The 72,089-nt window shown below is 40.1% G+C and overlaps 1 protein-coding gene across 2 annotated transcripts; it reads left to right on the forward strand.

Annotated features, from left to right (window-relative positions):
* Positions 1-782: 782 nt before the first annotated feature.
* Positions 783-35,351, forward strand: PGM1 (phosphoglucomutase 1). 2 transcript variants are annotated; one of them, XM_075181814.1, is made up of 11 exons: positions 783-1,392; positions 18,546-18,708; positions 20,899-21,045; positions 21,514-21,639; positions 23,127-23,317; positions 25,033-25,187; positions 28,038-28,153; positions 30,981-31,116; positions 31,258-31,441; positions 32,194-32,328; positions 34,879-35,351. In XM_075181814.1, exons 1-11 carry the CDS (start codon positions 1,147-1,149, stop codon positions 34,966-34,968), a joined length of 1,689 nt encoding a protein of 562 aa, XP_075037915.1. In that variant the 5' UTR covers positions 783-1,146; the 3' UTR covers positions 34,969-35,351. The 2 variants fall into 2 exon arrangements, with proteins under 2 accessions (XP_075037915.1, XP_075037914.1); XM_075181813.1 differs by lacking the exon at positions 783-1,392 and adding an exon at positions 15,378-16,120.
* The last annotated feature ends 36,738 nt before the right edge of the window (positions 35,352-72,089 follow it).

Here is a 72,089-nt window from a genome sequence, read left to right on the forward strand (position 1 = left end):
CATGCTCAGTAGCACTGAGGCTCCTCCTGGCACCCCTGAGAAGAGGGTGCTGGGATAACTGTTTAAAGTGTTAAAATAATTTAGTTTGTTTTTGTTTGTGGAACTACTAGCCATTGTAGAATTACTATTGACCCCTCAAGTTCATTTAAGTTCATTCAGTAACCACAACGGCTCATTATGGGAACAGCCAATCAGAGGCAAGCCACTCTGAAACAATGTTACAACATACAACACTGGTGTTTTTTAACTATTAGGTATTCCTCACAATCTGTAGCAACTATTAGGTATTACTCACAATCTGGCAGCCATGGGAATGCTGGTGCTTGTAGTTCTACTAGGACAGCGTTCCCTGGCAGAATCCAGAACAGACTGGGGCTGGTTATCACAGGGTGACAGGGGGGCATCAAATTAGTCTAACCGGCCCACAGCTTGGCATAGCCTGGGTGCTGGTGGGCACTTCTGCAGGGGGCTGATTGTGCATTAGGGATAACTAGTCCAGGTTACAGCTGGTGCTGGGTCATTTTTGGGGGGGCTTATTTAGTTTCATCTTTTTTTGTTGCTAGTAGCGGTCCCGATGAGCAGATATCTGTCACTGTCTGTGAGTGTGTTATATGTGACAGCCCCACACTCCTCTGCCCCCAGTACAGCAGTACCTGGGAGGGGAGACACTGACTATTGGTCGGTAAGAGAGGCCGGGCAGCCCCGGAGACCTCCCAGCCCAGTGTGAGGACGTGATCCCAGTCCATGCAGTGACGGGGAAGTGGTTCCTATTGGTCCGGTTGTGTCCCGGTCCCTCCCAGTCACCCCCCTCCAGTGAGAGGCCTGCAGAGTGCGAGCTCCGGGCTCCTGCAGCTTCACTCACCCAGCCTCTGTCCGGGCTCCTGCAACCTCCCTCACCCAACCTCAGCAGCCTCCCTCAGGGCTCCTGCAGCCTCACTCACTCAGCCTCTGCCCGGGCTCCTGCATCCTCACTCACTCAGCCTCCCTCAGGGCTCCTGCAGCCTTACTCACTAAGCCTGAGCAGCCTCTGTCCGGTCTCCTGCACCCTCACTCACTCGCCCTCAGAGCTCCTGCAGCCTCACTCACTCACCCTCAGAGCTCCTGCAGCCTCACTCAGTCTCCCTCACCCAGCGTCCCTGCGGTACCATGCCCAAGATACAGACCGTGAAGACCAAGCCCTACCAGGACCAGAAGCCGGGCACCAGCGGGCTGAGGAAGCGGGTCACCGTCTTCCAGAATAACCAGAACTATGCCGAGAACTTCATCCAGAGCATCATCTCCTGCACCGAGCCCGGGGAGCGGCAGGAGGGGGTCCTGGTGGTGGGGGGCGACGGGCGCTTCTACATGAAGGAGGCCATCCAGCTCATCATACAGATCGCTGCGGCTAATGGGGTGAGAGTCCTGCGGGTGATGGGGGTGTCCCCATCTATGTACTATATTACTGTATAGGAGATGTGATGTATTATCTGTATATACTGTGATCTTGTGGTAATCTTGTATCTGTTCTCACACAGCCCCCAGTGGGGTCTGTAACCCCCTGGGGTCTGTAACCCCCCCCCCCCCCCCCCAGCCAATGTTCTGGGGTCTCTACTACATAGAGCAGTACACACAATATACTGTTGGGGTCTGTTGAGATTGATGTGGGTGAGGGGGACTTATCATTTATATTAAGCATAGATGAAGCAGTGTATGCTGGGACTATTAGTCCTACAGCTCTTAGAGAACCCCCAAATCCTAAACAAGGTGGATGTGCCCATTGACACTGAGGAAGCTACAGATTTACGTTGCAAAATCTTAATCTCTTTATTCTATTTTAGATAGGAAAATGTATTCTTTAAATATTGCACTTTAACAGAACACTGTACTACAACCAAAGGATGCATCAGGGTCGTTGCTAGTCTTGTAAATATATGGAAAATATAATTCATTATACAGCCATCACATAGCCCATGGAGGTATAACAAGTGTTAATGAACAGCTGATGTCCTAAGAGTCTATGGAGACAACATGATCTTGCCATAACCTTGTGGAGACAACTTGTGTAACCTTTGACATTTTAAATGACCTTGCAAGAATCCAAAGTACAGTCTCCACTTTCAGCCACCAGTGGGTAATGTCATTCTTTTTGTGCATGGTAATGTCCCCTTTTTAATCAGAAGTCGGACATCTGCATATGTTTAAGGCTCTGAGGTTTATCAGATAATCCCAGTCCCCATAAATGGAGACCTCAATACACAGTGTAATGAACATTTCTGGTTTTGAATCCTAATCAGTTGCCTGGAAGCTCATTATATTTGCTGTCTCTGACTGTATGTTTACATTTGGTGTGACAGGATGATAGTATTGATCTGTAGAAAATGGATGTTATTGTTTGTAATAGAGCCGTATTACTAGACATCTGCCCCTCTGTAAAATTCAGTCCTTCCATTTTTATGTGTTTGTAAAGTCTGTGTTGTGTCTGGCATTCCCTGCAGACTATTAGTCACTAGGACTATTCGAAAGATGGGTCCGTCCTGTCTATATAGTGATGTCACTTCAATTATGGGGCCCAAATACACAGGGAAATATTGTGCAAATGTCCATCCATTCACTGTCTGTTTCCCAGAGTCCTTCTGTAAAGCAGGAACCCAGTGAATTCCTCTCCGTCTCTTTTTCTAATTTCGCTCCACAAAATGAAGTTTCTTATATACCCGCTTTTCACTGATGTCCTATTCTGCACTTGGCAACGTATACCCTCCCTCTGCCCAATTCCTATTGGCTGGTGCAAGAGATTTGCACTTTTACAATCCACCTGCAATGGTTGTACTCCCAGTGTGTTGTAACAGGAGTACCAATTGTTTTGTTTTGTCTTTTTACTGGATTTACTAGCATTAGTATATTTATTTATATTCTGTTTAACTTTTAAGGTACACTAACTCAATTTTTTTAAATGTTTTTCCCATATAATTTAATTAAAAAGAAATAAGTCCATGTAAAGATTTCGTAAACAGCCGTTAAACAGCTTTTCAAGGACCAGTTTTGTTTCTGTTTCCAGATAATGGGGCCTGATTCATTAAGGATCTTAACTTACAAAAACTTCTTATCTAAGTCTCCTGGACAAAACCATGTTACAATGCAAGGGGTGCAAATTAGTATTCTGTTTTGCACATAAGATAAATACTGACTGTTTTTTCATGTAGCACACAAATATCAACTTTAAATTTCAGTGTACAAATAAGCTATCAAGTATTTGTGTGCTACATGAAAAAACAGTCAGTATTTGACTTATGTGCAAAACAGAATTCTAATTTGCACCCCTTGCAATGTAACATGGTTTTGTCCAGGAGACTTAAATAAGAAGTTTCTTAAGTTAAGATCCTTAATGAATCGGGCCCAAGATCTTTTCCTCCCGCAGTGCTGAAAATCCCCCACCCCATTCCTTTACCTGTACCCCTTCCATCCCATAGCTTAGATGGACTTATATTTCTTATCTGACATCTGTTTAGATAGGAAGGGACCACCGACTACCACATTGCCCGCTTTGGGTAAATGAAATTGGCCGGTTATTCTGTTGCTCTGAGTTGGGCCCAGTAGAAGGATCCCAGTTTGTCTGGATACAGACTAATATACACATTTATATACAGGTAGTGTAGACTAGAGCAGAGGGGCTCAATCGTATTTGGCCCAGGCTCCAAGTGTCGGTGTACTGTTATTTTGGGACCCTAAAAGAGGTGTTTGCTAATGGACTGTATTGTATATCTGTAGTGTACCCCAAAAATAGATTCTGGGACCCTACTTGAGGTCGGATGCGTTTTCTAGCTACGAAAGCAGCCGAGACTGCCTCACATTGTCTTGTCACGGAGAAGACCCTCAGGTTGTAGGGTAGGTTTAGCAAACTTTTTAAAAAGGAAAAGTGGGGGTGTTGCCCATAGCAACCAGCCGGATTCTGACTCTCACATTCTAGAATGTACGGGATAAATGATAGCTAGAATCTGGTTGCTATGGGCAACGCCTCCACAAAGTTTGATAAATCTACACGATAGAATCTATTATAGGAGCGCTATAGTTTGTAGAGTAATATATTCAATATAGCAGTGATATTATTTTCTGGATATGTCTAATGCATTAGAACATAATTCTTAGATACATATTAACAATGGGGAAAGACTTTACCAAAATGTTGAAAATTGCTTCCCCATAATGTTGTCAGGGTGAGGACGTTTCCAAATCTTGCTGAACTTCCTCCACGCATTGCAAACTTATTAACATTTAAAGGGTAAGCTGTAATAGAGATGGTTTTTCAGAGAGCGTCTAAAGATTTGAAGGCTGTGGGAGAGTCTGATTGGGCGTGGTAGGGAATTCCATAAGTGGGGAGCAGCACGGGAGAAGTCTTGTAGGTGGGAGTGAGAGGTGGTTACCAGAGACATGACAAGGCGCAGGTCAGAGGTAGATCTAAGAGGGCAGGAGGGAGAGTATTTTGATATGAGATTTGAGATGAATGAAGGGTGGTGTTGTTGAGGGCTTTGTAGGTAAGGGTGAGTAATTTGAATTGGATTCTGGAGGACACAGGGAGCCAGTGTAGGGATTTGCAAAGTGGTGCAGCAGATGTGGAGCGATGAGAGAGGAAGATCAGTCTTGGAACAATTGAAAATAGATCATTTTCATCAGGATAGTGAAATGATGATTGTGGATGGGCGCCGTCAGGGTAATGGCACTAGTCTTATCTCGGAGTTACGCCTAATAAAAGTGTTTCTAGTGAGCAGCCACACCTGGCTTTGCAGAGCAGAAACAAGATTTCATTTTGTGGAGCGAGATTGTCGCAATGAGGGCGGGGAGAAGAGAGGGCATTATTTTAGGGACATACCTTGCCTCCTGGAGGGGTACAAGTCCAATATCCACTCTGTAAAAGGACTCCGTTGTGTGGCAGCTCAGAGCTTTTGGTCTTTGGGTGTCATCCTGTATGTTTCACGGAACTCCTTTTCCATCTCAAGTTTGTTCATTTCTAGACGACTCCAAGCAATGTACTAAAGCATCCCACAAGCGCACGACGGCCGAGTGTGATGAAGACTGTCCCGATGTCCCAGCACTCTCATGGTTACTGTAAGCCAGTAATGCGGCTAAACTGAGCGCAGTGTTTTGTGAATTTTTTTTCAAATTTATTTAGTGAAAGGAGCGATACTAAAGTGGTCGGAGGTTAAACTCTGATGTGACATCTACACTGGCGCACACACAGCGTCTCTTCAGGACTTAGCTTCTCTGTCACACAGAGGAGCGCTGCTAGCTGGGTGAGAGCAGGCGGTGGGCGTGCACCTTGCGTGCGCTATTTGGACCATCCAGGTGCCCTGACGTATTGTGGCGAACGTTGTGCGTGATTGGTAAATGTCCTTACCGTGTGATCTGGATGCTTATAGGTCGACTCGCCACTAAGCACACTGCTGTCTCCCAAGTCGGTCTACTTCATATCTTAGGGCGCTTCTAGATTGGTGTATATTACATACGTTATCCCAGGCAAATCTATGCACACTGGAATCCCATTTATTGGTGCAAAGTAAAAGAAGGATTTAATGTGGAACCTGGGGACAGTCAAGGTAGACACCGATAGACCCTCCATATCACCAGCGCTATAACAAGATATAATCACAACTGCCTTTAGGAGCATTTAACATGGATCTATCGGTTTTCCTTACTGGGGGGAAGGTGTGATATAGACCCAGTGGGGCATATCTATCAAATACTATATTATAAACACAATCATTTTCATTCCTTATTGCAATGATAAGGAATAAAAGACCGTCACTATTTATTAAAAATCTTATTTAGGAGCAGCAGTCAGGATAAACTGCCGTTCCTGAGAACTGACAATTTTATTTTTTTCTTGGTGTCTTCACTCCCGGACAAACCATGAACGGTAGGAAACTCCAGCCTGAACTGACGTACATTAAGGACAGCAAGTTCTGAAAATCTTGGTAAAGTGTGCAAAACAGTGAGGGGGCAGGTTGGGGGTCAGGAGATGGGACAGAAACTTTGACTCTGCCGACTAAAGGTTTGTTCCACCTTGGAAGATGCTGTCGCCCGGGCTGTATCAATACCATTAATCTAATGGCTCTGTAAGCATAGGTTTCTGAACAGAGATATATATATATAGTGATTTGCATCTATCCACCCACAATACTAAGGCTGGGTACACACTACAGGGGTTTCAGCTGATTATTGGGCAATCGAACAATAAACGACCGTCCGGCCCGATATCGCATTTGTGTGTACGCTCGAACGATTATCGTTCTAAAGCTCATCGTATTGTTTCATTTGAATTTTAAACCGGACTAAAAATCTCGTTCATCGATGTCCATCCAATCCTGCAGTGTGTACGCGCTTAGGACCGGCAGTGTCCATAGATCTCTATGCAGTGTGTACGCACTCAGGACCGGCAGTGTCCATAGATCTCTATGCAGTGTGTACGCGCTCAGGACTGGCAGTGTCCATAGATCTCTATGCAGTGTGTACGCACTCAGGACCGGCAGTGTCCATAGATCTCTATGCAGTGTGTATGGACTCAGGACCGGCAGTGTCCATAGATCTCTATGCAGTGTGTATGGACTCAGGACCGGCAGTGTCCATAGATCTCTATGCAGTGTGTATGGACTCAGGACCGGCAGTGTCCATAGATCTCTATGGAGTCTGCAGAGTCGCCATCTTTTCAGCCGATGGATATGACAGATGAAGAGCACAGATCTGAAGGTAAAACGCGTTTAGTGTGTACACATGAATCGGCTGCTGATTGGGACTTTTTTTTCCTAATCATTGGTAAAGTCGTTAACGATATCACATTGGGAGAAATTTTGTACAGTGTATACCCAGCCTTAATGAGATTAATACCTTCATCTGTTGGTATGTGAATGCTATTTTCATAGCCAATAACACTTGAATACCTTCCGTTTAAAACATGGCAGAGTTTTTTTTCGCCATTCTTTTATTAATATGTGTGAACAGCTTTGTTATTGCTTTTGCAGAGGTAAAATGAATAGTTATGTTGCTTTCATACAACGGATCAGTGTATCTTCCAGCATGTAAATCCCTGATAAATGACATATTTATTCTACATGCTCATTAGGCCGTGTTCTTAATCACTGTTAAATCCACGAGTGGCGAACGCGTCCTTTATTCTGAATAAATCCGTGTTTGGATACACGTCCTCTGTGGCTCTGAGTCAGTAGCTAGCACTTGGCTCTCCCACAGATCCTTCTCTGTTTGAGTTCTCGTATTGAATGATGGCCGCACCTTCGTATACAGTTGAACCACCCAGTGAGTAACCTGGTGTAACCTCAGTCTCTGTTTTAGTCCTGTGTGTGTTGTGTATTTTATATAGTTTTATAACAGTCATGTGTTCTTATTAAAAGCCTGTTCAAACGTCTTTCAATGACTATAACGAGTATTCCCAAGTGATACTTTGTTGACGTTGACAGATAGTTAAACCATGTGACCACACAAGCATTTGCCATGATAAACTGACCACTAGAGGCGCTGTTGCCTTATTGACTTATTATATTTTATTTATATTGCGCCAGCAGATTGCCAGAGGGTCTTTTCTTTAAAATATATGGTACAGTGAAAACGTTCTTGGGTGACATTATTCCCTCACTTCACAGGCAGATCTCTGGGGTCCCATGCCAAGGATTATTGCACCCTGACAGTTCTCCAACAATTCCTGTTCTCCTCGTTGGTAATATTTATAGGAAAGTTTTTAGCAGCACTAGTGGGGAGATAGTTTCCCCAAACTGCTTTTATTGTCTTTTTAATAAAGCGCTTTATCAACGTTCCAACAATAACCGTTCTATCTGACATTGTTCTGTCTTATTGGCTGTAAATCATCAAATGTATGTGCAGATCACTGTATTTCTCCAATTTTAGCTAATGCTCTGCTCACTGGTGGAGCCAGTGTCAGCCTACAAGTGCTATAAACTGTACAATAGCCAATCACTGATGAGTCTCGGTGTATCGTTCGCTGGACAATGAGACCTAAGCTGGTACACACCTATGTATTTTTACAACTGATGCTAGTTTTGTAACTATTTCATACTTGCCTACTCTCCCGGAATTCCGGGGAGTCCTCCTGGAAGAGTAGGCAAAGCTCCCGCATTCGCCGAAATTCACGGCATTGAATGCAGGGGGTGGGGCTTAGTTGCGTCATTAAGCTCCACCTCTGCTATTCAATACCGTGAATTTCGGCATTTTATAGTGAAGGTGGAGCTATGGTGAAGCACCAATGTCACCACGTCCCCACTCCTACCCCTTGTCACATGACTTCTCCCCTTCATCTCCCGGGGGAGGAATCTTAAAAGTTGGCATGTATGAACTATTTTATCAACGACTGAAAATCCCAATGATCATGCAGATTCCTGTGTACACACCTACACGATTTACCTTCAGATCTGTGATCTTCATCTCTCATAACCATCGGCTGAAAAGATCCTGACTCTACAGATAGCTTACTACACTGCTGGTCCTGAGTACGTGCACACTGCCATATTTGCCCGACATCGCTTCATCGATGATCGTGATTTTTAGGAAGTTTATAAAAATCAAATCAAATGATACGATGTGCTTTGGTGTGATAAAACATGATGTGGGAGCGTGCACACTCTTGCTATATCTGATTAAACAGAATAGTGTGTTCTGCAGGATAATTGTGTAAGTATTTACCCAGCTTAATGCAGAGATACAGTAACACAATGTTGCCGTTTCAACAATAAAACTGTAAAAGTGTTATTATCACATGCAAATGGTTATCGGCCAAATGCTTCTAAAAATTGTTTAAATGATACAGTTTTAATGATACGGTTGCTCTATTCTATACATTTCTTCGTTTTGTGATGACAGATTATTGGATGTGGCTGGTACTGGGTCCATCTCATCAACTTTCTAAAAATAACAAAATTGTCCCGTACAGAGAAAAGCTTGTAGATGTCTGTAAATCAGGGCTGGACAAAGTAATGTGGAATTTAAAAGCCAGTCTGGCAAATCTAGGATCCAGCAGGATCTCTTAGGGATCCAATGACGATCTGCACTCGTTGATCTTTATATAATGACTCCTATAAATGTGACTACTCGCTCTCCATGGTTGATTGCTGCATTCATACTGTCTGTGGCATGGAAACGTTGTACCTGAGCTGTCCCATCACTCTGTCCTTGTCTCTTGACACTGTGAAATAACAACGTATCGTGTTCTGATCGAAGGTTGAAGGAAGCTTAACAAACCAATCAGGATGTGGTTCTAGTTCTGCTGACCTTGCACAATCTTTTGTTTACTGTTCAGTGAGCCATCGAACCATTGTACCCATATTATTTATTCACATTTCTGTTTTTGAAAGCGTTTCAAAGCCTAAAATCCAAGTTGCTTTATATAACAGAGCAATGTATTAACCTTATACAAACACTAATGTAACCGCATCAGGAACACAGAGCTGAAAATATTTGAGTAAATCTATCTTAGTGGGGGAAGCCTTTCCCCCTTTGCACACCAGATCCTGTCTATAGGATAACTGGCTTCATATTTCAGAGACCATTTCAGAGCCTTAACTGAATGGAGTTGATTTTGCTCTCTGGGAGAAGCTTTGTCTTATCCCAAAATAAATGAGCTCCCTCTAGCCTTTCCCAGCCTATGGTTGGGTAAAAAGGACCCTTCCTCTTATAAGGAAGTCCTGAATCAACTGCACACTGAGCACTCTTTCGTCTTTTAACATTTTTCTGGGTACTAGGGCACAAAAGCACCTCACTGTCAATTTTAAAAAAGTAAAAATAAAGTGTTAATGTTACATTATGATTTGTCTTTTCTCATATGGGCTATAAATGGTTAGATATTGTTTTTTATATCAAAAGTGCATCGCTACACAGAGAGGAGTGTGTGATGCCTGTACAGTTATCTATTTTTGTACTAAGATGTTTGAAGACAGATTTAGGAATTGCCTTCATCTTAACCCATTAAAAGTAATTTATTTGGGTGTGTCTGTAAAATTGGAGAAACCTTGTCCGCAGGGGCATCTCCGGATGGTTTGATTAGCAAACCTGTCATGTGATGATTGATCATATTTGATACATTCCTATAGCAAATCTCTACTGTAACCATAGTCTAAAACTTTGCTGCTGTTGACAAAATTGAAACTAAATAATCATTAAACCTCAAAATTGATACTTTCAGATATGAACCATGACTGTAATTGTGTTCTCTAATAACCTGACGTTTCCATGCAACGCTGTTCATTCCTACCCAGCACAAGGGTCCAATTTTTGCAGTCTGTAGGAGATGCAGCCTCCCCCACTAAGAAGGGGGTTTGGGTAGATCAGTGTGTGTCCTAGGGTTGGGGGTATGGTTAAATTTGGTCTGGTTTTGTGTCCTGGATTGTTGAGAGATATATGTATTTATTAAAGTAAAGTGCAACCTCCCTACCCTATTACAGGCAGAGGAAGCTGTTCCGAAATCTTTATGACAACGAGCTTAAGGTGTCTAATGTCAAAGTCTGCAGTCATCTAAGCTGCTGTGATGTCATTGACCCCGCCCCTGTGTATAAATTAACCAGACCACACACCACATTTTTTAAAAAATCGTCAGTCTCTTTGTGCTCAATTAGAGAAATGGTGAACATATTTATTTAACCTATTCATGTATATTATTTAAATTGATAATGCATTGTATTGATTTCCAATAGTAGCTATACTATATCCCTGGGCCTAGTACTTTAGCACATTGTGTGATCAATCAGCAATGCTTTGCCATAAAGGGGCAGAGTTTATCAGCCGCACAATGGTGCATTATTTACAAAAAGAGCCTCGGCTAAATAAATGCAATTTGTCCAGACCTGACGATGAACAAGCGAAAGTTACAATTCATGGTCATTTTTAAAACCAACACACACCAGCCTTCGTCTCCTTCAGGAAACACTAGGTGCCTCGTGCCTCAATAAAAACTCTAGTACCTTTGTATACTGACATTGTTAAATAGATGGTTACACTAGTGCACTTTTAATTGTAGTTGTGATTCTGCTTTACTACCACAAGGGGGAGACCATTCACTGGAAAACCTTCAAATATAACACTGACCTGTCTAAAAACTTTTCACACTGTTCAAATCTTAACTATAATTTGTTAAACTTTATATAACATATTTTACAGCACTTTTGAGAGAATATTTAATCGTTCCATGAAAAAGTGGAGCTTACAACCTATATTCCCCCCCACACAGACACTAAGGGGTATAATTTGTTAACCTGCGGGTTTGAAAAAGTGGAGCTGTTGCCTATAGCAACCAATCACATGCTAGCTGTCATTTATTTAGTACATTCTACAAAATGACAGCTAGAATCTGGTTGCTATAAGCAAAATCTTCACTTTTCAAACCTGCAGTTTAGTAAATGTACCTCCTATGGGTCAATTTTTGTCAGCAACCAATTAACCAACCAGAATGTTTTTTGGACTGTGGGAGGAAACCCATTCACACGTGGAGAACATACAAACTCCACTTCAATACAGCGTAATTGTTACCAAACCGCTGCTTCCCCTCCCCATGGCACCTGGGATTGCTTCATGTTGTTCGTCTCACGGACCTGTGCAATGCGGCGGAGGCGGTGTGTGAAAGTCTTCTGATTGTTCCTGCACACACACACCCTAAGCAGCCATTTTAGTGGTGAACTTAAATGTTCTCCCTAGTTTTAGAGATGTTAATAATAGGGATGTGCACCGGCCACTTTTGGTGTCTCGTGTTTTGTGTTTTGGATTCGGATTTGCTTGAGGTTTTGGGTTCGGATTTGTTTCGCAAAACACCTGACGAAAGGTTTTGGTTCGGATTTAAGGTTTTGGATTTGGATTTATTTTGAAAAAAACATAAAGTGTTAAAATCAAGTTTTTGGGTTTATTTTCACTCCTACGCTATTATTAACCTCAATAACATTCAATAACAATCATTTCCATTAATTCCCAGTCTATTATGCTGAATCAGTGAACTTTGTAATATTGCAGTACCAATGGACTTATACTGCAGGATTGTTTTTGGATATTTTTTTTTTTAATTTCTTTTTTTTATAATTTTTTTTATAACTTTTTTTGGACTGAGCAGAACACAGCACAGCACGAGATATAGCAGGACAGAGGACCACCTAACACAACCTCCCTCTACCCTGATCAATGCCCGAGTGATTGTATGGTAAAAGTTCAATTAAAAAATATGCTAAAGAAAGTACTGTAATGTAGATATTATCAATGTGTAATACAATCTAATGTATGCAAAACCTTTTTTTGACCGCGTTAAAACTCCCCTTCACAATTATGAACACGCGGGGGCGGCGTTCCCTCTTTTTCAGTTGAATTGCACGAGCTTTCCCGCTGCGCTAACTCATTATAGTCGTTATTGGCGTCAAAAACCCATGGGAGATTTTTTTTATTCTTTTAAAATCGGCGGGGAAAAAAAACTTGCTAACAATTGAATACCCCCCCCCCCACTGACTGCTCAAAGGACTGAACTGTAAATTTTATTGCACTTATTAAATATTATACATCAATTCTAATATATCCACCAAAAATCTGTTGTAAATATATTAAGAAGCATTAATGAGGTTAAGCTGGGAAAATAAGTGGATTTAGTCAAATGAAAACGTTTAAGGATGTTGCAACCTGTCATTTAACGTAGAAAGTGACAATTGCAATGGCGGTTGGCTGATATAAGATTATTATGACTTGTATGTTATGATAGAACATATAACGCCTCTAAAATAGTGTTTTGTTTTAAATATCTCGGCAGTCTTGGAAGTTGCGGTCCGGTTTTATGTCCAGCGTGTGTCACCGATGAGCAGGTTCTTGTTGCTGTGACCTTAATCAAATTAGAAAGGATTAAGTTACTGGTCTTAGGAACTGAATACCAGTCCGTCCACCTATCCCCTTCTCCTGGGCTCTGTGCAAAGGTCACCGGGGAGGGAAGCAGGTGGGACGTCGGGGGTCCGGTTACAGGGGCTTCTGTAAACGAAGACGTTAACGCTGACAAATTTCAGAGGATGATCCAAAAGTGTACTTGGCAAAGAAAGTGATTCTAGGCATGTTATGTGATTAGCAAACGCCCAAAATATAGCTAAAAAGCGAAGCTGGATTTGCCAAGTCTTACAGTGCCCCCCATCCGCTCATTTTACCAGCAGACGTCGGCCCCCCACACACACTTCCAGCCTTAGGCTGTTTCTTAGGTTGACTTGCTGTTAATCCAGTTCTTTGCCCCATCGTGACCAGTTGTATCAACCCATTGACTAATGAGCCACTTCGGGGGAGGAGGGGGGCAGGATAGTTCCCTTAAATCTGGACTTTTTCGCCTAAACCGGACATTTGGGAGCTGTGTAAAGTAGGACATCCACCTGCTTGCAAAGAACAAAGAATTATAAAAACGCCTTTCCTTATGGAGGCTAAGGATTAAAAAAACTAAACATATTCTAAATTAACACTGCTTAATATAATATGGTGTAAACTGTTCTTTTTAAAAATAAATTTTAGGTAAACCCCATATTTTCAACAAATACCACCACTTTTTGGCTATAAACTGGAGGAAAAAGTGTTTTGAATATTTATTCTTGTAATTTTATTTTTTTCTTTGTTAATAGTATATGTAGTTCATTTTCCCCATTGTAACCCCTTCAGAAACATCCTTCACACATAAGGGGTTAAAAAAAGTTAAAATTATACTTTCCTGTCCCACCAACAGGAAATAGCTGTGGGGGTCATGGGCATTGGGGCGTGGTTTCATGACATCATTGCGATGTCATAAAGCCCCTACACTTCATGCACTGCCTACAGAAAAATAGGGACGAGCTAGGGCTGAGTAGAGAGCAATAAAAGTGCTCAATCGTCTGCACCCTGGCACCTAGAAATTCAGGGGAGTCTCCTTTTTTTCAAATGAGGTGTCCACTTAATACTTGATCACCAGGCAATAATATCCTACACTGCAGAAATAATTAGAAGTCCAGTGATTGGGGACGAGAGTACAGCTCTCCCTCTATCCTGGCTTCAGAAAAGTCAGGGCAGCCTTATATGAAATAGGGATGACCCCTCTTTCAAATTATGGTGTCCCTTTAGTAGTTATTGTTTGATGATCAATAAGCTCAGGGGTATCCTCATTTGATGCGGTAGGCTGTTTAGATTACAGAATTGTATGCCTTGTTGTACTACTCGTGTTGTTCCTACACATTTTATGCATTTCATACAAAACCGTGCAAACTAGCAAAAAAATATAATTTTCAAGTGTAGATTTTCTTATGAAAACTGTGTGTAGAATCCTGCTTTTTTGCAGTTTTGAAGAGGTGGATTGATGCCAAAGCGCAAACTACAAAGTATGTCTTGGTGTGTAAAAAAAAAAACCAACAAATGCTCTTTTGGTTAAATTTTTTGCAGTTTCTATTAAAACTGGCTATTTTTAGTAGATTTTTGTGACAAACTAATGGTATTTTCTGTACATTCAAATTCTATTGAAAAAAAGGTATAATTTGTGTGGGTACCACATAAACAAATGCCAGATATTGATGTTGGACTATGTATAGGATACCCCATCGTCCGCTCCAGTACACCCTCCCACCTCTTCCCATAGTGTCTAAATACTCCTAAAATATCTCATCTCCATTTAGAACTTCCGGACTCTGAAACTGACTGAGATACTTTATAGGTGTTCTCAGTGTGTCAGAAACACGTAGCATGTATCTTTATATAATGTGCAGGAGCCTCTAACATTCCTGCCAGTCTCGGGAATGGGCAATGCCAAGTTACTGGAAGGGCTGACTGGCACCTATACACCCAGCAAGCAAAAACAGATTACTCTGCAACTTATATATGAATATTCTTAGGCTCCAAGTATTCCCCCTGTTCAGTGCCAACAAGCTGGCTACATGGGGGAGTGCCAGAGATACATGGCTCAGTCAAACTAGAGAGCAGGGCTGTTCCCAGAATTCCTGGCACAGTGTAACCGGACACTATATGGCAGTGCCAGCCTACCTGATACTCTGCAGGGCGACATTGGAGAGCGTGGCATACCTAGCACTAGATAGGATGTTGCCCAGAATACTATGACACTAGAGAGCAGGGCTGTTCCCAGAATAACTGGCACCTTGGACAGTCCCACTAGATGCCAGGGCATCACCAGCCTGCCTGGTACACTGCAGAATGACATTGGAGAGCATGGCAGCATCTGGAATACCTGGCACTGTGTCGCTACAGAACAGGGAAAGGGCAGAGCTTTCAGTACACAGTCAAAATTATATCCTCCTGAATGGGCATGCTGGAACTTGTAGTTCACAATAGCTGGAAAGCTATAGGTTGTACAAGCCTAGTCTTAGACTTGTATTGGGATCAGTTCAGGTTAACGTTGGTCTCTTATGTATCTGTCAATCTGAAACAATCTCTGCATCGTGCTGGTTGCATAAATTCTGGCAACCAACCAGCGCTTCCGGATGAATCCTGAAATACCCGTCGTTTTCTGCTCCCCTGCTATGCCCGGCATTGGGGCAGACCCTTGCCGTTGTCTATTCCCACCCTGCACAGGATCTAAACAAGAGATGAATCGGTTGGGAGAGAATCCTCTGAATTATTTTGCTAAGGTGCAGAATGCTATGTATATGTGTAAATATCTCCCCCCTGTGACAGTGATGGTTTTGGACATGTGGAAGAAACGTTCTTCAGTTACACTTAGAAACCACATTGACTTAGCATCCAGGGAGCTATTTTTGGTCTCTCCTCTCTGAATGTCTTACTGGTGGATTTGACATTGCTGCTTCCTAAATTGGTTTCCTCCATTTAATCCCCAATAGTTTATTTTATTTTGCCTTTTCTATCTGCTTTTTTTTTTTTGCGGCCTCTATGAATTGAGGAAATGGATGACGGTCCTCTCCCTTTGCTGACGTTGCCCACGGCGCCGTACCACGACCAGAGACCGGGAACGAGCGGTCTCAGGAAGAAGACTTATTATTTTGAGACAAAGACATGCTACCTTCAAAATTTCATTCAGAGCATTTTTTTTTCCATCGATCTCAGAGATCGACAGGGGTCCACCATGGTGGTCGGCGGAGACGGGCGATATTTCAATAAATTTGCTATCGAAACTATCGTTCAAATGGCTGCTGCAAATGGGGTTGGTATAATATCTTCTGTATTTGTAGTATTTTTTTTTATATTTAATAAACATGTTAATTTTCTTGTTTTACTAGTTTTTGTTTTGTTTTGCTTGTGTTGTGGTTTTATATTTTTTTATTTTGTTGCAGTAATGTATTATTGCATGTTTCAGGTAACTTTATTTGACTATAAATAAAAAGTAGATAAGCAATATAATATTATATCCTGTAAATATTAGTGTTTTGAGGCAGCCTCAACACAGATACATCCTCTCTCTCTCTCTCTCTGGGGATTTATGTAACGTTTTGTAGCAGAAGGGATGACTGTTACCAATGCGTTTTTAAGATTTTTTTCAGTTGCATTTGACAAACGAGGTAAATGTCTGAGTGATGATTCCCATCGCCACCTCTGTAATCGCAATGAAAAGACCGTCCTGTAGACATGCCATGCATGCGTCCCACGTGATTCCATGTAACAAAAAATATACGTATATGTGAGTGAGTGTTATATGTATGGATACATTTTTTTAATTTAAATATAATTGTCTTAAGTTTTTATCGTGAAATATAAAGTACCGACTTAAGCGCAGTTTCGGTAACATTTCACAAATTTAAAGTTTACAACTTTTTTTTACTCTGTTTTTAATATTTTATTTTATGTTTTTTAATTTGCATTAATTATAAAACACCTTGGGGCTACAGACTTCTTGCCCAGCTGTGCGTGTGCAGTGCAAAAAATGTGTTGCTCAAATCACCCTGCTTGGTCTCTCTTTGTATAAATCTACATGTTTGTCAGTATTATTATACTGTTATTACTGTCAGATATAGAGACCTGTCTGAAATCAGATGTGTTTACAGCAATTTAGCAAAAAAACCTCTAGAAATTGCAACTGGGAAATAGAAACTTAAAGGAAAACGCCTCTCCAAGCTAAATTTTTTTTAGTAAAATTGAGTTTTTTGTTATTTTATCTAGTTTTTAGATGAAATAAAGTTTTTGGATATATAATATAATTTTAATAGAGGGGGGTATGTACAAACAGTGGAGGCAGACATTTTGTGGGCTGGGCCAATATTCCTGGCATTACAGCCAATCAATTCACTTGGAACTGTGTTCATGGCTGATAGGCTGCTTTCCTATGACTCTTGGTCCGGCCCACAAAATGTCTGCCTCCACTGGTTGTAAATGGTAAACTTTTAATGTTTTGTCATTTCTCGGGGGAGGGGGGGCAGTTGGTGAGTAACATTTAATGATTAGGTGGGTAATACAGCGTTAAAAGGAAAACGATCATCGAAATGCAAATTTTAATAATATGGTTAAATGCTATTCTACAAATTCTGCTGGGGGCACCGTTCTATAATAAACTGTAAAGACTGGGGGAGACTGAGAAAATTAAGGTTTGTTTGTTTTTTAAGTTTCAAAATTTTTGAAGAGTGATTATTATGCAGAAAAACCTCATTCATGTAAAATACAGGCTCCACCCACTTGTGTCACATGACTCCCTTTGAGTGTTCCGTTATAGAATGTTCAGTGAAGACGAAACCAACTTGTGTATTTATTATTAATAATTCTAGTAACATATTGGGTCATTATCGCCATTTGGCAGTGATGGAAATTACTGGTATTCAGCAAATTATTTTTTGTAATATTTGCAGATAACGTTTTAGGTGTATTTTTACGAATTAGTTTAGTCTGTGTCGCTTGTAGTTCTTTATAAAGGATAAAAATATTAATATAAGTTCTGATCGTCGTAAAGCTGTAGATGTAGAAAATCTGATATTAAAGGTGAAAAAGTTTTACTATAGAGGTTTCTTATTTCTGGGAATATTTTGAGGCTTATGTTGTCCCAAAAATTTATTATTATTATTATTTTATTTTTTTATCTTACTCGTTCTTTGCGACCTCTTTATATTACCAGGGAAAATATAATGGGAGTGTTAATTAGTGGGGTATGTGGGCGTAACGTACAGAGTTATTAGCTTGCGTGGTGTACATGCAGAATGCCTGGGGCCGCAGGAACTCAAATTCATCTCTGGATGTAACTCGTAGGTGACATACGTGTGTCATGTTTTATTCTGTGTTTCTCTACAGCTATTGTAAGGTTTAAAGTGAACAACAAAATTTACTGGTTTATTAAGAAATGTTTTTAGGTGTTTTCCTCCAGTGTAAAGTAGCTCTGTTTTGTCTGTCATTATGTACTCTGTCAACAGGGGCTCTGTAAAGCGGAAGCAGTTAGGACAACACACCTAAATAAATGGGGATAATTAGTAGAAAGTCACTTGTTTTAAACCATGTTTTATGCCGTGATTCTCAGGTCTTTGTGTTCTGCTTATAATTACTACTGTAGGGTGAAACGCGTAAACCAATCGCTATAGGATAGAATCGGACATGTTTCTTTCTCAGAATGTTGGGGATGTAGAAAACTTAGGATGTCTCTTGTGTTCCAGATTGGCCGGCTCGTCATCGGGCAGAACGGCATCCTGTCCACACCCGCTGTCTCCTGCATCATCCGCAAGATCAAAGCCATCGGCGGGATCATACTGACGGCCAGTCACAACCCCGGGGGCCCCAACGGGGACTTCGGCATCAAGTTCAATACTTCCAATGGAGGTGAGGAGACCCAACTTTCATTTGAAATTTTAGATGTCCACACAAATTGATTTAATGTTAAACCCCCTGGCTCATCCCAAGGACCAATGTTAACGTTCTGATGCCCAGGACTCGTGGCATTCGAAAGAAACTCATACCCTTCTCCCTGGCACCTCTAAACGGCTACTTTACCAATAGGAGAATAATGGTGATATTCATTGCATCCAACCGATGAGGCTGATCGTGAGTTGGTGGTACTGAGACAGGAAATGGGTAGAAGGAAAATGGGATAAGTATAAAAGGACAGCGGTTTAAAATTAAAAGTAAATAAATTTGGATGGACATCATCTTTAAAAACCAGAAAGCTCTTCATTAGTGAAGTTTAGATGTTCTCCAGTAAACTGGAGCCTTAGGAGTCTGCTGGGAAATGTAGTTATTGAGTCTGACTGCTAAAGCAATGAAATGTTTTGGATATTTAAACACTATTGTTTTGTATGCCATTGTTTTCTTGTTCCCGGTAAGGGATGAACGTATTCTAAATACATTTTAATTGGCAAGATCCAATTAATGTGAAGGCCCACAATATATATAATTTTCCATATACATGTATTGTTGAATTTCACAGGTTTAGGAGTAGGACCGGCAGAGGGGAGGGGAGGAACTCAAATTGGGGCACATTTATATGCAACAGGGTAGACACACCAGGAGGGGTAAAACAAATGACTGATGATCTTGGTAGACTAGAGAAATGGTCAAGAGAGTGGTAATTACAGTTTAATGACAAAAAATGCAAAATTATGCACTTGGGTCTCAAAAACCCAAAGGCTAAATATAGTATTACCGGCACTATAGTGGAAACTACTGAGGAGGAAAGGGATCTTGGAGTCACTATTTCAGGTGACATAAAGACAGGTAAGTAATGTAACAAAGCAATGAGGAAGGCAAGTCAGATGCTTGGTTACATAGGGAGAGGATTCAGTAGCAGAAAGAAAGAAATAATAATACCACTGTGTAGGTCATTGGTATGTCCTCATCTAGAATACTGTGTTCAGTTCTGGAGGCCATATCTCCAGAAGGATATAAATACATTACAGACTGTACAAAGATGGGCAACTAAAATAGTCCATGGCCTACAGCACAAAACTTACCCGGAAAGACTAAAAGATCTTAATCTGTATAGTTTGGAGCAGAGAAGGGAACGAGGGGACATGATAGAAACTTTCATATATATCAAGGGTTATAACAAGGTGCAGGAGGGAAACATTCTACAAAGGAAGAGAAGTATTAGAACACGAGGACATGTACTGACACTGGAGGGAAGGAGGTTCAGAGGAAATGTGAGGAAAAACTACTTCACAGAAAGGGTAGTGGATAAGTGGAATAGCCTCCCATCAGCGGTGGTTGAGGATAATACAGTAGAACATTTTAAACATGCTTGGGATAGACATAAGGATATCCTTGCAAAGAACTAAGGATCAAATAGGGTTTGAGGTTACATAGGTTAAAAAATGGGCAGACTAGATGGGCCAAGCGGTTCTTATCTGCCGTCAATTTCTATGTTTCTAATATAAATAACGTTTCTTCTGGGCTTGTAATGGGGCTCATTTTTCGATCTGCTTTGCAAGCAATATGACCAGGACAAGCAGATTACAGGTCCACTGGTTATTAAGTTCTCTGTTTCTTAATTGACTCCCTAGTAACACTGTAGTGCACGTTGAGTACAACATTGCCAAATTCTTCTCCAGGTGTTCCTGGCCCGCAAAGTGGTAATTAGTGTGCACTGTAGTGTGAAACATACTAGTAGGTTAATTGGCTGCTATCAAATTGACCCTAGTCTGTGTGTGTGTGTGTGTGTGTGTGTGTGTGTGTGTGTGTCTGTGTGTGTGTTAGGGAATTTAGACTGTAAGCTCCGATGGGGCAGGGACTGATGTGAATGAGTTCTCTGTACAGCGCTGCGGAATTAGTGGCGCTATATAAATAACTGATGAACAATATGGGACATTTAAATATAAGATGTCACTATATCTGAGGGAAAAGATAAGCGCGGGTTCGTAACAGGACCACATTTTGGAAGTAAGGGGCAAATGCCCTTTTAAGAAACAAATTCTTCTACAGTAGAGTCTGTGCGGGTTCTTTTGGAAACTGGGGGGGCTTTCTGGCGTGCTCTAAGCCCACTTTAGTTGACCGGTTCTTCCCACCTCGTTCCCGCAGGTCCAGCGCCTGAAGCCATCACAGATAAGATCTTCCAGCTCAGTAAAACCATTGAGGAGTACGCCATCTGTGCCGACCTGCGGGTAGACCTGGCCACTATTGGGAAACAACAGTTTGATTTGGAGAATAAGTTTAAGCCATTTACAGGTAACACGTTCTATTTTAATATTTCCATGTTGTCCTGTGGTTTCCACCTCCTTGGTGACACTGAGGGTTTTGAGGTTATGGTTTAAGAAAATAAAATCCCTAAAAGCGGAGACCTGCTAATCCTCCATGGGACCTCCTCATGCTCAGGAAAGATCTCTGGTTTTTCATTGGGCCCTTGCCCAAACTCTGTTATGGGGCCACCTGATCCATATCTGACTTCAAATAATTCACAAAAATAAATCTGATTAGACCATAGAATTTTCAAAGGTGGAATTCCCCCTTTCAAGCCACTTGCACGATCTATATCAGATTTAGTTTTTAAGTAGTTCTTGATTTGGTCCGTATGTTAAAATCTTGTCCTTATGATGAGACCAATAATCCTTGGTTTGAGTCTATAAATAGCCGTAATAAGCGCTTACCATCTGACGCCCATAATAACCGTCTCTTATTTTGTTTCGTATAATCCAGTTGAGATTGTGGATTCCGTAGAATCCTATGGGAACATGCTGCGGAACATCTTCGACTTCAGTGCCTTAAAAGATCTGCTCTCGGGACCGAACAGACTTAAAGTCCGACTTGATGCCATGCATGGAGGTAATGGGGGGGAATAGACCTTAATTCCCAGAATAAAAACACAATAAATGTTGAATAGCTCAGTAGACTGATTGCAAAGTTGGGATTTTAATTATTGGATATCTGGTTCCAAATTAACACGTATTATAGGTCTGGGAGGGTATTTATTAACATAGGAAAATGTTTGTTATCTCTAACACTTGTCTGAGATAGGAATAGATGATATCTCCCATTTAAGAGTGATTGTAAAAACCAGTTAAGGCCTCCGGGGTGTTCCCGTCAGATCAGCAAATTCTATTTTAGTTGCCTCCTATCTCCTGTCCGGATACAAGTTTTTTTGTGTCTTTTTTTTTTTTAATCTGGTTATCAAAAAATAAACTTAAAAGGATTATATATATAATATATTACTGTGCAAACGTTTTTAACAGGTGTGGAAAAAATGCTGCAAAGTAAGGACATTCACTTTGCATTTTGTTAATTGATAAAAATAAACTTTTAACACTTCTATTTCTGAAATCATCCTTACTAAAAGTTTTGCACAAAATATATATATATATATATGTTGCTCATTCAATTTATAGGTTCACATCAGGTGTTTGAAAGGCTGGGTTATCAGGGAAGGAAAAAATACAGAGAAACAATACCCCCAGCAACACTACTGTGAGCCAGTGAACGAGCTGCAATTTCTACTTGTACATAAAAATACAGAAAACTCAGTTACACACATTTGCAAATGTAAGATAAGCCACCCGCCACTTAATGGCGCTTCTGCTAATAGGGTGATCCTAACTTTAAACAACGAGTCCCTATATACTGGGTCATATACATATGTGTTTTTAAGTTGAGAGCTAACTTACCAAGACATAGGCAAACCGAGAGGGGGTTTCCTAGTGCCTGGAAACTCCCCTCCAAGCCTGGGGCACTGTATAATTGAGGTGGCTGGACCCTGCCCCCGCTTCACATGGCTCTGCTTGAAAAGGGAGAGCTGTGTGCGCCTAACAGTAGTGTAGGCAGCATTGCCCATGTATATTATGGGGATAGGGAGAGTTGGAGAGCAGCCAAGCGCTGTCTGATATTATAGCCACGCCCCCATGCATGCTGGTCACGCCCACTGGTGGCTTGGTGTGGAAATCCCCCTCTACAAATTCTGCGTTTGCCCCTGCAAGAGGTACCCTAAAAGCTTCCAAATGGCAATAAGCGACCAGCACCCATCAGCTAATATATACTGTGTGTGTGTATATATGTGTATGTGTGTGTATATGTATATATATATGTGTGTGTATATATATATATATATTTGATTGCAAATGACTTTTTTTTTTTTTTTTACAGCAACAAAAAAAACTAAAAACAAATTGAGAAATTGGCCCTATTCTATAGAATACAACCAACTCCGTAGTAAAAACTATTTGACATTATTAACTCCTTAACATCTATGTAAATATGTGCACAGTGAATACTTTGGGTTTGCTAGTATAAGCTGACACCCTTCCTTCTCTTTTGACCAGTTGTTGGCCCCTATGTGAAAAAGATTCTATGTGAAGAGCTCGGAGCTCCGGCAAACTCCGCAGTGAACTGCACCCCACTGGAGGATTTCGGGGGACACCACCCTGACCCAAACTTAACGTACGCGTCGGAGTTGGTGGACACCATGAAGACAGGGGAACATGATTTCGGGGCAGCCTTTGATGGCGATGGGGTAAGGTGGGGGGTGCATGATGATAGAAACTGGGATTATGATATTCTTTATGCTGCTTTAAACCTAGTTTTAAAAAATTTAATTTTGCTGCAGTATTGTTGTTAAAGCATTGTCCCACGTCATACAGGCTTCCTTCCTTTACAGAGCTGAGAAAATACAGATGTGCAGTGCGTTAATTTTTATGCAAATTAACCGATTTCCCCACCGGTATCTACCTGGGTGCAGAAGTACTTTCTGCTGTTCAGAAGTGTCCCTGAACAAACGCTATGTGCCTCCGTTTGCAGCGTTGCCCTGTTTAATCGGAGGGGGAGACCCTGGGAGATCCAGGGTCTCCAGAACCACAATTGGATTTTTCATTCTGTCTCGTCAAAGCCCACCCAAAATTTAGAGCACATCACATATTTATTTAATGCCTGCAGATTAAAAATGGCAAGCGGGTAATAAATTAGAGTTGGTACCATCATTTGAATGTGGGTACTCCCCTCTTTCAAGCAAGGCTACTCCCAGCTTTCTAAGTGTCAGGTATAGGGATATAGATATAGCCTGGCCTTATCCTTGGCATTGCCCGTAGACTTTACACACGCAGCATTCTACTGAAAGATTCCGTTCCTCCGCGGAAAAAAACCAGACGTCCCAGTGGGAAGTGATCCGCAGGTTTTCTTAACCTCTTAAATGCAGAGGCCAAGAGGGACCTATCTGAAGCACTATAGGGGGTCATATAGAGGACCAGTCTCACTCGACCTTGGCACTCCAGGGGTTAAATGTATATTATAGAGATATTGGGGGGTATTTGCCAAAGTGGTAGAATGGGGGGAAAAAAAAGTACGTGACAAACGCCACACAATTGCTGTACATACAGAATCCATAAGGAGAGTTATCGTGGGTATTTTTTGGAACATGACAAAAATTAAATGTGAATTGCGACAGAAGGGAACAAACTGGTAAGAATAAATGGAATTAAATGTTGACACATCAAACCAATAGTGGAGCGAAGAGCTTCAGTGAGATGGATCAGTTGTACCAGTGTTGGGGAGAACAAACGTTGTTTGTTTTCTGTTTGCAGCCTTTTAATTCAATAGGGACCAGTGACTTCACTGAGGCGCAATGTGAATTGATCGTCTGCATTGTCCTGAATATTGGATTGATCCACAACATGTACAAAGCTCCTAGGTGCTGTAATATAGATCTATATATAACAGTGGGCATAGATAGGCAATCACAGGACTTGTTAAATACAAAAATTGATTTATTATTTTATTGTTTTTGGGGGGGTTTTTTGTTTTGTTTTTTAATACATTGCATTTTTGTATTTAATCACTGAGTACCAGTTTATATCTACTATATATTTATAAGAAAAGGAAGGGGACAGAACACTGTAAAATGTTTTTATTAAAGAGATAAAATAAAGTTTGGATTCTAAACTTTAAAAACATAAATGAACCACAGTGAGAATTACTCGTTAAAAATTACCTTTTTAAAAGGGGGTACATTTACAGGAGGACTGGAAGGATTATAGGAAAGTAAATTAATTGTACAGTAGTTTTATTTATAGATTCTATTAATACGTTGTGGCTGAATCCTGTATTCTGTGCAGTCGTTGGTCCTTGTATAGCAGAGTTTTGTCTGATTTTCTTTTTTATTTTTTTTTTTTTGCCCCGGTATCTCCGACGAATCGTTTTATATTTACTTTGTCATTCTCCCCTCTCTGTCTTCAGGACCGGAACATGATCCTGGGAAAACACGGCTTCTTCGTCAATCCGTCAGACTCTGTGGCCGTCATCGCAGCCAATATTTTCAGCATCCCCTACTTCCAGCAGACGGGGGTCCGGGGGCTGGCGAGGAGCATGCCGACCAGTGGGGCACTAGACCGGTACGATGATGTGTGCTGTACCCCGGCCAGTCACTGTGTAATGTCGGCCGTGGCTTCTCCTATCCGTGGGCAAATTGAAGGGGAAAAAAATAAAAATGAGTATTTGTATTTCCGGTTATGCTCTCGGGGTCCCTGAGTAGAAAGAGCCTAAATAAATATTAACCCAAACTAATATGTATTACTTGAGGCAGCTTTTTATTGGACAATGAGAGCTCAATTAAACAAAGAACTTATCAGCTCAAACACCCAAAGTCTATCTATCTATCTATCTATCTATCCATCCATCCATCCATCCATCCATCCATCCATCCATCCATCCATCCATCCATCCATCCATCTATCCATCTATCCATCTATCCATCTATCCATCTATCCATCTATCCATCTATCCATCTATCCATCTATCCATCTATCCATCTATCCATCTATCCATCTATCCATCTATCCATCTATCCATCTATCCATCTATCCATCTATCCATCTATCCATCCATCCATATATTGTGTTGGTTTAAAGTGCATCAATGAAAACACTCGATTTTAAGCACCTTATTACACTGGCACAGGTATTACACACTGTATTAAGATCACATTAAAATAAGAATTGGTTGCGATATCAGAAAGTAGAACCTTTGTAGCCAATCACCAGGCTCGCCTTCCCCTCTCTTCCGCGGCATTATAAACACATACCTCCCGACTGTCACCAATCGTAGACTGCGAAGGAGGCGGGGCTTATGTGAACATGGGCGGATATTCACTAGTGGGTGTTTCACGCAATGTTCTGGGCAGGGTTTGTGGATCATGGGTGGAGCTTATTTTATCCCACTTTTTGCATGGTTTGGTGCTGGGAGGAAAGTGGGCAGTGTGAGTATCCTTGGCAGGGCTGCCAAGAGGAATTCAGGGCCCCGGTACAACAACTTCCTGGGGCCCCCCCCCCCCTTATAGTTGAGCGCGCTAAAAAAATGTAATCTATGTGGTCATACAATTGGGGGCGCGGCAATGTATCATCGGGGCGTAGCTAGCAGGTCAAATTCACTAGGCCCTGAATTCGCCGGAGCATGACATATGTCCAAGCACTCCTGACTTTCAGGACATCAAGCACCACAGTGTAGTATAGAAAGAATGCAGTGTGTACAGTCTTGGCCTGCACCTTACATTGGGCGTTTTTTTTTTAAGCTACCCTGCTCCCCCCACCATTTGTTTTTATGGTTTGGGTCTGATTTGTTTGTTTATTACAAGGAAGCATCCACAATTGATGTTGTGCTATTGCATCTAATATAATTTAAATATACTGGGACACTATAATTATAATAGAAGCCCAGTACATCCCCCTTCTTGCCAGTAACTCATGTAAAACTGCAAAGTCCTCGCGTCTCTCTGAGCGGACAGACGCAGCTCCGGGAACCTCACAGGTTGGGGGGGTGGTGGGTTTGTGAACTGCCCAACAAGTCTCGGGTGTGTAAGGAGGGAAGGACAGAGCCAGGTATGTTCACATGGTCTATGATCGGTGTGCCAGGGGGAGATAAAGGGAACCTAACAGTTGTCCCAGGTCAGTTTTGGTCCTTGTGTTTTTGTGAGTGTAACCAATTCTATCTTTAATGTGGTTTTAATACAACCCCCGGTACACTATGAGAGTTTTTGTGGGGTGTTTATCAATGGTTTGCAGTACTCTGCATGATTTTTATTTGGGTTATTATAGTATTGGCATAGCTGCACTATCCTATGTAATTGAGGTTTAAGCCAAAGAATTTGAGGTATGTAACGTGAGCTCAATAACATTGTCCATCCAACTAAACTAAAGGCCAGTAACACTTCCCCGGTGGAACTCCTAGTACTCTGTCATGGGAATACCACCGTTAAGCTGAACCGTACTTGCGTTCACCACAAACCCTTCCCTCCGTCTCCAGCTCAGTCACTCCGGTGAGCGAGGTGAAGATGACGTCACAAAAGCTGAAGGTGTGATCATCTTTCAGGTTTCGGAATGCAAATAAGCCTCTTATTGCTGGTGTCCTCACTCGCAGCGACACGGTCTGTCTGTAGGTTACAGTTCTGTCTGAGCGCAGTCCTCTGTCATACATTGACCGAAAGAAAATCTCGTGAGTGACTGGCACCTGACGCATACATATATTACAGCAAAAATAATACTTTTCCATTTAGGCTTTAATGGGCTCAATAGACGGTACTTTAATAATTTTACAATTGGGAAGTCTCAAAAAAAAAAAAAAAAATGCTTCTGCCGCAGTCTGCAAATATCTTTTATTCTTACCAGTTACTTCAAGTTTTTGTGGCTGTTTAATAGGATTTTTTTTTTATACATAAAATAACAGTCTCATAATTATGTCTTTGGTCGATCGTTTGCTGCCCCCAAAGCTTGTACTATGAACCAGCCGTGGGCACGTTCCACCAAAGTCCTCCTCTCCTTTTATAACTAGTTCTACTTCTTCTGTTTCAACTTTGTTTTCAAGCAACTAAAACAAATTATGTCAGAGAGGCGCATTCCATAAATATTAAAAATCCAAGATTAAAAGTATATAAAATAAACCGTAATCTCACTTCACACCCCGGCTGCCCCCCCCGTTCGCCATGGCAACGGGGCGGAAAACAAAAGTTCTGAGAAAACAGAGCCCTGGAAAGTCCATAAAACACTAAAAACTGAACGTGTTTATTACATGTCGTGGAGAACGTATGAAACCATTTCTTTCTCCGAAAAAAATATATATGAAGTAAAAACACTTTGCAAAACGAAAAAAATTAAACCCGGTGCTTAATTGCAGCGAGGCGCTCTTAAAAGTTCTAGCGGAGCTGTGAAAACATAATCCAGTGTTTTTATTTCGTTCTTTTTTTTTTGAAGAGTGGCAAAAGCTACAAAGATAGCTTTATATGAGACTCCGACTGGGTGGAAATTCTTTGGAAACTTAATGGATGCGAATAAACTCTCGCTGTGTGGAGAGGAAAGCTTTGGAACAGGTGAGTAAAAACAGAGCTTTTCCTGCAGGTTTAATTAGTACGTGGGGCTGAATTTTATCCTGCCCTAGACCCCCACATAGGGTTATACAGAAACCAAGACCACGTTACCGTACAGAATTGTATTTTAAGGACTAGTTGCAGACCGTACAGGGGCGCAATGCAGAAACCGTAACGGTTCTCAGTCCCTGGAGTGATAGCGGTGACCAGGCTGCAATAATATATAATAAAATAAAAATGTTAGAGCACACTAAACTTTATGTTGCCCACAATGAGCATCATATTGGCTGACTTATGCCCAGAAATATGCCAATCGGTACGCTTGTATTGTGCCATTAATATACCTATTATTAGTAATGCCAATAGCCTTATTAGTAGTATAACATTAATGTGGCTATATATAATAATGGCATAGCCTTCTGATCCACAGACTCCTCCTTCACCTCCAGGTTAGCTGAGCATGCTGTGACATGTAGTTCCATGACTGACTGCTGTAGATCCAAAGGTCACCTACCTCTACTCTGTGGAAGTTATGGTGCCCATAGACTGGCAGGTCCGGCTTGTTGACCAGAGCAGATCTATGCCAGGCTCGGGCACCCGTATGGACGAACCGGAAAGGTGTGGCTTTTTCAGTGCTTCGGTGGAATGGCCACATTCTGTGCGTCCTGGTTGTGGTCGAGCGATGATGTCAGACGCCATCATCGCCTGACCACGGTTCTTCAGCCATCCCAATTAACATCTGAAAATTCATATTAAGCTATTGATCAGGATGTGTAGCGTTTATGGTCCCCCCTATGCAGCGGGATTAGGCCAATTATGTTTAAAATAATATATCCTATAATAATAATTGGATTCAAAATTGATCTTCTAAATCCTTTGCCTTCTGCGCTTTTTGTTCCCCCTTATTTCACCACTCAATTCTGTGTTTGGTTCTCTGTCTCACTACATTTATAATGTGCATAATGGCCTCTGGTGGTACCTTCACGCCAGACCTATCCACACGTGGTACCGTTGTCTGTGCCCATCTGACCATGGTCTTTCTCGCTACAATGCGTCGCCAGTTGACCACACCCAAGAGTTGGCGCTTTACGCTATGTTGCTGTCATTCTATTTTCGTACATAGTTCTTGTCGATGTGCCTGAATGTGACCGCAGCTTTTATAAACACAAGAACCAGCCACTAATTTGCTCCATATTGTGCCAGTTTTATTTATTTTTTTCGTTCCCCACTAATTTTCCGCACGTAAAGTTTCAGAAACCTTGAAGCGCTGATTTAAATAACATAACATAACATCATATTTATAGAGCATAGTTAGAGGAGAAGATTCACATTTTTGGTCTGGAACTGAATCAGAGAAAACAGTTTTGGGGTTTTTTTTTTTTTGTTTGTTTTGTCTTTTTCCTTAGAGAAATGACTAGAAAGATTTAAAAAAAAATAAAAAATGTTTTATTATATTGTATTAATAGGCACTTGACAAGAGGCTAACCGCGCACTTCCCTTCCTGTAGACATTCATTTGAGACATTTTATTTGGAGACATATGGACAGAATTTTTTAGATTTTTATTTTTTTATTTTACAGATGTAGAAGTTACATTCTGCATTTTATATGGAATTTTATCCAAGCCAGAGGCTGCATATGTTAGGGTAGCATGAGCAATTCAATTGTGTCTGGTAGGGCGATGCTATAACCTTACCCCTCTTGTCTGTGTGTAACAGCATTAACCACTAAAGGGCAGATTGCTAACTAAAGACTCCTCCCCCTGTGGCTGCTTGACACGCCCCGCTCACACTACGTTTAGTTTAGTCCTTTCTGCTGAGGACAATCTCTTGGGACTGTTGTATTCTCTGTACGATGAAGCTGATACGATCTGTACAAACAGGTGCTAAAACTCATAGCAACCAATCAGATTGTGACGTATAAGCCTTGCCCTTAATTGAGCCAAACACCCATATTTGAATATGATCCACCCCACATGACTTAACCCAGCCCCATAACTCACAATTTTGGAGGGACATCCCGATTTGCCGACCTTATAGTGGGCAGGGCATAGGAAAGTGGGTGGAGTGTTACCCAAATATGTCCATCTGTGGGCGGGATTTGGTCAGGGTGGGGCTTGAGATTTAAGCTTTTCCAGATAAAAGTTATTCCATAATTTAGGGCACTGTGCACAAAATTATTCTAGGTTATATTTAACAATTACCCATGTATCCTTAGTGGCTTTAGAGGGAGGGGCTTAGTGATCATGTTTGTCAGATGTCCCTTTCTCAATAAACTGTTCATCTTAATGAGGCCGCACTGTCCATTTGGTGACTATGGCAAATGCTCCTAATTTTTATACGGTGAAGATAGGTAGTTTCAAGTACGCAATATACTGTCCCCACTTGCCTATTCCAAGACCATGACAAACCGAGGGTGTGTGTGTGTGTGGGGGGGGGGGGGGGGGGGTGTTCCTAGTGCCTGTAAACCCCCCTCTAAGCCTGGGGCACTGTATAATTGAGGTGGCTGGACCCTGCTCCCGCTTCACCCAGCTCTGCTTGAAAAGGGAGAGCTGCATGCACCTAACAGTAGTGCACGCAGCATTGCCCATGTATATTATGGGGATAGGAAGAGTTGGAGAGCAGCCAAGCACTGTCTAAAATTTTAGCCACGCCCCCATGCATGCTGGTCACTCCCACTGGCGGCGTGGTGTGGAAACCCCCCCTCCACAAATCCTGTGTTTGCCCCTGAAGACTATTATAATTGTTGTTGTTTTGCAGATATATCCAATGTGCAACTTTATTTGTGTAAATACAATATTAACGGAGGTTTTTACACAACTCTTTACATAGGGTCTGATCACATTAGAGAAAAAGATGGCCTCTGGGCCGTCCTTGCCTGGTTATCGATCATTGCCACACGCAAACAGAGCGTAGAAGATATCCTGAAAGATCACTGGCAGAAATTTGGCCGCAACTTTTTCACCAGGTAAAAGTCTCATCGTAATAGTCCGGTCTTTATACATAACTCTAACTCGCTGCAATGAGCCGTTATATAAGCACCATCATTCCTCTCTACTGAAAATCAGCTGTGCAGTGATACCCAGTAAGGTGTTTCGTCTCCCTGTAGATACGACTATGAAGAGGTGGAATCAGATGGAGCCAATAAGATGATGAAAGACTTGGAGGCGGTCATGTTTGATCGCTCGTTCATCGGACAGAATCTATCAGTCGGGGACAAGGTTTATACTGTGGAGAAAGCGGATAATTTTGAATATAGTGACCCTGTTGATGGAAGTATTTCCCGAAACCAGGTAAGTTACCATCGGAAGATACAGCTGTTCCCAAGAGAAACCAAACTACCGATCCGTGATGGCCGCTACAGATGCAGAATTTATCATCATCATCTATTTATATAGCGCCAACATATTCCGTAGCGCTTTACAATTGGGGACAAACATAGTAAACTAATAAACAAACTGGGTAAAACAGACAAAGAGGTGAGAAGGCCCTGCTCGCATGCTTACAATCTATGGGACAATGGGAGTTTGACACATGAGGTTAAGTCTACATTTGCAGTCGGCCGAGCCAGACTGCAAGGGTAAAAGTGACTCATAAGCTAAATGATCCTGTCACACAACAATGTTGGTCAAGGGGTAGTTGTATAACAGGTGGTAATAGGGTAATGTAGTGAGGTTTAGAGGGAGGTTGAGGAATATTATAAGCTTGTCTGAAGAGGTGGGTTTTCAGAGAATACTTGAAAGTTTGTAGACCAGAGGAGAGTCTTATTGTGCGAGGGAGAGAATTCCATAGAGTGGGTGCAGCACGAAAAAAGCCCTGTAACAGGGAATGGGAGGATGTAATGAGGGTGGATGAGAGACGCAGAACGGAGTTGCAGAGTTGGGAGATATTTTGTGACAAGATAGGAGATGTATGTTGGTGCAGCTTTGTTGATGGCCTTGTTTATCTGCATAGAGAGTATGAATTTCAAACAATTTTTTTAATTGTATTTTATTCAACGGGTCATTAAAGTTGCCGCTACATCCTCTGTTTCTCTCTTAATTAGGGATTAAGACTCATCTTTACCGATGGTTCCCGTATCATCTTTAGACTGAGCGGTACCGGCAGTGCCGGGGCGACGATTCGGTTATATATAGACAGCTACGAGAAGGATGCCCCCAAGATATACGAAGACCCTCAGGTATATCCAAGAACGTATTTGACATAATCTAGCTATATTATCCATATGTATCTGTTTACATCAGGAGAGAGGTCAAACTAACACTCTGCAAATTATCGGGTGAGAAAGTAAAAGTTTCTCACAACAAAGGAGTGAAATTTCAGATGGAACAAATTCACAGGAAAGTACATTCAATCCTCATCCCCAAAAATCTAGTTAGCCAAATAGACACCTGGCTGCTCTTTCACCAGTGACTTGTTCTGACAATTTAATCATTTCATTTATCTTTTTACAACGCGAACAGCGTTTAATCAGATTCACCTCCTACCTGGATGGATTAAGCATCATTGTCCTTCAGTACCACAACGAACTAATTAAGCATACAGTAAATGTCCTTTTATTGCAACATAGAACTGAAATCCAGTCTTATCGAATCCTTAATTCCTAACGTCTTTGTTACATTTCCAACATATTGTCTCCTGCGTGTTGCCAAACTAGAACTCCTTCCTGTTCTCTGCTGTGGTTTGTTTTAGGCAATGATCACATTTCCTGCTGTCCTCGGCTCTGACACATAACGGGTTCAATGAAGTGGAAGGGGGGTGTGGGAGTGTTGTTTATACATTTTAATAGTTACAAATGTTAAATTCCGACCACATGTCAAACCAAACACCATGTATGTGGCGTTAAAACCTGTGTTTCTGAGAAGACGGTGCAGCACAGACTACTTCATGTGCAGGGGGGGCACTGAAACTCTGGTCTTCTGATACTGTTCAGCATAACCTCTTACCCTCTGACCGCTGGTAATATATTTTGTGAAGTGAGCGCAGGAGAATATTTTCCATCTCTGATTCGGGTGGAACCGTCAACAGGGGAGGGCTGGCTAATTTTAGCCTGGGGGGCAAAACTCTATCAGCAGCCTATTATGAACATTTTAAAAGGGAAATAAATGCAGGTGACCCAGCCCAAGGTAGCTACCTATGGAACCGCCCCGGGGGGCAGATGCCCCCCAGCCCAGCCTGCCCCTGCCAGTCATCCACCCCCACACACGCACAGTGGAGGCAGCCATTTTGTGCTAAGTCAGTCTTTCTGAGAATCCAGCCTGTAGGTACATCAGTGACATGGTAGAGGATGGCCATCTTGCGGGCTGAACCGACATTTACGAGAATCTATCCCGACCATTCCCTAGCATCCAGCGTCATGAATATCGGAGCAGGATTTCCCTCAGTAATGTGACTGGTTTCTGGTGAAGGAGCTGCTCATTCTCACGTACGCCAGTTAAGACCACAATGGTCTCCAATATGTAGCTGACATAATTCACATTTTCTTATTGAATGTACATGATCTACATCCCTGTATCTCTAGCAAGGCCATTGTTTCAGAATGAGTTGAATTGTTAATTCTCTAACTTTTTATCCATCTTCTTGAGTTTTACCTAAATGAAGTGTGAGGAGATTCCGCAAGGTCACTTTAGTGCGCCGGACTTTCGCACGGAACCCTTTGTGTACCGGCGAATCGTCCAGGAAGTCATTACAAGGCCGAGGGTTCCCCATTGAGCAGAGTGGTGACATCGGGGATTTCCCTCGGTGCAGGGAAGTCCATGTTACTGACTCAAAGGAAATTCCACTCCTATCTACCCTGTCAGATGCAGGTTACATTGAATCTTTCAGTGCTAACAGAGGCCGACATATAGGCTGCCCTTACATCCAGGTCACACTGAATCTATCCATATTGACAGTAGGGGAGACCTTTTAAAAATAAGCAAAATATTATAAAATAAACAAATAATTAGAACTCTCTTTAGGCTCTAACAATGTCACTTGTTACATAATATCCCTATACTCCGCAGAACTAAACAGACATATAATTTTTAACAAACATTTCTATAGTTGCAATAGCTGAAATGTGTTTCAATTTTCTTTTTGAGCTAATTGTGTCTATATTTTCCCCATATAACGCACTTTAAATAAAAGCATAGTTGAGTCCTTACCGACCCTGATATACGATGCAATATTTGCAGGGGGTACAGAGGGTTAAAATAAATAAATAAATGATTCTTAGTTGTACAAACGTATATTAAAGCTATGAAATGTGGTTTGTGTCACGGAGGTAGGAAATGCATTTTATCACGAAAGGTTTAAAAAGGAATCAATAAAGTAACTATTTCTGGGACTTCTGACTAACATTTATTTATATATTTGTTTCTTTGCATGTGCTGTTTCGTCATAAAACATGCACTATGACTTTAGTAACTGTTTAGGAAACCGTTTGCAGCTGGTAATACCACAAGTTAAAAAAAAAGTATTATTTGTAACACTTTAAATTTATAGTTTAAATTGTACCACACACTGCGGAGACCACAGTGCTTCTGTGATATCGCTGGTTATAGCGAGCTAATTGGTTCTATTCTCATGAATATTGGCCCAGGCCACAACATGGCTGCCTCCGCGGTGTGCAGACGCACGCGCCAAGGTTTTATATTTTCAAGATATCTTTACAGTGAATGAGATATGCATGCTGCCATTGGTAGGGGGTAGTCTATTTAGAATAATTGAATTTACTTCTCTTCCACAGGTCATGCTGGCCCCTCTTGTTACAATTGGACTGAAGCTTTCTAAATTACAAGAAAGAACAGGCCGCACAGCCCCCACGGTCATCACATAAACGGACAGGAGCCATCACAATTTCATTTTTGTTCAGATCCCTATAACTGTTCCCATAGTGTCCTGTGCAGTCAGAGCACTGCGTCCATCCCCTATATATATGTACCAGGGAGAAGTAAAGATATTTGGAAACTGGGCTGAAAGTTGTGTTTGACTTTCTTTGACGACCTAATATAAAATTGTAAATACCCATAAGATTAGCAGCTAAAACGCTCGGTGTCTGCAATATTCAATACACAAAAACCGGAGAAGCAGATTTTTGACTGGCCACTAGATGGCGCCATTTTCAAACAATGTTTAAAATTCCTTGAAATTTGACTTTGATGAGGAATTATATACATAATTTAACACTTCTGACAATAAAATAAATATTTATGAAGATGATATGATTTGTGAATTTGGCTCTTTCAAAGTTTTGCCTGTTTTCAGGATCGCGTTACAGGGGGGGCAAAACGACCCAATTTTCTTCGGTAGAGACGAAGGTGAAAGCTTTTGGCTGAACTCCAGGAAGTAATGAAAGGTCTTCTCGTGGACCGAACTCCTTACTCATGACATCATACGTGCATCTAACAGTGCCGTACTGTAATACTGTAGACCCTAGTCATTTAAAATGTCATGTTCTAAAAAATAAAAAAAAATCTTTACATTTAGGCCTGCACTGAAAACTTATTAGACAAGGGCCTATTTAGTGGTCGAGAGAGGCCACCTTGTGAAAATGATGCCCTAATCTGCTCTCTCCGCTGCAGGGCTGCGGAGTCGAATGTCTTTTTTTTTTCTCAAGTATTAAGAATTTGCCGGCATGAAAGACAGTCCTATAAATAGCGATTCAAGTTTTTCTCTCTAGAAGCACAAGAAATTGTAATGTTTCTTCTTTAATTAATTCCTGTGTTGATTGGTCTATGGGGAAGCCACTAACCTTGATGTGGGTGTTATCTTCACATTAGAGGGATCTATTGTAAATTCTAGGGAAGAAAGGACATAATTAGGATGTCAGAATTAAGCTGATTGTTTTCTTCATTCAGTTTGGATCAAATGATCTGGTTCGTGTTTCTTCCCATCAATGTATACTGTGTCTCTAGAACCATTAATGATTAGTGTTACCGTATTATAATTAATGTGGTGGCATTATAACCTGTAGGGGAACATATAACAAAAACCATCAGACCCTGCTTCACAATTTCTTAGCGCTGCACTTTGTAATATCTCCACGACAAATCCTGGGCGTGTAGACTAATGCAAACTTTAAACTCACCCTTTATAGTGTTGACGTAGTTAATTGTAATAACCTCATCTGGTGTAATGAAAGGGTACTTGTGATCGTTCCATAAACATGTGTGTTTGGGAATTTAGACTGTAAGCTCCAATGGTGCAGGACTGAAGTGGACGAGTAAATATTTCCAGCACTGCGTAATATGGGAAATATATTCGCATTAATAAAAAAAAATTCTAAAGAAGATTATCAACCAGGAAATCGCTTTTAAACCTATTCCAGATCACGGATGTTGATGGATCACTGGTTGGCCACATTTTTAGGAAGTTCCAGTGACCACATAAAATGATGTATTATTGATATATTTTAAAAATGTCGTTATTGGCACAGTATATATGTGGAAGTATTTCCAAATATAGATTTTATATAGATAGTAATGATTGGGGCACCAACTAGAAAAAGTGGATTATTGTAAATACTAACCTGTTTAAGACGGGCTGCTTATGTAACCAGATGAAGCTGTATTAAGTTGTGAACTTTTATCCCAAACACTGGACCCCCTGTTGTTCTGCTAGTTAGGGGTAATTGGTTTACAATGCAATATAATTTACTAACAGTCTGCATGTCCTTTTAGCCAAGTAAGAAAATATATTTAAATGTCTACATGGCTTAATGTTTTCTCACATCTTCCCCAAAATTATTTGCAGCATATTTCCAGTAAAATACTCTGTATGGTTCAGTATAATGCTTTTGCTTTGATACATGCAGAGCAAAGGTTTTTCCTATATAATTGCTGTTATAAAATATTCATGAGTGACTTAAGGCAAACTATTCAGTCTGTCGTAGACCAGATTGGTGGAACAGAGCAATTCACAACCAATCTGATGCTGCCAGAGGCCAACAGTCAATCCGACCTCCTAATTTTCTTTTGCAACCAACTCACAGGGGGCCGTTCACTTTGGGGGCAGATTTCGTTATCTGTAAAAATTCCCTTTTCTAGGATCTACCCCATTCTACCCAGTTTTGGCCAATTACTCATCATTAGCCGCAGTGACACAGATGCCGGATAAGAACCTAACTGACATAGGTTAGATTATTAGGGCGTGTTGGTTAATACTATGGCCAAAATATCATCATCCTCATAATTTATTTATATAGCACCACTAATTCCGCAGCGCTGTACAGAGAACTCATTCACATCAGTCCCTGCCCCATTGGGGCTTACAATCTAAATTCCCTAATATAGACACACACTGACAGACAGACAGAGACTAGGGTCAATTTTGTTAGCAGACAATTAACCTACCAGTATGGGGTTGTTGTTTTTTTGGAGTGTGGGAGGAATCCGGAGCACCTGGAGGAAACCCACGCAAACATGGGGAGAACATACAAACTCCACACAGATAAGGCCATGGTCAGGAATTGAACTCATGACCCCAGTGCTATGAGGCAGAAGTGCTAACCACTACGCCACCGTACTGCCCATGGAAAGCACGGTGAAGTCTATCTGCTATGTACACCTATGACACAAGTGGTATCCTGATTAGTCCAGGTTCCCCAAAGGAAAAAATGCTTTATTTAAATAATCATATTTTCCAGTGTTTATTTAAAGAAGTAAAAAAAATGTGTTTGTGTTTTGATATTTATTTTTACGATTGATTACTAACCTTCTGTGTTTTTATATTGAATCTGGAACTGGTAGTCGAAGTGTGAGGTTCTGGAGCAGATGCCAACTCGCGCAGCGGGCAGAACCTCTCCTCTTCCCACTGCCAGCCGCTATCACTGTGGCGCTTGGCATTGCTCAGTGTCGTTTTCTTGTTAAACTGAGCAATAAACACCATTAGAAAATCTTCCATATCGCCTAATATATAATTCCAGAGTCTTCTTTCTTAGGCTACACATATATACATTGGTGGGAGAACCAGAGAACATATCCTGACTCCGACGCTTCTCGTTATTATCTTAAAATAATGTTTCATCCTAATCGGCTCGACCTACGTTCTGAAATCTGGCTGCGCCAGTTTTATAGTCTTGTTTGATGTCGTATAAGAGCTTTCAGATGTACGGTCCTGTCTGGGACATATTGTAGGAAGTTGTTTTGTGTGTGATAATGATTCAGTGCGGTTCTGGCTCTGTGGACGGAATCTGTTGTTGCTTAGACAAAACTCATTTATAATGTGAATTGTTTGTTGACGGTCGTTGACCAATTGTAAATATATATGTCTGCTCCGAGCACAAGATGTACTGTGGTCACACTAAAGCACTGTGTTAAAAGCGAAGATGTTTTACTGTTTGGTAGAGTTAATGTTATACTGTTGGTATAGTTGATGTTTATGCTGTTGGTATAGCTGGTGTTATACTCTTGGTATAGCTGGTGTTATACTCTTGGTATAGCTGGTGTTATACTCTTGGTATAGCTGGTGTTATACTCTTGGTATAGCTGGTGTTATACTCTTGGTATAGCTGGTGTTATACTCTTGGTATAGCTGGTGTTATACTCTTGGTATAGCTGGTGTTATACTCTTGGTATAGCTGGTGTTATACTCTTGGTATAGCTGGTGTTATACTCTTGGTATATTGTTGGTATAGTTGATGTTATACTCTTGGTAGAGTTGATGTTATACTCTTGGTAGAGTTGATGTTATACTGTTGGTATATTGTTGGTATAGTTGATGTTATACTGTTGGTATATTGTTGGTATAGTTGATGTTATACTGTTGGTATATTGTTTGTATAGTTGATGTTATACTGTTGGTATATTGTTGGTATAGTTGATGTTATACTGTTGGTATATTGTTGGTATAGTTGATGTTATACTGTTGGTATATTGTTGGTATAGTTGATGTTATACTCTTGGTATATTGTTGGTATAGTTGATGTTATACTCTTGGTATAGTTGATGTTATACTGTTGGTATATTGTTGGTATAGTTGATGTTATACTGTTGGTATATTGTTGGTATAGTTGATGTTATACTCTTGGTATAGTTGATGTTATACTCTTGGTATAGTTGATGTTATACTCTTGGTATAGTTGATGTTATACTCTTGGTATATTGTTGGTATAGTTGATGTTATACTCTTGGTATATTGTTGGTATAGTTGATGTTATACTCTTGGTATATTGTTGGTATAGTTGATGTTATACTCTTGGTATATTGTTGGTATAGTTGATGTTATACTCTTGGTATATTGTTGGTATAGTTGATGTTATACTCTTGGTATATTGTTGGTATAGTTGATGTTATACTGTTGGTATATTGTTGGTATAGTTGATGTTATACTGTTGGTATATTGTTGGTATAGTTGATGTTATACTCTTGGTATATTGTTGGTATAGTTGATGTTATACTCTTGGTATAGTTGATGTTATACTGTTGGTATATTGTTGGTATAGTTGATGTTATACTGTTGGTATATTGTTGGTATAGTTGATGTTATACTCTTGGTATAGTTGATGTTATACTCTTGGTATAGTTGATGTTATACTCTTGGTATAGTTGATGTTATACTCTTGGTATATTGTTGGTATAGTTGATGTTATACTCTTGGTATATTGTTGGTATAGTTGATGTTATACTCTTGGTATATTGTTGGTATAGTTGATGTTATACTCTTGGTATATTGTTGGTATAGTTGATGTTATACTCTTGGTATATTGTTGGTATAGTTGATGTTATACTCTTGGTATATTGTTGGTATAGTTGATGTTATACTCTTGGTATATTGTTGGTATAGTTGATGTTATACTCTTGGTATATTGTTGGTATAGTTGATGTTATACTCTTGGTATATTGTTGGTATAGTTGATGTTATACTCTTGGTATAGCTGGTGTTATAATCTTGGTATATTGTTGGTATAGTTGATGTTATACTCTTGGTATATTGTTGGTATAGTTGATGTTATACTCTTGGTATATTGTTGGTATAGTTGATGTTATACTCTTGGTATATTGTTGGTATAGTTGATGTTATACTCTTGGTATAGTTGATGTTATACTCTTGGTATATTGGTATAGTTGATGTTATACTCTTGGTATAGTTGATGTTATACGCTTGGTATATTGTTGGTATAGTTGATGTTATACTCTTGGTATATTGTTGGTATAGTTGATGTTATACTCTTGGTATAGTTGATGTTATACTCTTGGTATATTGTTGGTATAGTTGATGTTATACTCTTGGTATATTGTTGGTATAGTTGATGTTATACTCTTGGTATATTGGTATAGTTGATGTTATACTCTTGGTATATTGGTATAGTTGATGTTATACGCTTGGTATAGCTGGTGTTATAATCTTGGTATATTGTTGGTATAGTTGATGTTATACTCTTGGTATATTGTTGGTATAGTTGATGTTATACTCTTGGTATATTGTTGGTATAGTTGATGTTATACTCTTGGTATATTGGTATAGTTGATGTTATACTCTTGGTATATTGGTATAGTTGATGTTATACTCTTGGTATAGTTGATGTTATACTCTTGGTATATTGTTGGTATAGTTGATGTTATACTCTTGGTATATTGGTATAGTTGATGTTATACGCTTGGTATATTGTTGGTATAGTTGATGTTATACTCTTGGTATAGTTGATGTTATACTCTTGGTATATTGTTGGTATAGTTGATGTTATACTCTTGGTATATTGTTGGTATAGTTGATGTTATACTCTTGGTATATTGGTATAGTTGATGTTATACTCTTGGTATAGTTGATGTTATACGCTTGGTATAGCTGGTGTTATAATCTTGGTATATTGTTGGTATAGTTGATGTTATACTCTTGCTATAGCTGGTGTTATACTCTTGGTATATTGTTGGTATAGTTGATGTTATACTCTTGGTATAGTTGATGTTATACTCTTGGTATATTGTTGGTATAGTTGATGTTATACTCTTGGTATATTGTTGGTATAGTTGATGTTATACTCTTGGTATAGCTGGTGTTATACTCTTGGTATAGTTGATGTTATACTCGTGGTATATTGTTGGTATAGTTGATGTTATACTCTTGGTATAGTTGATGTTATACTCTTGGTATAGTTGATGTTATACTCTTGGTATAGTTGATGTTATACTCTTGGTATAGTTGATGTTATACTCTTGGTATATTGTTGGTATAGTTGATGTTATACTCTTGGTATAGTTCATGTTATACTCTTGGTATATTGTTGGTATAGTTGATGTTATACTCTTGGTATAGTTGATGTAATACTCTTGGTATATTGTTGGTATAGTTGATGTTATACTCTTGGTATAGTTGATGTTATACTCTTGGTATATTGTTGGTATAGTTGATGTTATACTCTTGCTATAGCTGGTGTTATACTCTTGGTATATTGTTGGTATAGTTGATGTTATACTCTTGGTATATTGTTGGTATAGTTGATGGTATAGTTGATGTTATACTCTTGGTATATTGTTGGTATAGTTGATGTTATACTCTTGGTATAGTTGATGTTATACTCTTGGTATAGTTGATGTTATACTCTTGGTATAGTTGATGTTATACTCTTGGTATAGTTGATGTTATACTCTTGGTATATTGTTGGTATAGTTGATGTTATACTCTTGGTATAGTTCATGTTATACTCTTGGTATATTGTTGGTATAGTTGATGTTATACTCTTGGTATAGTTGATGTAATACTCTTGGTATATTGTTGGTATAGTTGATGTTATACTCTTGGTATAGTTGATGTAATACTCTTGGTATATTGTTGGTATAGTTGATGTTATACTCTTGCTATAGCTGGTGTTATACTCTTGGTATATTGTTGGTATAGTTGATGTTATACTCTTGGTATAGTTGATGTTATACTCTTGGTATATTGTTGGTATAGTTGATGTTATACTCTTGGTATAGCTGGTGTTATACTCTTGGTATAGTTGATGTTATACTCGTGGTATATTGTTGGTATAGTTGATGTTATACTCTTGGTATAGTTGATGTTATACTCTTGGTATAGTTGATGTTATACTCTTGGTATAGTTGATGTTATACTCTTGGTATATTGTTGGTATAGTTGATGTTATACTCTTGGTATAGTTCATGTTATACTCTTGGTATATTGTTGGTATAGTTGATGTTATACTCTTGGTATAGTTGATGTAATACTCTTGGTATATTGTTGGTATAGTTGATGTTATACTCTTGGTATAGTTGATGTTATACTCTTGGTATAGTTGATGTTATACTCTTGGTATATTGTTGGTATAGTTGATGTTATACTCTTGTTATAGCTGGTGTTATACTCTTGGTATATTGTTGGTATAGTTGATGTTATACTCTTGGTATATTGTTGGTATAGTTGATGGTATAGTTGATGTTATACTCTTGGTATATTGTTGGTATAGTTGATGTTATACTCTTGGTATAGTTGATGTTATACTCTTGGTATATTGTTGGTATAGTTGATGTTATACTCTTGGTATATTGTTGGTATAGTTGATGTTATACTCTTGGTATATTGTTGGTATAGTTGATGTTATACTCTTGGTATATTGTTGGTATAGTTGATGTTATACTCTTGGTATATTGTTGGTATAGTTGATGTTATACTCTTGGTATATTGTTGGTATAGTTGATGTTATACTCTTGGTATAGATGATGTTATACTCTTGGTATAGTTGATGTTATACTCTTGGTATAGTTGATGTTATACTCTTGGTATAGTTGATGTTATACTCTTGGTATATTGTTGGTATAGTTGATGTTATACTCTTGGTATAGTTGATGTTATACTCTTGGTATAGTTGATGTTATACTCTTGGTATATTGTTGGTATATTGTTGGTATAGTTGATGTTATACTCTTGGTATAGTTGATGTTATACTCTTGGTATATTGTTGGTATAGTTGATGTTATACTCTTGGTATAGTTGATGTTATACTCGTGGTATATTGTTGGTATAGTTGATGTTATACTCTTGGTATAGTTGATGTTATACTCTTGGTATATTGTTGGTATAGTTGATGTTATACTCTTGGTATAGTTGATGTTATACTCTTGGTATAGTTGATGTTATACTCTTGGTATATTGTTGGTATAGTTGATGTTATACTCTTGGTATAGTTGATGTTATACTCTTGGTATATTGTTGGTATAGTTGATGTTATACTCTTGGTATAGTTGATGTTATAGTTGATGTTATACTCTTGGTATAGTTGATGTTATACTCTTGGTATAGTTGATGTTATACTCTTGGTATAGTTGATGTTATACTCTTGGTATATTGTTGGTATAGTTGATGTTATACTCTTGGTATAGTTCATGTTATACTCTTGGTATATTGTTGGTATAGTTGATGTTATACTCTTGGTATAGTTGATGTTATACTCTTGGTATATTGTTGGTATAGTTGATGTTATACTCTTGGTATAGTTGATGTTATACTCTTGGTATATTGTTGGTATAGTTGATGTTATACTCTTGTTATAGCTGGTGTTATACTCTTGGTATATTGTTGGTATAGTTGATGTTATACTCTTGGTATATTGTTGGTATAGTTGATGGTATAGTTGATGTTATACTCTTGGTATATTGTTGGTATAGTTGATGTTATACTCTTGGTATAGTTGATGTTATACTCTTGGTATAGTTGATGTTATACTCTTGGTATATTGTTGGTATAGTTGATGTTATACTCTTGGTATATTGTTGGTATAGTTGATGTTATACTCTTGGTATATTGTTGGTATAGTTGATGTTATACTCTTGGTATATTGTTGGTATAGTTGATGTTATACTCTTGGTATATTGTTGGTATAGTTGATGTTATACTCTTGGTATATTGTTGGTATAGTTGATGTTATACTCTTGGTATAGTTGATGTTATACTCTTGGTATATTGTTGGTATAGTTGATGTTATACTCTTGGTATATTGTTGGTATAGTTGATGTTATACTCTTGGTATAGTTGATGTTATACTCTTGGTATATTGTTGGTATAGTTGATGTTATACTCTTGGTATAGTTGATGTTATACTCTTGGTATATTGTTGGTATAGTTGATGTTATACTCTTGGTATAGTTGATGTTATACTCTTGGTATAGTTGATGTTATACTCTTGGTATATTGTTGGTATATTGTTGGTATAGTTGATGTTATACTCTTGGTATAGTTGATGTTATACTCTTGGTATATTGTTGGTATAGTTGATGTTATACTCTTGGTATAGTTGATGTTATACTCGTGGTATATTGTTGGTATAGTTGATGTTATACTCTTGGTATAGTTGATGTTATACTCTTGGTATATTGTTGGTATAGTTGATGTTATACTCTTGGTATAGTTGATGTTATACTCTTGGTATAGTTGATGTTATACTCTTGGTATATTGTTGGTATAGTTGATGTTATACTCTTGGTATAGTTGATGTTATACTCTTGGTATAGTTGATGTTATAGTTGATGTTATACTCTTGGTATAGTTGATGTTATACTCTTGGTATAGTTGATGTTATACTCTTGGTATAGTTGATGTTATACTCTTGGTATATTGTTGGTATAGTTGATGTTATACTCTTGGTATAGTTGATGTTATACTCTTGGTATATTGTTGGTATAGTTGATGTTATACTCTTGGTATAGTTGATGTTATAGTTGATGTTATACTCTTGGTATAGTTGATGTTATACTCTTGGTATAGTTGATGTTATACTCTTGGTATAGTTGATGTTATACTCTTGGTATATTGTTGGTATAGTTGATGTTATACTCTTGGTATAGTTCATGTTATACTCTTGGTATATTGTTGGTATAGTTGATGTTATACTCTTGGTATAGTTGATGTTATACTCTTGGTATATTGTTGGTATAGTTGATGTTATACTCTTGGTATAGTTGATGTTATACTCTTGGTATATTGTTGGTATAGTTGATGTTATACTCTTGTTATAGCTGGTGTTATACTCTTGGTATATTGTTGGTATAGTTGATGTTATACTCTTGGTATATTGTTGGTATAGTTGATGGTATAGTTGATGTTATACTCTTGGTATATTGTTGGTATAGTTGATGTTATACTCTTGGTATAGTTGATGTTATACTCTTGGTATAGTTGATGTTATACTCTTGGTATATTGTTGGTATAGTTGATGTTATACTCTTGGTATATTGTTGGTATAGTTGATGTTATACTCTTGGTATATTGTTGGTATAGTTGATGTTATACTCTTGGTATATTGTTGGTATAGTTGATGTTATACTCTTGGTATATTGTTGGTATAGTTGATGTTATACTCTTGGTATATTGTTGGTATAGTTGATGTTATACTCTTGGTATAGTTGATGTTATACTCTTGGTATATTGTTGGTATAGTTGATGTTATACTCTTGGTATAGTTGATGTTATAGTTGATGTTATACTCTTGGTATAGTTCATGTTATACTCTTGGTATATTGTTGGTATAGTTGATGTTATACTCTTGGTATAGTTGATGTTATACTCTTGGTATATTGTTGGTATAGTTGATGTTATACTCTTGGTATAGTTGATGTTATACTCTTGGTATATTGTTGGTATAGTTGATGTTATACTCTTTTTATAGCTGGTGTTATACTCTTGGTATATTGTTGGTATAGTTGATGTTATACTCTTGGTATATTGTTGGTATAGTTGATGGTATAGTTGATGTTATACTCTTGGTATATTGTTGGTATAGTTGATGTTATACTCTTGGTATAGTTGATGTTATACTCTTGGTATAGTTGATGTTATACTCTTGGTATATTGTTGGTATAGTTGATGTTATACTCTTGGTATATTGTTGGTATAGTTGATGTTATACTCTTGGTATATTGTTGGTATAGTTGATGTTATACTCTTGGTATATTGTTGGTATAGTTGATGTTATACTCTTGGTATATTGTTGGTATAGTTGATGTTATACTCTTGGTATATTGTTGGTATAGTTGATGTTATACTCTTGGTATAGTTGATGTTATACTCTTGGTATATTGTTGGTATAGTTGATGTTATACTCTTGGTATAGTTGATGTTATAGTTGATGTTATACTCTTGGTATAGTTGATGTTATACTCTTGGTATAGTTGATGTTATACTCTTGGTATAGTTGATGTTATACTCTTGGTATATTGTTGGTATAGTTGATGTTATACTCTTGGTATAGTTCATGTTATACTCTTGGTATATTGTTGGTATAGTTGATGTTATACTCTTGATATAGTTGATGTTATACTCTTGGTATATTGTTGGTATAGTTGATGTTATACTCTTGGTATAGTTGATGTTATACTCTTGGTATATTGTTGGTATAGTTGATGTTATACTCTTGTTATAGCTGGTGTTATACTCTTGGTATATTGTTGGTATAGTTGATGTTATACTCTTGGTATATTGTTGGTATAGTTGATGGTATAGTTGATGTTATACTCTTGGTATATTGTTGGTATAGTTGATGTTATACTCTTGGTATAGTTGATGTTATACTCTTGGTATAGTTGATGTTATACTCTTGGTATATTGTTGGTATAGTTGATGTTATACTCTTGGTATATTGTTGGTATAGTTGATGTTATACTCTTGGTATATTGTTGGTATAGTTGATGTTATACTCTTGGTATATTGTTGGTATAGTTGATGTTATACTCTTGGTATATTGTTGGTATAGTTGATGTTATACTCTTGGTATATTGTTGGTATAGTTGATGTTATACTCTTGGTATATTGTTGGTATAGTTGATGTTATACTCTTGGTATATTGTTGGTATAGTTGATGTTATACTCTTGGTATATTGTTGGTATAGTTGATGTTATACTCTTGGTATAGATGATGTTATACTCTTGGTATAGATGATGTTATACTCTTGGTATAGTTGATGTTATACTCTTGGTATAGTTGATGTTATACTCTTGGTATATTGTTGGTATAGTTGATGTTATACTCTTGGTATAGTTGATGTTATACTCTTGGTATATTGTTGGTATATTGTTGGTATAGTTGATGTTATACTCTTGGTATATTGTTGGTATAGTTGATGTTATACTTTTGGTATAGATGATGTTATACTCTTGGTATAGTTGATGTTATACTCTTGGTATAGTTGATGTTATACTCTTGGTATAGTTGATGTTATACTCTTGGTATAGTTGATGTTATACTCTTGGTATATTGTTGGTATAGTTGATGTTATACTCTTGGTATAGTTGATGTTATACTCTTGGTATAGTTGATGTTATACTCTTGGTATAGTTGATGTTATACTCTTGGTATAGTTGATGTTATAGTTGATGTTATACTCTTGGTATAGTTGATGTTATACTCTTGGTATAGTTGATGTTATACTCTTGGTATAGTTCATGTTATACTCTTGGTATATTGTTGGTATAGTTGATGTTATACTCTTGGTATAGTTGATGTAATACTCTTGGTATATTGTTGGTATAGTTGATGTTATACTCTTGGTATAGTTGATGTTATACTCTTGGTATATTGTTGGTATAGTTGATGTTATACTCTTGGTATAGTTGATGTTATACTCTTGGTATATTGTTGGTATAGTTGATGTTATACTCTTGTTATAGCTGGTGTTATACTCTTGGTATATTGTTGGTATAGTTGATGTTATACTCTTGGTATATTGTTGGTATAGTTGATGGTATAGTTGATGTTATACTCTTGGTATATTGTTGGTATAGTTGATGTTATACTCTTGGTATAGTTGATGTTATACTCTTGGTATATTGTTGGTATAGTTGATGTTATACTCTTGGTATATTGTTGGTATAGTTGATGTTATACTCTTGGTATATTGTTGGTATAGTTGATGTTATACTCTTGGTATATTGTTGGTATAGTTGATGTTATACTCTTGGTATATTGTTGGTATAGTTGATGTTATACTCTTGGTATATTGTTGGTATAGTTGATGTTATACTCTTGGTATATTGTTGGTATAGTTGATGTTATACTCTTGGTATATTGTTGGTATAGTTGATGTTATACTCTTGGTATATTGTTGGTATAGTTGATGTTATACTCTTGGTATAGTTGATGTTATACTCTTGGTATAGTTGATGTTATACTCTTGGTATAGTTGATGTTATACTCTTGGTATATTGTTGGTATAGTTGATGTTATACTCTTGGTATAGTTGATGTTATACTCTTGGTATATTGTTGGTATATTGTTGGTATAGTTGATGTTATACTCTTGGTATAGATGATGTTATACTCTTGGTATAGTTGATGTTATACTCTTGGTATAGTTGATGTTATACTCTTGGTATATTGTTGGTATAGTTGATGTTATACTGTTGGTAAGATGTTATACACTTGGGTGCATTTATGAAAGTTGGTGCACAGGGGTTGCCCCCGATTTGCCTCTAATCCGTCTCCACACTGTTCTGTCTCCGGCCCAACAAGACAATGAGACCCATTCAGTGGGACACTGACACATTGTATCACGCCCTCATCCATTGATCTAATGTTAGACCGAGGACCCTCATAATTCTTGTAAGAATGGAGGGAGGCGATAAGGAGAGAGATAGAAACAGAGAATTATTTCATTGCTTTTTCTGAATATTGGGTGGTGGCACAGTGGTTAGCATTGTTGCCTTACAGCGCTGTTGTCATGGGTTCTATTCCAACCACAGCCCGTGTACAGTTTGTATGTTAACCCCGTGTGCGTCTGTTACCTCCCACTAATCAAAAACACACCGGTAGGTGAACTGGCTGCGGACAACATGGACACGTGTGTGTGTGTGTGTGTGTGTGTTAGGGAATGTAAGCTGTAAGCTCCAGTGGGGGAGGGACTGATGTGAACGATACACATCCTCTGTACTGCGCTGCAGAATATATAATTATAATAATAAGAGATTATTGAGCCCTATGAAGAAACACATGATGCTTCTATAGACAAGATACAGTGATAATAGTGATGGTAGTAGACGAGCAGAATATACAATGAGTATACAAAACACAGATATATAATTTTCATACATACACACAGCCTAAACAGCCGTGTATTCCCCCGTCCCCCCAGTTCACCACATCTGTTTGCTCTTTTCATACAATATCTTGCATTAGGTGAATCCTCACTCTGATGTTTAGCTGCTAAATATGAATAATTTATCATTCGATCATGGTCAGGTCTGTATTGATAACGCTCTCCAAATAATATCCTGCAGGTTGTCTAATATTTGCCTCTGTTCAGCAGGAGACTAGACAAACAGCAGAGATTGTGTGCTCACCTGACTGTCAGTACACAGGGGGCTGCAGTGTGTGTGTGCAGTCTAATATGTTCTGTCTCTCATCCCCCCACACAGGAGACACCTCATCATCATCACCATTTATATAGCGCCACTGATTCCGCAGCGCTGTACAGAGAACTCACTCACATCAGTCCCTGCCCCATTGGAGCTTACAGTCTAAATTCCCTAACACACACACACACACACAGACACACAGAGACTAGGGTCAATTTTGATAACAGCCAATTAACCTACCAGTATGTTGTTGGAGTGTGGGAGGAAACCAGAGCACCCAGAGGAAACCCACGCAAACACGGGGAGAACATACAAACTCCACACAGATAAGGCCCCCCTCACCCCCCAAGCTGCCCAAATGGGGCAGCATGGTAGCTCAGTGGTTAGCACTTCTGTCTCACAGCACTGGGGTTATGAGTTCGATTCCTGATCATGGCCTTATCTGTGTGGAGTTTGTATGCTCTCCCCATGTTTGCGTGGGTTTCCTCTGGGTGCTCTGGTTTCCTCCTACAATCCAAAAACATAATGGTAGGTTAATTGGCTGTTATCAAATTGACCCGTCTGTCTGTCTATATTAGGGAATTTAGACTGTAAGCTCCAATGGGGCAGGGACTGATGTGAGTGAGTTCTCTGTGCAGCGCTGCGGAATTAGTGGCGCTATATAAATAAATGATGATGATTACAGGAACTTTCAGGATTGGAATCCTGAATCTCGGTGTCGCCCTAAACTGGCTCGTATTGGAAAAAGTGAAAATTAAAGTAAAATATATATAATTATTCATAACAGATTTCTTCACAGATCTGTTGAATTTTTTGTTGTATCCATGGCCATAAAAGGAATCGACCTTAATAACCGTCATATGGACCAGCCCATACAATAAGCCGCTCTTTGGTTCGTGTCCTTATTTCACTATAACGCGAGACTCTGACCCGCAGCCAACATTTATTTGATCTGAGACTTCTGTGATCTCCCTGAGGACAAACTTCATTAAACAATAACGACCACATGCAACATTTCCACTGTTTACTATGGAATGAGGTTACCAGAGTCCATTGTGGGGGAGAAAAAAAAAATCTTTAATGTCATTCGGTTTTGTTTTGTCGGGCATGTCTCCAAGATCGCAAACGAGTGTTTGACGTGTCCATTAAAGTGTAGTTTTAGTAGTGATCAATATTAACGTGTTTACTCAGCCGCTCGAAACCTCCACGAGATGAACAGAGAGAAAAAATAAAAAATGAATTTGATGATTAATGTGTAAAGTTTTAATTTATCGGAACCATCTGTGGTTTTTCCATCGGCTTTGGGTAAACTGTCTGATTAATTATTTATCTTTGCCTAAAGTATTAGTGAATTCTTTTGTTGAGCACAATGTGTTTCGTGGGTCTTCAGTCAACGTTCACCCAGATGAACCAGGCGGCTTGAAGCTTGTGAACATTGAGCAACATCTAAGCAGTTGTCGGATATGTTGTTCTGATATTTTTGGATTGTATGTAGTTGTAACCAGGGCTTTTATGTCATAGAGCGCTCAGAACAGCGTTCCGGCACCTCTCCTCAATGGGTTTTCAAAGTTTAATTAACTTTTTAACATTACAGTGCAGCACCGCATCTTAGTGTGTGTCCAGCTTCTGCCCCCGGGAGCGCCGTGACGTCACAACGCTGCCGGTGAGAGGAGCCGCGATCAAGCAGAGAAGCGACAAAAGAAGCTAGAAGGTAAGTACAGACTACATAAAGTGGGGGAGGAGGGCAGAAATAGAGGGCTACAGAAAAACGAGGGGGGCAGAAAGAGTGAGCTACAGAAAAACGAGGGGGGCAGAAAGAGTGGGCGAAAGAAAAACGTGGGAAGAAGAGTGAGCTACAGAAAAACGTGGGGGCAGAAAGAGAGGGCTACAGAAAAATGAGGGGGGCAGAAAGAGAGGGCTACAGAAAAATGAGGGGGGCAGAAAGAAAAGGCTACAGAAAAAGGAGGGGGGGCAGAAAGAAGGAGCTCCAGAAAAACAAGGGGGGCAGAAAGAGTGGGCTACAGAAAAATGAGGGGGCAGAAGGAGAGGGCTACAGGAAAACGGTGGCAGAAAGAGTGGGCTACAGAAAAACGAGGGGGGCAGAAAGAGTGGGCTACAGAAAAAGGAGGGGGCAGAAGGAGAGGGCTACAGGAAAACGGGGGCAGAAAGAGTGGGCTACAGAAAAACGAGGGGGGCAGAAAGAGTGGGCTACAGAAAAATGAGGGGGCAGAAAGAGAGGGCTACAGAAAAACGAGGGGGACAGAAAGAGAGGGCTACAGAAAAACAAGGGGGCAAAAAGAGGTGAGTTCTGGTACCTTTTTTCTTACAAAAAAAGCACTGGTTATAACTATCATGAATATCGCTGTAGCATGTCCAAACTCTTACAACATTCACGTCATGTTTTGGTAACATTAATGACTAGAAATGGCCATGAATTTAACAGCATCAAAAATAAAACATTTTTTTAGATAATAAAAAAAAGTCCTATATTTTTTAAGTGCTTTTGGAGTCATCAGTAGTTCTGTGGACAGTTTGCTCTCTGTAATACACAGAACCACTTCTAGTTGAATGGTAACCGTGCATTAGACATGTGTATAGTGTCAAAGTGTAATTAGTGCACGGAATCCGTGCACTATGATTAGTAAATAACCCTGTAGGTGTATGCATTAAATTTACTAATATAAGACATGGCTACTCTCATGTCTGACAGATAATGTTTAATTCTTACAGCATGTTAATACCATGACAGCCTTCTACCATTTCTCAGGTGCTGTTGATGGTATTTTGTACATTATTAGGTTACGTTTGAATCTACTCTTCTGTTTCATTTTTACATTTTGTGAATAGAACGTCAGAAAATCTCTCTGGTGAAACAACTCACTTTAAAAAGGAGATTTCACGTTTTTCTAAGACCTCTGGGGGCGACTTATAAGTTAATTTAGAGCTAAGTACAGATCTGTGGGCCAGAGGTGGTCCTCAGAGCTTTTCGGTGGAGCCCAATTCCCCTGACAATCTCAATACACAATTTAGTATTAATTGTTTTTTGGACAATTTGAAACCCATGAGCGTATAACTATTGTGACATGACCCCCCTTCTGGTGATGCACACACGAACAACGTCATGCGTTATAATCAGTACTTTAACTGTTCCATCACAATAAAACAGCATGCGCTTCTGTCAGGATGACACCAGGGAACCTAATCTCGACTAGACATAATTTTCCTATCTGGTCACTGGGCACTGTTCGGCATTGGTCGTGTTTCACGGTAGCGCAATACAGGTTTAAATACTTGACCCTCCTCCCACAGTCCAAGCATGATGGACAGGTGACACTCCCACCTTACCTTTAAAGGGAGTTTTCTGTTGGTGTTCTGTAATTCTTCTTCTTTGCAGACGAACCTTTTCAGCTCTGCTGTTAGCTGTGGAAAGAGACACTTCCGTCGCTCCTGACAATGTCCCAAGTGTATATCGTCTTTTTCACCCCAATGCTCCTTTGTCCCCTATATAATAGTGGCCATAACAACAGAGTGATCTGTAGCAGTCTGACACCTAGACGACAGCCCCCCTAAGGAAGGTATATGCAAGTAAACCTGACAATATGAGAGTCATTTCTGGCCCACAAAAAATAAATTACAACTAATGAAAAGAAAACAAAACGTAACTTTTACATAACTTATATTTTCTTTTTGAATGACATTATGAAGGGCATTGTCTTGAACAAACCCCCTGGACTTGGCAATTCCACATCCCAATAAATATTATCTTGCACCATTGCGTGGTAATACGGCTAAGGTATTGTCAACATAATTGCATTTCCAATCAGCCAAATTAAATCCATTTTTTGCCTGTGATAGATGGCGAGGCGCGTTATTAAAATCTAGAGCCAGGATTAAGGTTCCTCAATTGTTTTCACATGATGCAACATTAAATCCATCTTTTGAACTGTATAAAGTTTCCTTCTCGTTCCCATAAAACTTCAGAAAGTTTGAATGGTCTCACGTTACATTCTGTGACCCAACGAGTTTGCACTTTTCCCCTCTACCCGTCTACAGAGCTAAAATAATCAAACCCAGACAAGTGAGTGAATTCTCTTTGCAGAACGTTGCTCCGCACAACACATAAAATCCCCCCCCCCCCCCACCCCGGGCAGCAAAAGACGTTTACAAAGAAATCTCTCAAAACACCATGGAAATAAAATAATCCGTCTGTGTAGTGACTTCATCTTTGTTATCAGATCTCAGTCAATCCCGTTCCTCTGTTCCTGATCATTGCAAATAAATGACAAATTAATTCATGGTATAAATCAGCTGAGGACAATGGGGTGTTTTGTACATTATGGTGATCAAAATATATTTCCTATATAATGTTGTATATATAATGTAATCAAAATAAACTGAGCATTATATGCAATGTTTTGCTTTTATTTCTTATTTATCCTGTGTACTGTGATGCTATCTTCAGTGACATGTATGGGACTGTCAAATCTTTTCATGATATCACTAAAAACAATGACACCTACAGGCTATTAAATGCTACAGCAAATAAGGTGAAAAGAGGAGGAGCATCATGACAATTGGTCATAGTAAATGGAAACAAAATTATGCATTATTTTGTCATTAAGTGCGCTGCAGAGTTTGTTTCTGGGAACAAAATGATTTGGTTCCCAGGGACCCGGTTTCAACAGTGTTCTCCAATGTTTCCAATCCGTCAGGGTATATATATATACCTTTTGCAATAAGCATTCGTTAAGGCAGTCTTTTTGTATTTTGGTGTAGGGAAATGACTTGTTTGGGGTTTTCTAACTTTTCTTTGGGAATTCTCAAGTCAGCAATAGAGTGGAGGAATGTGTATTCTGCAACTGTCTGACGAAAGGACCCATGTTAATCTCATGTTAATTAGACCTTTCGATGAGTGAGGGTCCAACACCTGAAGACACAGGAAAGTTTAATTAGACGTGCTGTTAGATTTCCTGTCTAAAACAAGATGAGTTTAGATATTACAGTAAGTGTAATATTGTTAGCTTATGGTAAATATTTGCATTGAGTGTAAATCCATGTTTGGGTAAACATATTGCATCCTGATACTAAAAATGGCTCAGACCTCAGGGGGCTGGCTTACCCTGTGAGGCTGTGCCCAAAACTGTATAAAAAAGCACTGTTTTGTATTGAAATTTTTTATCTGACCTGCTCCCCAGTACCTTCAACCAGTGTGAGCAAATACACATCACTTGCTTCAAAGACCTGCTTGTAACCTTCTCTATCCCTGTGACCTACAGATAAGACCCAACTCTAATCCGTTCCAGCTGTTCTGAGATTTGGACCCAGCTTTTCAGTACCACCGCTCTGCCTGCTACCCAGCAGCTCTGCCCAGTGTGATAGGCCAGGGGGGATCCATACACAGCACCCCTGATCCATAGAAAGAGGTCAGCCCGGGTACACCAGTAACGGGGTACACTACCAGCGTCAGTTACCCAGAAGAAACCCGGTTCTGGATGCCGGTAAGGAGTCCAGTGGTGGCAGCATTTGTAAGCCCCTCCTACTGTGGCTAGAGGTCGCATTTGGGATAACGAAAGGGAACGGTGGTAAAGTAAGCCCAGCCGGTTCCCAGCAACAACAGACAGGGTGGCATAGGCGGTCCATCCTGTCACAGTACCTGTATGTTTTAATGCATGACTTCTATAAATATATCAGAATTTGCGGAACGTTTAATGATATCCCTGGTACCGTGAGAAGTAGCTGCCTGTGTACATGGGGTCAAGTAAATAAAGCGGAAATTGTCAATATCTTTTCCTATTTTCCTTATACAAACCAATAAAAATAACATAACAGGGCTCATGTTCAGTTGGATGTACGTCTGGTTTTCTTGCTTAACATACATATTTCCGTACGGAGTACCAAATATGCCCGCGCATGCTTCCCAATGCAGATTTTGTTGCGTCTTATGACTCCTTGGAATGGAGAGGCAGAATGAGGGAGGGAGAGGCGGGAAGTGTAGGCCAATTACAGTATGAGCGAAGTCACGCAGTTGCGACTGAAGCCAAACTGGACAAAGCTGGTGCAACAAGACACAATGATTACGATGGGAGCACTATCTAGTCTCTTCTGATTGGCTGGTTGTGGATTGACCCCTCCCACTGATAGCGGAATCTATATTATAGGAAGTCGCGGCCGTCTGTTCACATAATTTATCTGATATTTCCATTCAGAAAGAAGATTCACGTTTGATTTTTTGAAAGGGGAAAAGAACAGATATTTGTTATTAATTTAATCTGTATTTGCATTTGTAATTAATAATATTTTATATGGTAAATGCCATTTTCGCATTTCATTAATAACTGTCAATACATTGACTATATGACACTTTATTACAATATTATATTTAAATTAAATTGACACCGTTAAATGCATCTTTACCCTCAATATATCTGCTCAAAATATTTTCACTTTAAGTGCCAGAAAAAAAAAAAAGATTTGATAAATCAGAAGAATTGGAACAATATCAGGAAGTGAAATGAAGAAATGAACCATGGGAGATTCGCTCATCTCCAGTAAAATCTCAGAGAACAGACTGAATTTGTTACTTTTTGCCCTTAGGATACAGACTTAAGAAAAATCTGTTTTATCCAGTAGAGTGAAAACATCCAGAGGGGGCGTACACCTCGCTTCAGGGTTGTGGTACCCGCAGATAACATGGTTCTCAGGATATAATTTTCCCACGTGTAATTCGATAGCTGTCATGCATGGGGTATGTTGGTGAAAGGTACTTGTGCTGTGTTGTGGGTGGATTCAGTTACTTTGTATCCAGTAAGTTGCAGAGTTCGCACAATGCTGCTACTTTCTCTCCGAGAGTTCCATTGTATCCGTCACCTACACAGAGGCAGCTATATTTTGTGACATTACTGAGGCACGAGGCACGACCTGAAGTCAAATGATCAAAGTGCCTCCGCCAATACAATACCTCAGTACATCTTATTGAAAAATCTATGTGTAAATCCTAAAATAAAAAATATGGAACCTGAACTTCTCATGTGATAACTTTTGAACAGATTTTGTTCAGCGACAGCAGCTCAACATTATTGAGGACACTTAGGAAAACTGGACCCATAATCCAAAATCAATCGACCAATTGGATTCTTGCTAGCATCGTTCTGCCACTCTTTTGAAAATAAAAACAAACGTCTGATTGGTTGATATGGGTTACAGGCTATTTTTTGCACCAAACATCTCACCCTGATTTTTAAACAAAGTACTGGTTCAAAAGAATATCCCTTTAAGGTAATGTTACCATTTCCTGTCCGAGAATGTTATGTTTAGGAATAAACTATTTCTAAAGGACCTTTAAACCTAAAATATACGTTTCTGTACCTGAAAGCTCTTTGCAGCGGAGATAAATGTGTTTGTAAAAGTTTAAGAGGCTTTTAAATGGCCAGCAGTATAAATCTGTATATGATATCAGCCCTGTGTGCATGCTGGGAAATTGTTCCAGTAAATACTGTGTAAGAAGTTTGTGACAGGTTGTCTAATATCCCAGTAGTTTAATAGGTAGTTCTTTCTTTACTCCTGTTTACAAGTACGTGGGGTGTCAGCTTTGTTTACTTTCTGTCAGACTTTACTGTGTCCTTGGTGATTTATATACAGGAAAGTCTAATCGCCCAATCCGTCAAGTCGTGTTAATGTATCACTGGAGTATGTAGCGCTGGATATTTTTTGACTGGCTGGGGAGGCAACAAGCTTTGCAATAAAGTCTAAATAAAGTGCCAGGATCTATGCCCATTTATTATAAATACAGTTTGTTGGTAAGGAAACATTGGGGTTTTACTGGGGGGGGGGGGGTGATCTGCTGGTGACGTTATATTCTAATGTTCCGACTATTCCCGTCTGATTTGTCAGCCTGGGGCCCGTACAGGATATTTCCACCTACAACTAAGAATTCAGCTTTCTGTGGAATATCCTTAATAAGACCCAAATCCTAAAGGTTACCTAACTGAGGACCGGTGTTTAGGTTCTTCACTGGGTCCTCTGATGTCTTATACGTCCACCTCTGCCCCTGTCACATGCAGCCATGTCCTCACTAACACATCACTCATCTCCTGGTATACTCTGTGCTGCTGGGGGACCCTGCTCCTTCCACTATATAACTCTCAGTCTGTGGCTTCCTGCTGCCTCCATTCCCCTCCTCACATCATGTCACTGCCCCTGTCACATGCAGCCCTGTCCTCACTAACACATCACTAATCTCCTGATATACTCTGTGCTGCTGGAGACCCTGCTCCTTCCACTATATAACTCTCAGTCTGTTGCTTCCTGCTGCCTCCATTCCCCTCCTCACATCATGTCACTGCCCGGTCACATGCAGCCCTGTCCTCACTAACACATCACTAATCTCCTGATATACTCTGTGCTGCTGGAGACCCTGCTCCTTCCACTATATAACTCTCAGTCTGTAGCTTCCTGCTGCCTCCACTCCCCTCCTCACATCATGTCACTGCCCCTGTCACATGCAGCCCTGTCCTCACTAACACATCACTCATCTACTGATATACTCTGTGCTGCTGGGGGACTCTGTTCCTTCCACTATATAACTCTCAGTATGTGGCTTCCTGCTGCCTCCTGTCACTCACCGGACCGTGAGTGCCTCTTCCCGGACATTTAGGAACCGTGGCCGTCCTCCATCCTGAGGGTCTGCGCATGCGCAGCCCTTTCCTTTACTTCAGTGTATGTCCCTTTAACTCAATTGGCAGATCAGGCAACACTCCCTATATTAAGCACCTGTGGTCAACACCACGTTGCCTGATCTTGGAGTCTCATTCCCTATGAGTCTCTGAAGGTGTTCCTGTATTCCTCGTGTTTTCAGCGCTGCTGATTCCTGTGGTTTCCAAACCACTTCTACCTCTGTGGTTTCCAAACCACTTCTACTTTTGTGGTTCCCATACCACTTCTACCATCAACTGTATCATCGTGACTGTTAGCTGATTCCTATCCGCTGCCTCCGTGCACTACAGTCTTCCAAACCACTTCAACGCTATTACTTATCATTGTGACTGTTTGCTGATTCCTATCCGCTGCCTCCGTGCACTTCAGTCCTCTAATCCACATCACGCTATTATATTTCACTGTGACTGTTTGCTGGTTCCTACCCGCTGCCTCTGTGCACTCCAACCGTTACTTTACATCCACTCACCTGTTCCTCATCAAGTCCGTGAGCTGATTCCTACCCGCTGCCTCCGTGCACTACAGCCTCCAGCCTACAACTCGCCTGTGTTCATTATCGTGACTGTTAGCTGTTGTCTATCCGCTGCTTCCGTGCACTACAGCCTCCAGCCTACAACTCGCCTGTGTTCATCATCGTGACTGTTAGCTGATGTCTATCCGCTGCTTCCGTGCACTACAGCCTCCAGCCTACAACTCGCCTGTGTTCATCATCATGACAAGTTAGCTGATTCCTATCCGCTGCCCCTGTGCACTGCAGTCTCTTCTCAGCTCTCCTGTGGTTCCTCGAGACTGCTGCTCTCATTGCCATTTGCTACTCTCCGTGATCAACAGCTCCTGGTCTACTCTGCTCTCCCGTGTTCCATCGCTACTGACAACTATTGGTTGCTACTGGTTACCTCCGTGTACCACAGAGTCCTGCTGCTGCTGACCGCGCTATCACCCATCTTCTGCTGATCCGCTCTCCACGCCTTCACGTGTCCCGCTGGTCTACCCTCCTGTCAGCATTGGATTTATATCTTATCAACTTCTCCTCTGCTGGATCATCTCCACTCTCCTGGGTCCTCCTTGAGTCCAGTTCCACGTATTACTGATTCCTGTGGATTCGTGTCCCTGTTGGTCTACTTACCTGTGCGCTGCACCTACTAGACCGCTGCCTCATCTATCCTGGGACTTCTCATCCAGCCGGCCTCCTGCCGCTCAGGTATCGCTGCACTCCTATCTGACTGCCTGCTTCTGAACCACGGTATGCATACTTCTCATTGACTGTGCTGGTGTATTGCATATCTTGCTGGACTGTGTTGGGTCTCCTCTGGAGTCTGCTATCCGCTGAGTCTATTGCCATCATTGACTGTGTTAACTTGTGCTGGACTACTTCAAGAGACTTTCTATATTTGCAGACCTGTTCAGTCATTTATATATATATTGTGCATGTTACTGTGGATCGTGTATAAGGTGCCTGTGTATATCCTGTGTTGCAGTCTCTCCCCGTGCACCTCCTCACATATATATTCAGTGGTACAACTTGCTAGTAGCAGACCACTGATCCCTGTTTCCAGTATCACCTGTTCCAGTATCCTCTCACATAGCAGTGGTACAACTTGCTATCGCAGACCACTGACTCCCCGGATACCTCCACTTGGATTCCACTCCTTCACTCAGACAGCGGTACCACTTGCTATCCGCAGACCGCTGACTCTCATCACCTCCTTGTTTCTGTTGGACATTCCTCCTCACTATAGCAGTGGTACAACTTGCTACCGCAGACCACTGACTACCTTTACGTGTCCTTGTCCTACAGTTCCTCGTGTTCTATTACCTCCATATTACCAGTGCTGCTAGTCATAGACTTTCCTGAGCATCTCATCATCTGCTGCTTCCTGGTCCGTGATCACCCAGCTACCAGAGTACCCTATTACCATCTATATTGCTCTGGTAAGCCTACCACCTGGTGATCCCTGGGTAAAGACTCCTAGTGCCCGTGACACCTCCATTCCCCTCCTCACATCATGTCACTGCCCCTGTCACATGCAGTCCTGTCCTCACTTACACCATGACACGGGTGGACCTGTCACTGCCTCCAGAAGATCAGCTCACTCCTTTCCTAAAATATTCTGTGTTGCAGTAAACATTACAAAGACCTGATTGGCTACAGGTTGTTCTATACACACACATAAGAACTGGGGACGTTAAATACCCTTTTAAAAATACTTCTAATATCTTCCAATTCCATTCCAGCGAATTCACATGCTTTGTAAATTATAACAAAGTGATAATTTCTTTTTAAGCCATTTATATCTCTTTATTCTTACCCAAGAGTAGTAATTTATGATACTATTCTGTTATTATTTCATTATTAATAGATCCAGACAAAATGTTATGCAAAGGATTTTCACTTCATTTCTTTGAGCAGTTGGAGTCAGAACTGTTTATCTGACCCGTTCACTAGAATTCAATATGATTTTGCAGAATCGATTTTTCCTTCTACTAATTCTTCTTCAAACTGTGAAATTGTAGGAAAAACTTATTTGACAAATTATTCAGCGTTCACAAACCTCAGACGTGTCCTGTGATTACAAGATGCCACTTTTATAATGCACAGGAGATAATATTACACAAAGGAGATACCAAGGACATAATCAAAATTTTGCACCTTCTATCTGCACCTATTTTCTGTCACATATTTAAATATCTTTATTACCCTTAAAACTATTATGGGGCTCTGTTTGTCAATGGGTTGTGCCTACCTAATTAAGCATTATTCTGTAAATAATTGCTTGTTGTGACACAAAACAATTTCCCAAATGCAGAAAATCAACCCTTTGTTGTTCTTAAATGGATATTGTGCAACAAAATATATTCTGTGCTCTTAAGAAAATAATAAATTTGTAATGCAAAATCTACCCTGTAGTCACAAAATTTTATTTTTGTTCTTATAGAATAGCTTGTGTACTACAAAATAAATAGTTTACCACAAAAGATATTTTATCTGCTACAAAATAGATTGTATGCCACAAAATAAATCTGTGTGTTATAAAGTCACTTTTGTGCTGCAAAATCAGTTTTGTGTTCTGCTAAAGAGATTTTTGCCCTCAGATTCAATTAGCAATTTACAAAATAATTTTTTTGTCAACAAAATCTTTTTTTTTTTGTGAGTTAAAGATTATTGTTTACTACAGAATCAGTTTATGTAGTACAAAATAGTATGTCTCACCCCCAAAAAATATTTTATGTCACAATAATACCACTCTGCACTATCCACACTTATGTATTACAAGTTAACCCGTGCATGATACTCATGCATTCTAGTCAAATCAAGCTACTTAAGGTCTTAAAAAGGTTATTGTCATGCATTTGGGCCTAGCCCAGGCCTCCTCAGGGGAAGAGCGTTACTTCCCGACGCAAGCGCCCTTTTTAATGTGTGTTCATGAGGTAAAATTACCACACGAAAATGAGTTTGAGCCCTCAACTCATAAATTTAGCCTTTACTACCCCTCCCACGGGGGGAAGGGGGGATGATGGAAGTTAACTGACTTCACTATTATAATTTTTTTGTCAAATAATGTCAGTATACCAAATTTCAGGTCAATTGGATGAGCACTTTCTGAGAAAATAGTTTTTTCCACACACACACACTAACACACGCCGCTAGGCTTTTACTTTTATATATATTAGATCCCCAGTATGCAAAGTAGGAGATTTGATGTGATAACATGAATTGTCATCATGTACTTTGCCTCACCCACTTGATGGCACATATGACATCATCAAGGGGTGTTGTTACATCATTCATGTTTTGTCGTCACGTTATGTTTTGAATGGCGTCATCAAGTTATGTCAACCTATTCTTTTTATATCCGGTCTACACAGAACAAACTGCACACAGCCAGCATGGTTGAGAATTAGTTACAATGCAGCCATAATGGATGTGGCAGACTGACATGGATGAGAAATATTTTTAGTGTGGCCATACTGGATGTGGGCAGATTGACATGGCTGTGACCTAGTTACGGGTGCGGTCATATAGGATGTGGGCAGATTGATGTTGCTGAGAACTAGTTACCATACTTGCCAACTTTTCCTTGTTGGCTTCAGGGAGATGCCGGGGGAGGTGGGCGTGCGGGGTCGTCAAGGGTTCGATATTTGCGTCATTAAGCCCTGCCCCCCGCCACTTATCTATTGCGGGGGCAAGAACCGGGAGGTTGCCCTGCTAGAAATGCGGGAGTCTCCCAGACATTTTAGGAGAGTGGACAACTATGCTTAAAGAATTGCAGCTAATGAATCTCTAGACACTGAAGTGTCTTACATTTTTGTCTCCATTACTGAAGTCATGTTTTCTTACCTGTCAGTCTTTTATTAAATCTTGGTCTCCAAGAAAATGGCCACCTCCATAGGCATCAATACATGGACATAGGACACAATTTCTGAACTGTGTCATCATGCCACAGATGGCGAAGCCAACCACGTCTTGTACTGGCTCAGCATCAGGGAGAATGCCAGACTCTTCAGGGAGTGAGGGAGATCTCTGACATTCAGGTAGAGTTGGCAAGTATGCTAGTTACAGTGCAACCATACAGGATGTGGGCAGACTGACATGGCTGAGAAATAGTTTTAGTGCAGCCATTTTGAATGTGGGCAGAATGACATGGCTGAGAAATAGTTACGGTGCGGTCATGTAGGATGTGAGCAGATTGACTTGGCTGTGAACTAGTTACAGTGCAGCCATACTGGATGTGGGTAAATTGACATGGGTGAGAAGTAGTTACAGTGCAGCCATGCAGGATGTGGGCAGAATGACATGGCTGTGAACTAGTTACAGTGTGGCCATACTAGATGAGGGCAGACTGACATGGTTGTGACCTAGTTACAGTGCGGCCATACTGGATGTGGGCAGATTGACTTTGCTGTGATCTAGTTGCAGTGCGGCCATACTGGATGTGGGCAGATTGACATGACTAAGCTCATGCAACCTATGTATCTCATGTGTCATGTTTTAATAGCTGACCTGAAAATTCTAATTATAGATTAAATCTGCAGCTCCCAATTCTTAAAACAGGGATAAAGAAATCAGGAGTATAAAGTAGAGTTATGTGAGAATGATATAATTTTCGTTATGGAATTCTCAAATATCACCATATAACCCATGTTCAAAATCTATTCTACCTATTCTATAAAGTAAATGTATAATGTAGAGTTCTGTAATAATTTTATGGGCAAAAAAGATTGTGCAATGATGTACTGTAGAAACGGGTAAACAATATTAATTTTGTATGTCACGGTTCTGCAATCGGCAAACAACTTTTCAGGTTGGCTCAGTCTTATAGATATATTTTATTTTTGCAGACACAACAGATTACTTTAAGCGACACAATTTTGTGTAAAAAAATAATTGATTTTGTGTTGCAAAATAATCTTTTTTAATTTGTGTTTTGCTAAGTTTTGAATTACAAAGTTGATTTTGTGGCACAGCTCGAAATTTGGTGCAAGCAGTTAGTTACTTGTGACTATGTATAAAAAATGAATTGTGTCTCCTGTTACGATATCTTTTGTTTTAGTAGACAAAATATACGCTTGACAAATGGCACCTCATAGTATATAACCAATATATTTTGTTCTGATTTAGTGCTGCAATAGTGAATTGATAGAGGGAATATCGTGAGAGCGTCCTAGTGAATCGATTGGTTGACTATTGGTACCGCCCACAAACAAGCTGCCTCCATATTGTGTAGGTGACCTGTCTGTTTCAGTAAGAAGAGTAACTGAACAAAAGGTGTGTTGTGGAGACTTTTATCTTTTCAGTCAGCCCCTGACAAGAGCCTCTATACTCTACGTACATTAAAGACTTTGCCACATTGTTCTCAAAGAAGTATGGTAAGAAAATGATAATTAGTTCATTCCATCACCCGCCTGGAACAGACGATAAAACGGATTCCTTATTTATTGCAGCACATATGTTTTTGCTCGGCTCCAGAGCTCTGGTCCTGAATCCCGGAGATCTCCTTGGCCCGCAGGATTTCTCTGGATGCCTTTCTTCCATGTGTCAGGTAACAAGTTGGACTTGTACCCAAACATGAGAAGGGCATTGACTGGAAATTCCTCTGGGGCTTAGTCAGACAGATGCTGCGCAGGCTCTTTCTGAGCCGCCCCAGACTTTATTTATAGCCTACTATGAACTAATATTTGAAACCTCATTCATCTCGATAAGATCATTGACATGTGAATAATGGGAAAAATAAGGACGGGAAGTTGGTTAAGTGGCTCCATTGAAGGAAAAGGACAAAAAAAAAAAATAGAGACGGATGATGTCACAGCTGGGCTGCATTATACATTATTTCTGGTTCTGTGTGGAAGGATCAATATGTGTTTTATTTATAACTTGCACTAATCGTCTCCACACCGTGGAGGCAGCCATGTTGTGGTCTTAACCCATATTTATACAATTGCACATTATACAATAGTCACATGACTAGGATCGAGTGACTTCACTGAGGCAGGAGCCAATGAGAGGGATACGATGCCTCATGCCTGTGGTATGCATAGGCTGCATTCTATTGCTTATTAATATTGGTTCAGTACACAAAATGGCTGCCTCCGTTGTGTGCCTCTACGGTATCTCTAGTTTCTAGTGAAAGGAGAAGCTGCATTAATTATTCGGTGACAAATTGCTGGATAGTGCAGAGCCGGCAAGAGAAATTTTGGGCCCTGATGCAGCAACTTCCTGGGGCCCCTTTTATATTCACTGAAGCGGGCGGGACCACACCAGGTTGGTGGCTCCTCTCATTTCAGAAGCAGGACAGGGCCCCAGCACTTTGCACTTGCTCCCTCACCCCTCTCTGCGCCCCTGCTGATGTCAGGCTAGACAGAAAAATGGTGTCTGGTACCCAGAAAAATTATGTGATTCATATGCTCAACCCCCTCCCCCCCTGACGCATGGTGATAACGTTTGCAGATTTGCCCATCCGTGACTTCACAGAGTTCCCCTTACATTACCCAGACAGGGGCAAACGCAGGATTTGTAGAGAGGGAACCAGTTGGCGTAGTTGGCAGAGGAATCGAAACAGACCAACTACAATCATGGATTTTGATCAGATGATTATTGGGCATGATGTTCATTTAAGGCCTCCTCCTTGGAAACATTGGGATAATTTGTTGACAATATGTGACCTACCTATACTTATTAATCGTCTCACTTAAGAGGTATTGTCCTCTTTTATCAGCTATTTTGCCTCAGAAATGCTAGTGTCCCTCAACAGGGTTACCTGAATACTTGAAGGAAGTGAATTTGTGTACAAGATGTAACCCTCCCCCCCCCCCCCCCCCATGAGCATATGGCATTCCTGATATTTATGATCTACCAGATCTTTGTTATAAAGCATTTTGTAGACCATGTTTTAGCAATAATTGAAAAATACAAAGTTTATCAGTCCTGTCCTTAATATGAGATATCAAATGTATCACACCGAGGGATATAGCTGTGTACACACTACTTCCAACTGTCATTTTTAATGGCATAAGAGAGAACTCTGCTACAATGTAGCTATGAGACTCTGATCAGAACAAGTTTGCAGGTTGATACATTCAGCTCCTGTAAGACCAGGGTTATCCAACCCGCGGCCCGCGGGCCACATGCGGCCCAGCCTGCCTGTAAATGTGGCCCAGCGGTGGTGGCAAGGGGGCAGCGCTGTTAATGAAAAAAATATCCTGCAAAAAAAAAAAAAGAAAATACTTGCGGTCACGTCAGCTGGCGCTCCGGCTCCCTCCCTGGTCTCCTCCTCCGTGCGGCGCTTGCAGTGAATGTCGGGGGTGACGCCATCACACCCGACATCCATTGCGTAGCGCAGCACGGAGGAGTCACCCGCGCCGAACTATTAGCAGCAGTGAAAGATTATCCAGTATCTTATTGTTGTTACTCTGAATTTGGACTTTCTGCACCATGCAATTATGAATTAGCTGTGTTCTCTGTATGTATCTAATATAAATATTGAGAGGTGATTGTATTTTTAATATTTTAAACCATTTTAAATGTGCAGTGCTGAGTAGGGTGAAATTATCACCCACTGTTACCCTCATCGGAGGCTGCTCCATGAGCAATTTTTCCCGCCACCCTATCTTTAAATCTCTGTAGATTTCTATTAGTCCTCCTGATGCTACCTATATCCGTGACCATTTCAAACTGGTCAATAAAAAAAATGATTCATGGGTGCAGAAAGAAAGGAAAAAAAGTTGTTGGCATTTAATTCCCCGAACCCCACTAAGGGGCAGATGCAGGTAAGTTAAATTGTAGCTGCTAATGGGACTACTGCTTTAATCATGATTCTGCAACAGGTTTCCTAACTCTTACTAACTTCATTTCCAAGTAAGTTTAATATGTTAACTATGTTTTCTATGTTTTTTTGGATGATCAGCTATCATTAGCGTTAGTGTATTTTATGTGCGGCCCAAACCAACTCGTCGTCTTCCAATGTGGCCCAGGGAAGCTTAAAGGTTGGACACCCCTGTGTTAGACAAAGAGCAAGCAAAGGGATATGTAAGAAAATAAGAACAAATATATTTCTCCTGGTCTATTAAAGGTTACTCTGTGAACTTGTGTGCTAGGCAGTATACTGACACTATGTAAATACATAATAATAATAATAATAATATTATTGAGTTAGATACACCACTTAGGGTGATGTACCGAGGACCAATGAGACTCAGAATCTCTAATAAGCTGTGAGCAATGTTTTTTTACTTTAAGAAAATACAATTCTGCTTTTGGGAATGAACCAACCTCTGCTCCATTTCTCGACTGACATTCGCATCCTCTTTTGGACCTATCGCCCTCCATTGTGAAGCTGTTCTTCAAGGCAGGAATGGGGTCCAAAATACCCACTGAACCCTCCTCATGCTTTGATCCAGGAATATTACACTCCATTGACGGGTGTTTAGCATAGAAGGCCAGATTATAATTTACAATTAATAGGATTTAAATAAGTTACTGTCCTTACTTATTTTATTAAATTCTTATCCTCCAACTAAAAATAAGTTGATTTGCAAACATTGTTATCTTTCTGCCATCTTGATAAACAACGTCATTTTATTATCTACTTTTTCCGCACAAAGTGCTGACTGCTTTGTACAGAGTAGCAACAATGTTTCCAAAAAGTGAAAGAAAAAAACACTCTAAGCTCAGGGGGTAAATGTATCAAGCTGCGAGTTTCCGGCGGGTTTGAAAGAGTAGAGATGTTGCCTATAGCAACCAATCAGATTCTAGCTGTCATTACGTAGAATGTACTAAATAAATAGTAACTAGGATCTGATTGGTTGCTATAGGCAACATCTCTACTTTTCAAACCCGCCGGAAACTCGCAGCTCGATACATTTACCCCTCAGACTGGCATCTTTTTAAGCCCACGTGAAACATGTTAGTTGTAATCTTCAGCGTCCAAGTTGATGGGTTAGAAACAAAGTTAATATTTGCTTATTTTATCACCAATAGAAGTTTTAATAGTAATTTGAAAATTACCTTATTGTCCACAGGAAACTATGAATAAAACTTGTAATTTTCTAAACACCATCTCTAGATAAATAATATGGAAAACCTGTAAAAATTGGGTTATTGCATCTTTAAATTGTTGTTCAGTTTTGACTTTTGATTTTCTTATACCTGTTACTTCCATTTTGGTGCAGTTCAGGGTAAAGCTAGATTTGATTACTGCAATCCATGGTGTATTCTCCAGAGATCTAATCAGTGCCTGTTCTCCGTGACCCTATGAATTATCTCTCTTGTACGGGATTAAATTAATAGACAGAACAGAACAGTCAATTTATAAGCTCTTTGTTAACTTTCTGCTGCCAATCTTCATCCAGAACACATTGTATGTAATTTCGGCGATCCCCCTTCCGCCCCCCTCCCTCCCGCCTGCACACACGAGTTACATTCTGCATGATTGTACGGTGCAGTAATTACTTGTCATTCCATCTCCGCAGCCTATCAGTTCATAATGAACATTGCAGACACAATGTTTCACTTACTCTTAGAAATATGTTTCTAAAAATAATTTTAGTGCCTTTTATTATTTATATGTAGCGTAGAATTGTTTCCAGACCCTCTTCTAATTGTCTCACTGAAGAACTAGATCGGTAATGTTGGTATTGCTGCTCTAGGGAAAAGTCCCTCTTGAAAGATTCAAACCACAAACAAAGTGTATGGCGGGAATTAATTGGTCATTAACCCCGTCACTACCTCAATGGTTGTTCTGGCAGTCGAACACACGGTACGACAGTGGATTATAATTCCCCAGAACACCCCTGTGTGTTGGCCGAGTATTTTCTCATTATTGGTTTATAATACACAAGTGATATTAATATATGTATAAACTCCTGTAAATAAAATCTGCGCAATCTGTGAGTTCTAATGTCATTGCATCATTGTTCACTAAAAAATCTTATACATATAAAGAATACTACACACCCTTACTGTAAATGATTCAGGATATTACAAGTCACCTGAGAGATTAGTGAATTGTACATACAGGGGTAAACGCAGGATTTGTAGAGGGGTTTCCACACCACGCCACCAGTGGGCGTGACCAGCATGCATGGGGGCGTGGCTATAATTTTAGACAGTGCTTGGCTGCTCTCCAACTCTTCCTATCCCCATAATATGCATGGGCAATGCTGCGTGCACTACTGTTAGGTGCACAGGTGTTAGATCTCCCTTTTCAAGCAGAGCCGTATGAAGGGGGGCAGGGTCCAGTCACCTCAATTATACAGTGCCCCAGGCAATAGGAAACCCCCCTCGGTTTGCCTTTGACATAAGTATTCAGCTTGCAGCTTTGTGCCTTTATATGACCTCCAGCAACCACTCATATGCTAATTAGAAAATGAAGGCATGTCATTGGTCGCTATGGGTTACAGTACGTTTGCGTTGTAGCGTTGAAGACAATCTCTTCTCTGTTCTGAAGAGCTTACATTCTAATTAGTGTTGCTCTGACAGCTTGACAGGGTCTCAAAGAGAATCTTATAAACACACAGAGAAGTCTCCAATCAGAGGTTACTGAATTTCTTCCATAATACCGCAGCAAAATGCTGCAGCGATATGTGGCGTACAGATGTTTGCCATTCAAGCTGGTCCTTGTGCTTTGATATTTCAGGAGGGAACGTCAGCAGCCGAGCGGAATCACATGATAAATCGGGAATGACATTCTGCGCTACGGTATAATGTTACATCACTGCACGCTCTGAAGTCATGTACCTAGATCTGTGCTTTACATCCTGGGCAAACTGGACTCGACATTTGTAAACAATAAAACAAAATTACAGTGAACCGGTAAATCAATATACAAAAAAAAAAATGCATTATGGGTGGTAAAAATGATCACATTGAAATAATATTTAAAATTTGGTATTAGGGTCATGCTGATTTTCTCTATATTAGGGTCACGATTGATATCCATCTCCTCTCTATCGCCAAAGAGATTGAAGACTCCAATATCTACCAGTAGTATAATAAGAGTAGTTTAACCCCTTGCGGACCAACTAATGCAGTCACGGGCAATATGCGGCCCTCCGAGCCGTCCCCTGCGGCCCCCAGCCCATTCCTGCTGTATGGTCGGACTCAGGGGCGGGCTGGCCCGGGGGGCAGGGGGGCATCGGCCCCCCGGGCTGCTCGGTCAGGCCGCTATTAGGGCCGGGGGGTAGGCCGGCCGGCCGCAAAATACTATGCTTTCCCCCGCGGCCGCATCTGATGACATCAGATGCGGCCGCGTCAGCTTTGACAGGCGTCATCAATGACGAGGCCGCATCCCTTTTCATGTGATGCGGCCGCCTGTCTGCCCCCCGGCCATCCCTCTCCCAGCCCGCGTCTGCTCGGACTTGTCTGTTATAGCTTGTAACACTTGTGTAAAATGCTGCTATGTTATTACAGAGAGGTGTCTCTTTCTTTTATGACATGTTTTGATTAATCTTATTGATCAGTGGTCCAGGTGGAAATTTAGAAGTGGTATGAAAAATGGAAGTGAATGGAATTTGATAGTTTTACATTCAAAGCATTAAGAGAAGTGGCCTCTGCTGACCACATTTGGTGGTAAATATATGGGGGTTGAACTTATTGCCTAAAATTAGTTTTGGGAGGAGAGAAAGAGATTTTTTTTCTTATTTTGCCATTTTTTTTCCCTATATAAACCCCCTATGTGCTTCCCCTGATCTTCTGCTACCCAAAGAGCGCCCCCCCCCCCCCGTGCCGCTTAGTCTCTGGTTCCCAGCGCCTGGTCACACAGCCACCAACAGTCCCGGAAATATCCTCATATTGTTATATTAACACAATCACTGGCTGAAGGAAGCCGCTGTTTTCTTACACTACAGTTTCAAACAATTAATAAGAAATAAATTGAGGAACCACAATTAGTTGACCTAGTTTATCCCAGCATTTTAATTAAAGAAGAACGTTGGCTGGGGTCTTCAATTCAGGAAAATTATTACTCCTGTCACCTCCGTCGCGGTGACTGATATATCGCGTAAGGCATGAGGATGGCCTCACCTCACGTGTTTTGGTTTTGTCTTGGCAAGAACGTGGGTTACTCTATCATTACAAGATAACATTACCCCCAACTAAAAATATAATAGTATGTATTTATATATATATATAGGTATATACTTATTTATTAAAATGAGTGACTTTTAAATATAACCTCCCACTAACAAGAATAATACTAAAGCATTGGTAATTACTAATTTTAATGCCATGATCAAGTAAAAAAATGCTAAATGAAATGTGTCAAGATTTAATTTCAGTGTTAACTGACGACTAAAATTGAAAAAAAGAAACAAACAAACAGAATCTACTGTATAGAGATCACTGTCCTTGGGTCTGAGACGTAACCAGACAGTTTAGAGCCCTGGAGGAGACAGCTCATTGGTGGGGTGCGAGCATTCAGTGCCGTAGAGGACAGGATTGGTTCTCCCATAGTCAGCGTTACAAGGAGTAATGTTGATCCCCCCCCCCCTTTGTTTTCTTGGTATGTAATTGCTATGCAATGTAGAGATCAACTGGATCCACTGGATCTCTAGCAGAGTCTCTCACAGCAGTCAGGTCTCACTTGTTAACGTCCCATGTTCTATTCACTCCAAAGTCTGCAGCTGATGAACATATACTGTAACTACACTCTCAGCTAATGTAATAAGCCAGGATAAGATAACCACCTACAGTCTAGGACTACTTGCCTACATATCTAATACTACACACCTACAGATGTCTAATCCTGCCCTCAGAAGAGAAAATAGGGGTATACTGCTTCAGCATTGATGACGCCACAAAGTAATTTCGTCAATCTCGTAATGTAAGACGAGAAATGTTCAATCGTGTGTGACGTACGTTCCTGCAAAGAGCATTCTGGGAAACATTTGTAACTAATCTGAAAGAGAATGTAAAGATCTGATTGTGGAGACGGATTGAGGCCTCAAACAAGGCAGCAGAGGATCCAATGTATGTTCTCCAGATCTCTGCTCATAAGAAGCCACAGATATAACAAACGTTCTTATAAAATGAAAGAGTTTATATATTTTTCTTGTACATTTCATCTACAAATATGCAGCTACTAAAAGCATTCTGTAGTTCCTTCATCAAAGCTGAAACACATCTTAGAATCGCTTCCATATGGCAACAAGGCTCAGTTGTCAGAACAGGTCTGTCTATCTGCTGACTGGATACTACACAGTCTGTCCGAGGGCTTCAGTCAAAAACTTGGGTTGAGTTAAAGGGTCATTAAATAGAAAATATGTTTATTCAAACCGCTGCACCCCCTTTGTGCCTCTCTGGTGATAAACATACCCCTAACCTCTGCCTCTACTACTGCGCAGGGATTCACTGACATAGACTGACCCATCTCCAGATGATCAACATTGCTTGACTGGTAGTATCAATGTGACCACTGGACTTCATAATAATAAGAAGGCAAAGCCCAAAGCGAAGGTGGATGTCTGGATCAAA

Source organism: Mixophyes fleayi, chromosome 8, assembly GCF_038048845.1.
Source record: "Mixophyes fleayi isolate aMixFle1 chromosome 8, aMixFle1.hap1, whole genome shotgun sequence".
Classification (NCBI taxonomy): domain Eukaryota; kingdom Metazoa; phylum Chordata; class Amphibia; order Anura; family Limnodynastidae; genus Mixophyes; species Mixophyes fleayi.

Bases quoted from the DNA above. Each gene is read 5' to 3' on its own strand.
- PGM1 (XM_075181813.1), top strand. From the start codon at position 15,863: ATGGATGACGGTCCTCTCCCTTTGCTGACGTTGCCCACGGCGCCGTAC. The intron at 23,318-25,032 runs GTAAGGTGGGGG...CTCTGTCTTCAG, and splicing joins CAGCCTTTGATGGCGATGGG to GACCGGAACATGATCCTGGG. The intron at 31,442-32,193 runs GTAAGTTACCAT...TCTCTTAATTAG, and splicing joins GAAGTATTTCCCGAAACCAG to GGATTAAGACTCATCTTTAC.